Raw genomic sequence first — 60,948 nt, 5'->3', positions numbered from 1 at the left:
GACAGTAATTTTCTTTACCTTTTACGTTTTTGCGTATTCGCTTCAGTTCCCTTTTGCTGGGTTTGTCTCCGGAATCAACGGCCATCTTTTCTTGTGCCTGCATCCGTCTTTTAAATTTTCTTCTTCTCGCTTTGCTCATTTTTGACAAGTCTGGTAGAGGTTTAGACATTGGGAAAATCAACCCATCAGTGTTATCCGTCAGATCATGACGGCGTTTTGAGACGTGGGGCACAGATTCGTTTGAACGTGAACTTGTCGTGGTCTCAGCAACGGCTCGGCTTGTGTCGACGCGTTCAAACTGCAACGTCAATGGAGGACGCTCTGCACATGGCACCATCTCATGGTCATCAGCAGTAACATCCACAGATGCAAAGCTAAGGGGTATAATCTCATACTGAGAATCACAATTGGCGTTTGACATAGTGAAAGATTTAATCAATGTATCTGTCAGGTCATTCAAGCATGTAAAAAGCAATACAACGGCTGTGCCGTTTTGAACAGGTAGTCCGTCACGTCCTCGGCTGTGAGGATCAAAAAACCCAAATCTGCCATCACGGTTTCGAAAAACAGCTATGCACAATGATTGCATAATCAAAAGAGCAAAGTTTACACCTGAAGTCAAGCACTGCAGTCTATCTCGAAGATTTAGATAATACACTTCACCAAGGAAAGAGGTCAACATACCACACGAAGGAAGACCCTTTATCAACATGTGCTGCTTTGCAAACCCGCTTACAATGCCTGGAACCTCATCAATTGTCAGGAAACGGTGAACAAAGCGCCCTTCTGCTTGCAACGTAGTTATAATACTTACATATAGTTCATGGCCTTGTTTGAGAACAAGATCAAGCTGAGAGCTGGTCAGGTGATCTAACTCCTGCAGGAATGCCAGAAATATAACAGAGTTGGTCACACACTGGCTGTTTTTCCATTTACCATATCTCCAATGCGCTTGGCTGTGAGAAGCCAACACATACGTTACCATATGTTGCACGAGAGCCATTCCGCCACCATGCTCACCGTGTGCTTCATCGGCACAGTTGTCATCAATCTTGAACACGGGTGCCTCAGTCGGGCATGTTGCCATCTCTGATATGGGTGCCTCATTTGGGCAGATAACAATCTCTGATATGGGTGACACACCCAGGCATGTATCAATCTCTGAAATTGCCTCATTCAGGCAGGTATTGATCTCTGATATGGGTGACACACCCAGGCATGTATCAATCTCTGAAATGGGTGAAACACCCAGGCATGAATCAATCTCTGATATTGGTGCCTCGTTAGAACAAAAACCATCAGAGCGTGCAAGAGTTGCTTGGGAGCCACGGCGTCGCTGCCAGCAAGACTTTGCCGCTAAAGATTTTTTGTTCTTCCTCGGCATGCTTTTAAACTGACGGGATTAGGTAGAAAATAGGAAGAGACAAAAAGGTAGAGCAGCAAAAAAGAGGGGTGTTTGGGGTGAGGTGGAGAAGGTCTTCTGAAAATAAAATACACACGTTTTAATAATATTGAAGGCAAGTTTATGTGCATAGTGCATTTCATTTACGAGACAATTTAAAGTGCCGGAATAATGAAACCCAAACAACTAGGTAAAACATTCAAAGTTCAGCGCTCTAAATCAGGCGTGGGCAAACTACAGCCCGGGGGCCACATGGCTTAGGCTTTTATTCCAGGCCGCCAAACTTTAAGAAATTAACAGTCAGGAGATGGATAAGTTTAATATCCTGAAAGATGGCAGAACTATCAGTACGTTAAAACAGTAACAGTCAGATTTACAAAAATGAAAAATAATGACAAAACTTTATCTTGTTCATTTGTCAATTCTCGTAAGTGATTTAAATAAACAGTTAAGTGCATGGGACTTGAATAACGGTTCTAACTATTTTTGTTGAATTTTCTATTGAAATATCCCACATTATTTTTCTTGTAGTCTTGTTTTTCAGTTATATACTATTGCTATTATTTCTTTGTATATTTATTTTCTATTATTTGTATTACTATTACGTTTGCTTCAAAAATGTATTAAACTATTTGGGTTGCATTTACAAAATCAGACACTGCCAGGGACCATGCGATCTTCTTCACGATTGGCAGCAGGCGAAAGAGGCTTTGGGAAAGGTAAGAGGGGAACACCCCCCCCCCAATCCCAACATCTTCGGGTGAGACGAGTGTTGTGAATGTCCAGCAGAGTAGGAGAGAGACACAAAGACACACATCGATGATCCCTTCAGCCGCTTTCACAATGCGCTGCAGAGTGTGACAACAGGACATAAGGCAGGCACCGAACCACACGGTAATGCAGCTGATAATAGTAGCGCGAGTAGGCATGGGCCAAACACCATGTTGACAGGTTTACTGCGGTGTTAAAAAGTTGAGGTTTCAATAATGGCAAATGCAATCTATTACCAATAATTAGCGTTTGTTAATCTTAACCCAAACACTGCAGAATACGATTGGCTTTTTGCAGAGTTGTCTCAACACGTCGCCTTTGATGGCAATCAACAGTTTTTGTTTGACCTTGTTAACAAGCACTGAAGATAACGAGGAAACAAACAGCACGTTGGAGGTCATGGCACATTTTTGTGTGTAATCAATAAATATGCTGAATTTTGAACTTTTACGCAATTTAGGTAGTTTGGGCGTCTTATTCAGATGCCTCCCAAACTCAAACAGAAATGATCACATTTGATCCAAAACACAAATTTATGATCAAGACAATAAAACAAAATGGCATTCTGTATAATTTGAAGTGTTATAGGTAACAACAGTGTTTTTTAGAAAACAAATCTCATTTTACAATACGATTTTTTAACTAGTGTGCCTTCGAGTGGACATTAATGGCAGTGTGGTGCAACTTACCGTTGATGGGAAACTATGAACAAACACAGGTATGTTAAAATGTTTATGCATTTATTTTTGTGTATTAAACATGGTATACATTTCTCAATGTACTGAATATACAATACACTTTTGGGAAAATCAAATACGATTGGCATACAATGGAAAAATTACAGCCGTAATTTCGATACTGTGATATTTTTGCGCAAGGTTTATCAAAGACTCAGAGATTTTATTGTCTCATGTATACATACCCTTAGAATCTATTGTCAGCACGTGCGGGCACAAACTCATTGGTGGGATATTAATATGCATTGTTCCAAGCGTCCAAAACTCGTGAGGATAAGCAGCTAAAGAAATGGATGGAGGTTTCAAGTGTGTGAACACTGATTGTTATTGTAAGGCATTTGAACACATGAGGTTTATTGAACAGTGAATAAAGTGGAGTAATAGAATTGCACTTTCTACACCAAATGTTGCTCATTCCAAACTATGCTCAGTGAGTACATTCATAACTCTCATTCGAGATGACCAATGTCTTTTTTGAATACCGCTGGTCCTTTTTATGGCACGTCACCATAGTTGCCACAATTCTTCCAAATGGCATGCGCCTATTTTGAAAATGTGTAAGTAATTTTCACACACCTCAAGTTTGTAGAGATGCGGGATTCAACAACAGGATCTGTAGGCACAAAAAGCAACACCGAAATGAAGTGAACATTTCAACTCAAAACCCAAATGTAGATTTTTTTACTCGGGTCTAGGAGTGAACAATATATGTCACAATGTCCTCAATGCATACAGTTTCATACGTACAATTGTATGCTTTTATTATCATGAAAACATTAAACTAGGCAGATAACAACAAATAACAAAATGTACACGTTGATATAGTTTTTTGCCAGTAATTTGTATCCTGTAAAATGTGAGGGGGAGTTGGGAGCTACGGTATTGCTCAAGCATGCTTCATCATAATCACCATGATAAGGAAACACTCTACCACTGCACAGATCCACCCTCTAATTGATCTTGTCCAAATAAAGATGATGCATGATGCACCAAACTTTCAAACCATGCTTGGCTTCCTATTTCTCCAATAGTTTTATATGTACTCCAGTATTACATGAAGGATGAGAGTTAAAAAAAAATTGAAAGTGGCACATGTAAAGTGCTACTAAGAGCATTTTTAAAATGTGAATTTTTATTTCACATTTACCGCAATTATTAAAAAATATAATATATATTTAACTAAATGGATGGTCAACCCCATTACCCCATAGTCTTGTTAGAATAATTTGATGCACAATTATTCTGACGCGTAGAAAACTTCTTTGATTTTATTTTGAGGATTCTAGAAGCTGACTGTATTTGACCAAAAGATGTCCCGAGTGTGGCTATTTCATAAGGCTTTGCATAATTGACGGTTTCCAAATCAGTACAATAGAGACCACACATACTTTTACGAGGTGTCATCAAACCGATCTGTACTTTATACTGAACACTCATTCAACGTAGGAGCAAAATCTACTTTTAATAAAGCAGAAGCTTTTCAATGACATGTCATCTCAAAATTGCCACAATTCTTTAAAATTAAATGAGGCTAAGTAAATCGGTTGGCAATTTGCACATACCTCAGGATCAGAAGAACAGTCCTACAACAGAATCTGTAGACGCAAAGATATTGATTTGGTAATATTTGACTCACAACACAGTTATATATATATATATATATATATATATATATATATATATATATATATATATATATATATATTGTTATGCACCTTTCAAAAACTTTTGCAGTATGAATTACACATTTTCCCCAAAATAATCTAATATCAAACACTCACAATTATGCCCAAAATATTGATCACGAAGATTTTGGTCAAGATTCAATTCAGGATTCTAAATCACCAGTACTCGTTTTGTGTCCAACGTGTATTTATTCGGTTTTATTTTATTCCAGCAGGATATAAACAAGTTGTCCAGACTTGACACTTGAAAATAACAATAATAAAATGTAAATTGTATTTAAAACAAATAACTAGGCACACAAACGCAACACAGCAAAGTGAATTGCAAAGTGCACGCCAATGAAAAACGGGCAGTGCAGCGACGAGTCGAAACGCTTCACCAAATTAGCACACGTGGTTTTAGCATAGTAGTATATTATCGCATGAGAACTAAAGCGAACCAAGTTAATTGATAATGACTCATTGCGGTAAGAACAAAGTGCTTATAAAACAAAAACGTTACTGTTTTCAGTTTGTTAGAGCAGTGTAGATAAAGTATTTACAAATATTAATATCGAAATACCTTGAGAGTACCGGACTTACCGCTCACACTTCGCAAGGGCAATAATCCGCAAGCGGAAGTACGCGCACATTTAGAGTTATGTTACCTTCACTGACATTCGGATTTATTTTCCCTTTGCTGCAGTTTACCTACGCAAAAACATTTGTAACAATATATTATTTAGATGTGTTGACAGACGTGATGGGCAAAATGAACAAACACCTGAAAAAGTAAATCAATCGAGCCCTAAATGTTGTTATGAGCGTGCATCGGTAATAAAAGGTGTGGTGTACTACGCTTCCTGAACCGTCCCGTACGACTGGATTGACACAGGTGGAGGACACACGAAGTAGTTCGCTGGGTTTGAACTGTCATTCGTAAATGGCATTTCCACGAATGCGGACACAAAATATGTAAATATGAGTAATATTGAGAATGTGAAATGTGTGAAGTTTGGAGTACGCATCACATTGGCACACACGGCAAACATGCGACAAACATGCACATTTTGTGGATGAAACTTTAACGTGAATACTAAAAGTGAAGTATGAAAAGAACGGTATATCTGCCTTTAGCAATTATACCAAACTTAGGTGCAATAACAACTTAGACATTAATGGACAAAGTGAAGCAGTGCAAACGTAAACATGTATCCAAAACCACGAACGGACAACATATTCAAACTGTACTTACATTCTCATGGACGCACGGAATAATAATGAAAGGAATGAGATAATCCACAGAATGATTGAAAGCAGAAAAAATGACTGTCCGTTACAACGATACCTGCCGACTACCGGTGAAAGAGCAAAACAACCTATGATAGTGTAAACAGAGTCCTGATTGGTAGTGCAGGAATGAAACACAACTTGTGATTAGTTGCTAGGCGGTTGCTAGGAAGATCACATGACCACAGGAGAAACATGTCCAGACGTAAATAGTAATAACAGAACGATTCAAACACGAAATCGTTAAGTATAATCAGAAACTTCTTAACAACACCATTCACTTAACATTAGACAATTTTTACGGTACAAAAACTTGAATTGTAGCTGAAAGTTGAACTGTAAACGTGAAACGCGATTTGCCCGAACCGGGACACGGACATGTTGAAGATGACAACTCTACCACTGGGCCACTGGGGGGAAGTGTAAGACCACACTGTGAAAGATTGAAATATGGGGAATGAAGTATTTTTGAACGTGAATCTATGAAGAACTACGAATAATACAAAGTTAAAAAACTGAAAAAAGTTCAACTGTGGAATGAAAAGATGAAATGAAAGTAAGAACAGTTTGAAAAGGCTAAATTCTTTAAATATGAATAGTATAAAAAACGTAAATTGTAGGAAAACGATGAATAGTTGAACCTTGAAAAATAAAAAAGCACTTCACGTGAATATGTGGAATGATGTGAAGTTCGAACGGCATGAATTGGATGAACTGGGAAGGAGTTAAAACCAAAAGAAAATACTGAATTAACTGAAAAAAAACACTGAATGTGTGAAAAGACACAGCGGGGATCGAACGCACGAACATGTAGTAGATATACGTCATCAGAACGTCTGAGCCACGGGAAATGACGAAACCGTGAACGCTTTAAAAGGAAGTAGGAAGTACGCTCCAATCACGTAACATTAGGCCGTTTTTACGGTACAAAAACTTAAATTGTAGGAAAACGATGAAAAGTTGAAACTTGAAAAATAGACCCGCACTAACTAAAAAAGACTCACACAACTAAAAAATAACGCAGCCTGGGATTGAACCCACGAACATGAAGTGCGAATGCCGTACACAAATCCCATGAGCCACCGAGACATAGGAAATATCGAAAACGTTAAGGTTTAAAAATAAAGCACGAAAACCAGCCCATTCACTTAACATTAGGCCATTTTTACGGTACAAAAACTTAAATTGTAGGAAAACGATGAAAAGTTGAAACTTGAAAAATAGACCCGCACTAAACATGAATATGTAGAATGATATGAAGTTTGAACGGCATGAATTGGATGAACTGGGAATGAGTTGAAACGTACCTAAAAAACGGTCGGAATAAAAAAAATAATAATAATAATAAAGGTGGAGAAAAACATAAGTGTGAAGGTTTCACCTTCACACAATAAAGGTGGAGAAAAACATGAGTGTGAAGGTTTCACCTTCACACAATAAAGGTGGAGAAAAACATAAGTGTGAAGGTTTCACCTTCACACAATAAAGGTGGAGAAAAACATAAGTGTGAAGGTTTCACCTTCACACAATAATAAAGGTGGAGAAAAACATAAGTGTGAAGGTTTCACCTTCACACAATAAAGGTGGAGAAAAACATAAGTGTGAAGGTTTCACCTTCACACAATAATAATAAAGGTGGAGAAAAACATAAGTGTGAAGGTTTCAACTTCACACAATAAAGTCAAGGAATAACATATGTGTGAAGGTTTCACCTTCACACAATAATAAAGTCAAGGAATAACATATGTGTGAAGGTTTCACCTTCACACAATAATAATAATAATAAAGTCAAGGAATAACATATGTTTCACCTTCACACAATAAAGTCAAGGAATAACATATGTGTGAAGGTTTCACCTTCACACAATAAGTAATAAAGGTAACATCAAGTACGTTTCTTATGGAGAATACTTAGTACTCAATACTAGCCATGCTTATCTAAAAAAAGCTCTGTAAGCACTGTAGTAATAAAATAATACCACTAGATGGCAGTGTTTTCACATATAAAACATAACTTGTCAACTGAACATGCATTCAAAGGAATGGTAGTTAATCTTTCATATGATATATTCATACTTTTTCTTTTTTTTTACATATGTAAAAAATGGCTGTGAAAGATGAATGAAAATGCAAAATACACTGCCCCTCTTGAGGTTTCCTTTTCCGATAACGCTTGGCACTAAAAGAGTTAAAACAAACTATAGGTTCGCCTATCTTTTGCAGTTTGTCCTCACCCCTGAATGTGTTTGCAGGCCTATGTGTTCCCCATGTTGCCTATGGCTCCTCACATTGCATTCATCCAAAGAACAGATCACCACCGTGCGCAAGAGTTTGACGACACATCATCAGGCTTGTCCAGTGGCAGTTTCCCTCTGGATCAAAACAAGTCTCTTCTTTCCTTATTTTATTGGTAGGAAAAGGTAAGGAGCTCATCATTAAACCTATCTTCTTTTGTAAAGGCAGTATAAGTATTTTTTGTCCCATCTACTTCTAACAGGTTCTTTGTTCAGGAGAAAGAGCCAGCAATCAAGCAGCACTTGTCCGCATTCTGGTGTAAGTTGCTGTGATTTATTTCAGTTAAAACTAAAAATGTGCATATCTCTATCAGCTTTTGTTGTCACCTCCTCAGTGTTTTTTTTTTTTTTTTTGTAGACCGTGTTGTCCACTTGTTGCCTGTGGCTCCACATGTTGCATTCATCCAAAGAACGAGTGGAAGATCACCACCTTGTGAAAGGCTTTGATGACACATCATCAGGCTTGTCCAGTGGCAGTTTCCCTCTGGATTAAAACACGTCTGTTTTGTGCTTTCTACGTATGGCGTTATATTTGTGCCACAATTACGAGCGCGCGAAAAAAATTTGAGCTGAGAAAATCAAACTGAGTGAGCGAAAACAGATTTTTGAGCGCAAGAAAAAAACTATTGAGCACGTAATAATAAGAGTTTGAGCGCGCGCCGATGGAGTTTGAACACAGAAAAAGAAATTGCTCGCTCAAAATTCCTTTTTGCTCGCTCGGGATAGCCGTCTCTCGCTCAACACCTCGCTCTCGCTCGCGATACTCCTCCCACCCTCACTCAACATCGCGTTTGCTCAACATCGAGCTCTCGTTTGCTCGAGTCGTCCTTTGCGCTCGCTCAGTTCTGCTCACGCGTTAGGTTTGTGCCACAAAACCAGCCAATCAGAGCTTGTAAAAGCACTTTGATTGACAGCTTGGTATCCAATGAGATCTATCCGTTGACGCACTCTCGTTTGCTCTGTGTTCACTTGGAAAGCGCAAACGAGAGTGCGTCAACACGGACTTGGGCTGGAGAATTACTTTTAATATTATTATTATTACTGTATTGTATCATTTGACAGAAATACCTTGTTAGTTTTTGTACTTTAATAATATAAGCCCACCCCTCCCGCCTACGTAGATGTGACGCACTCTCGTTTGCTCGTTCCGGGTGAACACAACAAGCAATCTCATTGGATACCAAGCTGTCAATCAATGTTTTTTTTACAAGCTCTGATTGGCTGGTTTTGTGGCACAAACGTAACGCGTGAGGAGAACTGAGCGAGCGCAGAGGACGACTCGAACGAGCGAGAGCTCAATGTTGAGCGTGAGAATGCAATTGCGAGCAAGCAAAAAGGAATTTTGAGCGAGAAACTTCTTTTCAAGAACTTTTTTTCTGCGCTCAAAATCTGTTTTCGCTCGCTCCGTTTTATTTTCAACGCTCAAAATTTTTTTCCACGCGCGCATAATTGTGGCACAAATATAACGCCTAGTAGAAGATTTTGATGAGCCATTGTATTGCTTGCTCAAGGACCTGTTGTTATCAGTAAAAAAAATAAGAAAAACAAAGCTGGCTACTTCACAGATTTCACTTTGCGCGTGTTATTTTTGGAACGTAACCCTTGCGATAAACGAGGGATTACTGTACTGTTTAAAAGAGGGCTTCTGAATTTACGAAATTTGGAGGTTTTATGGAACTACTGAGGGAGGCAGAGATAGGGAGGCAGGGTGACATTGAGAATATCTGTTGAAAATATCTGTTGTTGGGAGTGTACACTGTAAGCTGCAGTTCAAATACTTTGTTTTTCGTGTTTATCTGTTTATTTACCTTTTTTGGTTAAGTATTTCTATCTACACGTGGTTTTCATTTAATAAGATCAACATGAGTGATGTCGATATGTTTCTATTATTTATTTTCATTTTTTCCATATGCCATATGTAATTTGTTGGTTGTTGCATTAATGAAAAATCCAATAAATATGTTTTAAAAAAAAAGCTTTAAAAGATTTCAAATGAATGTATCTCACACCAGTTGTTTTGAATAGAAAAAATGCACGTTTATCTTTCATTTGAGCAAACATTCAAAATCCATGTATGAAATTTTAATCACCCATGACTGAATTAATTTTCAATGGAAAGCATACAGTAGCTAGTGCATTTAGTGTCTGTTGGCCCATTGCACTTCTTGTAAATGTCGTGATCCTTTTTTGTGTTTAAAAGTATTTTTCTGACTTAGTTGTTGTCATTTAAGTTGTGATGATAATTTGGAGCAGTGAAACATTTTCAGATAATGCATTTTGTTGGTTGTAACCCTATCCCTAATTGCAGCAGAGACAGTGTGTGGCCAATATGCGACTGAGTGACAGTACAGCAGAATGTGGTTGCACATTCAAATTCAGAAATCATTTGCTGAACTTACCAGAAGTTGTGCTGCTCTAAGGTGATCATTTTTATAAAATCTCTGCTCCTCTTGAGCAAACCACAAGCTTCCTCCATAACTGCTGCAGTTTGTTTACCTCCGTATCCTCGATGAGGGCGACAGAGAGAGACGCGGCGCGAGTGTCCGCCTACGCGCCTCTACGAGGGAGCACCGCAGACCGCGAGAGGGGCGCCTCCACTCCAGCCAGGGCCGTGTCCGGTGGGGAGCCCATGCAAATCGGCGGGGGGGACCGCACACACCTCATGAGAGAGAGGGCCGGATGAGTTCTCGTCTATGCCTCTACTGCTGACAGTCAGGTCACGTGATCGCCTCCTGCACAGAGCAACCAGACCACAGCTCCACCTGATGGCTTTCACTGCAGGAAGGAGCCTCTGAGAATTGTGAGTACTGGCACGCCGGCGCGATTGGAGGCGTAGGGGACCGACCGATGCACAGACGACTGCAGCTTGCCTGAAAGGTCATCCACATGGACAACCGGCAAGCAATTACAGGGCTGGTTGACTCCGACGCTGATGACAATTTCATTGACCTTGCTATAGTTAAAAGACTGCGGTGCTTGGTGACTTAGTTGGGCGCAATCTGGCCGTTGTGACCCACCAAATGGAGTCGTATTGGGCAACAACCGCGAGAAAATTAGGCTATTCGTCATGCCGACTCTTGGCACCCGTCGTCCTTGTTTTGCCATGGCTGGAGCTCCACCACCCTGACATTAATTGGACTAATCCGGTTATCACCAGTTGGAGCCCATTTTGCCATGCACATTGTCTGAGGGCTGTGGAATATGCCAGGGTTCCGCGCCCAGTCCCCCGTAAAGGAGGAAATCAATTTGGAATGTGTGCCAAAGGTTTATCATGACTTGCATTCAGCAAAGGCCAAACGGTCCTATCACTGCGCGATTGATATCGTTCCGGGATCAGCATATCTAGTGGCAAAGTTATACAAGATTTCCCTCTCTGAACAATAGTCGCTCCGTGAGTATATTTCCTCCTCTCTAACCGCTGGACACATTCGTCCCTTGACCTCTCCCTTCGGTGCTAGGTTTTTCTTCATAGGCAAAAAAGACAAAGCCCGCCCCTGTGTTGATTACTACAGGCTTAATGAAATCATCGTAAAAAACAAATACCCTCTCCCATTACTCAATAATGCATTTTTGGCATTGCATCGGGCAAACTCCTTCACAAAGTTAGATCTCCGAAGCGCGTATCACCTCATTTGCATTAGGAAGGGAGACGAATGGAAGACAGGCTTCAACACTCCATTCAGGCATTTTGAATACCTAGTCATTCCATTTAGTCTAACCAATGCTCCAGACGTGTTCCAGAACATGGTCGATGATATACTCGGTGACATGCTCAACATAGTTTGTTTCGTTTACTTAGATGACATTCTGATTTTCTCCAAAACCACGGCATCTCCAAATCATGGCATGAGCCGGACGGCCTTCTTGGTCAACCGGCGTTTCTGGTGGACGGGCTGGTAAAAGGACGTGATCAACTTCGTTGCCGCCTGCCTCACATGTGCCCGGGAAAAAGCCACACACCAACCACCTGCCGGTTTGCTACATCCTCTCCCTGTTCCATCTCGACCGTGGCCCAAGACTTCGTTACTGGTCTGCCCGTTTCCCTGGAGAAAGTCTGTCATCATGACAGTGGTAGATTGTTTCTCTAAGATGGTCCATTTCTTGGCGCTGACGGGGCTCTCATCCTTCCCTGGTGACCGCTCAGCTTCTCAACATGTGATCAGCCTGGATAGGATTCCGGCGGACATTGTTTCGGACTGCGGACCACAGTTCATCTCTCGGCTGTGAAAAGCATTCGGGCGTGCCATGGGGCATCCACAAGTTTAACCTTGGGCTACCATCCACAGTCAAATGGAGAGCTCCAGCGAGCAAATGAAGCGCTGGAAGCTACACCCCCCTGCGTGTAACAGCAAAACCCGTTGTCCTTGCCCGTGGTCCACGTACCTTCCTTGGGTAGAGTATGCCCATAAACCCGGACCTTTGGCAGCTACAGGCAACTCCCCATTCCTGGTCGTGTACGGCTTTCAACCCCCGGTCTTTCCATCCCAAGAGAACGAGGTCTCCATTCCTTCCCTCCAAAGCCATATGCGCTGGGCACAGAAGGTTTGCGTCAGCGAAGAAGCTGGACCCGAGATATTTGTCCATTCAAGATAGACACCATCATCAACCCAGTCACAGTCAAGCTCTCCTTGCCGCCATCCATGAAAATCCACCACGTCTTCCATGTTTCCCTGCTCAAGCCGGCATTTCCAGCTCCCTGTGTCCTCCTGCCGTGGCTCCTTCTCCTCCTCGCTTGGTTGACGGGGGACCCGTTTACACGGTAAGGTCCATCTTGGACTTCCGGCGTAGGGGGCGGGTGTTCAATATCTCATCAATTGGCAGGGGTGTGGTCCGGAGTAACGTCCCTGGGTTTCACACTCGTGGGTTGTGGACCCCGGTCTGGGTGCAGACTTCCACCGGGATCACCCAGGTAAGCCTGGGGGTCCGCCAGGGGGCGTCCATTAAGGAGGGGCTACTGTCACGTTTCCTGCCTTTTATTTTGTTTTGGTTTTCAGGCTGAGTTTTTCTTCCTCCATTTCTTCCTGGCCCATCAGACACACACACACCTGATGCCCACCTCGTTACTGGGGTTTTTAAGGTGACAAGACATTGCTGGGTTATTCCTTTGCCAAGCTCTCTAGCCCTTCTGTGAACCCATGCGCTCTCTGCCTCACGGTCTGCCCTATCGAGACATTTTGGTTTGTACTTTATGCTTGTTTTTTTTTTTTTGTGAATGACTTCTGTTGCGACATTGTTTGCAGCCATTCTCCTGTGGACTCGCTCTCTCGCAGCTGACTTTTTCCCCTGTTGGACTTTGTTTCTCAGACTCAGATGTTCTCGTCTCACTTTGTGTTGGTATTTTGTGACTTTTGTTTGATACTTTACCTGTTGGACTGTTTTTGTTTATCCCACACCTTGCATGCGCTTTTTGTTAATAAACTCTTCTTGACTCTATCATCTCTATTGCCTGGTTGGGGTCTCTTTCCATGCGGGATCCATGGGTTATTTGTGACAACAGTTATTTTGAGACTGCAGTCTCCACTAGCGCCAACACGCCTGCCCCCACTGGCCCCAAATGCAGAGATGCCACTGCTGTGCACATGGCCTATATGTTATGAAGGCATAGGACGATATCAATTTATCACAGTATGATAACCTTGAGAAAAAATATCCCGATATCACAGTATTTAAATGACAACTAATTACATATAAAATCTTTTTGCTAAATAGCCATTTTTCCATGTGATTAAAACAGTTTTATTTTCAAACAATATATATAATACGGCATCTGTTACAATATTTACTATGATAAATTAAAATACATATGTATAATAAATCAAAACAAATCAAGTTTTGCTCACCAATACATAAATTCTTTCTGATTGAACACATCCAATTTCAACGGAAATATGGGCAAGTCGTACAAAATACCAATATTGAAAACAGGATTGATTTGAAATAAACATACTCCGAGCGATTGTAGTTTATTTCAAATCAATCATTCACCTACTATGCGTATCATTCAATAGTACAATGTGGATTATGTACTGTAATTTTATGTTGATTTCCCACACGCACACATGCACGCCCACACGCATACGCTCACTCCTAGCTCATTGCTTACTTGCAATGTCACCAGCTCTTTTTCGAAAAGTGTAAACTTCCCTGAAAGCCCCAACTTTTGACGTTTGACTTTTTTTACTTTGTTAAACCACACTTGAGCAGGCCAGTGTCCTAAGTCGAGTGATACCACATAAAACGCTCCGTTAAAGTAGTATATGATAACATTTTAGCCATGTTACCCACAGTACTTAGTACTTAGTGGGGGTTTCAATAGATAAATGCCTTTACTTTGGTAAAACCTTTTGATAAAGAAGTGCTTTAAAGGGACACTGTGTAAGATTCAGACCATTCTTCATTAAGAAGGAATAAATTCAATGATTATAAATTTAAAAAACCTGCAAATATATGTGTTCTTAACAACCAACAGGTTATTATATAATCAATATAATAGTAGATAGGTAACAATATTATCATAGGTCTATCATTCAGTTGTATTCAATGAGGGGTGGCACTTCTCTTGAGGCTGCCATGTTTGTTATACTGTAGCTATTGACAATGGTAAATGCGGCACCTGAAGCACTTCCTGCTGTACGTAATGATAAACGGTCGAAATCTTAGAGGCCCTTTAATGTGAAAGGGATCATTCACCTTAATTTATGCAAAAAAAAAAGATATACAAACAAACAGAAAACAAAGCCTTCAATTGCTCCGCTCAGTTGCATCCTAACGTGTGGACACACGTTACTCATGCTTCAGTATCCTACTTCTCCCATGTTCCTTTTTTTTCCCCCCTAAGCTGAAATTTAAGTTGTCCTCAGGCAAACAGTAGTAATGAAGTGTTATCTCCCATTTTGGAAGGAAAGCAAAGATTACCCAACCATTATCTTTTACTCTAATAAAACAGCACGAGAGGCGCCATAGGTTGTCACAGAGAATAAGAAAAAACCTATGTGCTTTAGTAATGAAGACTAAGCTAATAATGGAAGTGTCGCCATGTTTTGAAATGTAAAAGCTGAGCCTCGATGATATCCTAAGTCTTGTATGCTCACCGGGTAAGGCACTCGCCCCTTGGTGACCAGCTCTGTCAGCAAGATGCCAAATGACCACACATCTGACTTGATGGTGAACTTCCCGTACAGCGCAGCCTCCGGGGCGGTCCACTTGATGGGGAACTTTGCCCCTGCATTGATGACATCAGCAATGATGAATGGTGCACAGGCTTATTTAATTATTCATGATGACCTGCAGTACAGTAGAGTCCGTGAATAGAGGAAAGATGTGAAGACACACCTTGTCGAGCAGTGTATTCATTGTCTTCGATGAGTCTGGCAAGGCCAAAATCAGCGATCTTGCATACTAGGTTATCTCCCACCAGGATATTGGCGGAACGCAGGTCTCTATGGATGTAATTCATCCTTTCAATGTAAGCCATACCTGCTGCCACCTGGAACATGGAACAGAAGCATTAAATAGTAGCGAACACACGATTGAACCATTATTTCTGCAGACTATTTGAATTGGCAGTTTACTGCCACATCTTTTGTACATAATTCCCTGTATAAGATGCCCTTTTTCCACCAAAGAAAGGCCAAAAGTATGGGTGTGACTTATACTGTAAATGGTAACTTGAAAATTATTCATATATATATTAATAATTTTCCTGGTTAGGTATGTTGCCATTGAAAAAAAAATAGATAAATAAAAAAATTAACCCCTCATATTTCCTAACAAACTTAATCACCAATGTGCCAAAGTGAGTGTTTCTTCATTTATATGCATGCATAGGCTTAACGTTTGAAATACCATCATACAGGTCTTTTCAAGCAGTGTTTCTCAAAGTGGGGTCCGTGGAATAATTTGGGTGATTAATAAAAAAATATATATATTTGCATTAATTTTATTTAATATAAAATGGTGAATGTATTTATGAATATTTAATAAAGCAATCAATTCAACCAGTTTAATATAGTTTAAAAAAATGTAATTATTTTGAAATTTGTAAAATAGACCCACGTAATCCTCATCATCATCAAAGAGCTTGATTATTTAGCCACTAAATATTTGGCAGAAAACTGTTTGGGGAAAATTGACCCAATTTTTGAAGTATTGTTTATTTATTTTGTAAACTTCAGTATGGCTGACAAATAACAAATACACTTGTTGTCAATTTGAATCTGTTGGTAAATAAAACGGGAACTTATGTTTGACTTTTTTTTTTTTTTGACAACCCCTGCTTTAAAGTACTTTTTTCTTCTCCAAATTGGTCAAATTCCATATATGATATGCTTTAACTCCCAGGTAAATGTTCAAGTGTTGCAGCCTGGATGTACTTAATCCCATTAAAGCTACTGTTGATGACACATGTCATGCCCTTCATTTTTTGATTAACAGCCTTCATTGAGTTGGTTTCTCAAGGGTTTTCTCTGCCCTTGAAGTTAGATTAGAAACGTGCGTCCTAGTTAGCATTGGTCAGGTGCTTTGACAACAAGTATATGTGTTACTTTTATAATTATTTATTCAAATAAATATTGCAAACTGGGTCAATTGTCTCCAGACAGGTTGCTGCCAAACATTAGTGACTAAATAATCAAGCTCTTTGATGATGAGGATTACGTGGGTCTATTTGACAAATAATACTATTACATTTTAGAAAATATATTAAACTTTTTTAAACTGGTTGAATTGATTGCTTTGTTGAGGCCATACATTCACAATTTAATATCGAATAAAATTAATTTAATACAAATATATATATTTTTTATTAATAACCCAAATTATTTCACGGATCCCCTGCATTCAGGCCATGGACCCCTGGGGGTCCATGGACCACACTTTGGCTGTCCAAATAAACACATGGTGTGTGTTATTAAAATGACCAAATTATATTTTCAGAGGCATTTCTAAATTGTATATCGAGTATCATACTCTTGTGGTTATCGGGGGGGCAGACAAGAATGCGCTTAGATGCAAATGCTGAAACTAATGTTCCAATTTTTTTTTTTTACACAGCTGATATTAATTTGTCTATAAGCCCGACTAGTCTTCATCACTGATACGCCAAATAGCTCATCCCATTTAAATCCTGGACGTCCTTTTCTTTCTCTCGTCATTTGTTCAAACAACTTTGTGACAGTTTGTTTGAAATGGAGGTATTCGGAACTTATTTGCTGATCATCTTACTTGAGATGTTCTTTACCCAAGTGACGACTGTTGTGAGATCAGAGAGTGGAAGATTGCCCTTCACTCTTTGTCCCCAACTTGCTCACATCCATGTTCAACCACGTCTTCACTGAGAAAAAATATCCACGCAGCCTTGTTGTTGACAATAAAGTGGCAATTAACCATCGTTAGATGAAAGTGAAATTTTGCGATGTTTTGTGCAAACACTCTAAAATGGATGCAATCATTTTAAGAATTGTAATTGAAATCATATTACTTACTTCACATTTTAATGAATGTTTTTCAAACACGTATGTAGAAAGCATTGGTCCGCTTTGAGTTATGCATTTATAAGTCGACCCCCTAATATGGGGATTGAAAATGAGGAGAAAAAAAACTCAACTTGTACTCTGAGGCAATGTCACCACTTAATTCAGCTCTTGCAAACTGGCAGTAAATATCTCTGTTTTGCCCTATTTCGTATACGTGGCCTGGGTTTTTTTTTTTTTCCATCAAATCCGAATCTTTTAAAACTTGAATGAGGATTTGCCCAATACTCTGGTTTCACAGCTGCGTGTAACCGTCTTAAACTGGAGAGTAGTGTCCTTGCACTACTCTTTTTTTCCCCCCAAAGAAAGAGATGCCGGTGATGTCAGAGGTGAAAGTTTTTTCTGATTGGACACATCAGAGGCGGAAGTTCTTCCTGAGCGGACAGGATTTGGCGACACAACTGCCGCCTAGCAACCTGGAATGCTTATAAGTAAATGTTGGATTCGTATAGACGTGTTTTCTTTAAATAAACAAACAACACCAACGAAGGGGAGATGCAGGTTTAAATAAGCTGGTTACATGTAGACATGGCCTGAGAAATAAGGTATTTTTTTAAATTTGCATAAGTTCAGAGTTAAAATATAATGGGACCTAATTTTGTGCAGAGCACAAGTCTAGGGCAGTATACAGTCACAGTGGGTGCCTGGGTAGAGTTTCCTGTGCCATGGTGAGACGGAAGGAAAGTGCACGCTTTGACGTTCGATGTTGCACAGCTCAAAGTAGACTAGCTGGTCCGTGCTGGTTAGGGTATCCCATTACAATATTCTTGAAATTTAATTACTCGGATTATACAAATTTATAAGCGGCTGTAAATGGATGGATGGATGGATGGATGGCTGGATGGATCAATACATAATTGTACAATATTGTAATGTTTTATATCTATCTGGAATGTGTCATGTGTCTGTTGTCTGTCTGGGTTCAGGTTGGTTTTTCTGGTTTGTCCCTAGTTTGCGTTCAGTTAGCTGTCGGGTCATTGTCCATGTTAACGTCGTTGTTTTTGCTGCCAGATGCCTTTTTTTCCCACTCCCAAGTTTCCTTTCTCTGCCAGTCGCTATCCTGCTGTCGTTACCTCAATGAGCTTCGCTTCTATTTTGGTTTGTTACTTTACCCTCTGTTCAGTTCTTGTTGGATTGTTCTCTCTGCTAAATTAAATCTCTATTTGTTGAGCACCGTCCTCCCAGCTTCCCCTGCATTTTGGCTCCACCTTTTCCACACCTCACACCATCATGCCTCGGAATCATGATAGAATGTTTGACTTTCGACAGAAGTTAAAAATCACAACATACCTGGGCAGCCATATCTACAAGGTTGGGCAACTTCAACCCTCGACCTTCTCCATCTTTCAAGAAATCCAGTAGACTTCCTACAGGAGAATATTTTATCAGATTGAACTACAACCCAGGTCAAGTTAACAAAACATAAATGGCCATTAAATAGAAGTGCAGTAAAAAGAAAATAAACATAGGCAAACAAATGCTATTTTTACCAGTGCATCCCTATTAATCATAAAACATTAAAATTCCTATCATCTCATTCAATACCGCAGGTATAGTTTTCACGTTTTTTTAATTATCTGGGATTGAATGTCTGGACGCTTAAAAAGTAAAATGAAAAAAAGAGAGAGAAAATACGTCCCTGGCATTGAATGAGTTAAACATAAAACAGTTCAAGTTTTTCATTGATAGAAAATATTCAGCTCATTTTCATATTCTACATTACAAAATCATCAGGCCAATTGTGGCCCCTGGACCGCATGTTTGACACCACTGCCTCGAACAAAATCTAATTTCCTTAGTTTAATTACTACTGTATCTGAGGCTTGTGACACTCAGTCTAGGGGAACTCGGATATAACGTGTGTGTGCTCCCCCCATCCTTTCACCACCAGAAAAGGATGTTGAACAAAACCAGCAGTTTTTATTGTCTTCAGAAAGACTACCTAGCTAGCCAAACAAAAAGGAAATGACAGACAATTGGCTCAACTACCTACTTAACTAAAACAGGAGAAAAAGGGTTAAACAAAAATGGCATCTCCATCCTACTACTGCTTGATCTATTTGCAAATAGTTACACTTGACAACAGTGAACAACAACTAATTCACACTATTCGAACAGTCCCTGAGGCGTGGCATTTTCTGGCGGTGGGATGACCAGAGAGAGAGAGAGAGAGAGAGAGAGAGAGAGAGAGAGAGAGAGAGAGAGAGAGAGAGAGAGAGAGAAAGAGAGAGAGAGAGAGAGAGAGAGAGAGAGAGAGTTCTGTCTACGGGCTGTTTAAATAGGGCATCAATCAGGAGAGCCAGCCAATGGGAGGACACCAACTGCACACAGTTGACTCCATCCAACAAAAAGGCGCGCACACACACACACACACACACACACACACACACTCACACACACACACACACGCACTCACACACGCACACGCACGCACCCATGCACGCACGCACACACACACACACAAACCAAGGAGAGAACACAGCAGAACACATACAAAAATAACATATGATTCGCGGGTCATAACAGGATTTTTTGCACTCTGTTTTGGTAAGCAACTGAGTTTTAACTGTAAGACATTTTACATTGCTTTGCATCATGTATAGCTGTCTTTAAACAAGCATTGGTGTACCTTTGCCCATATACTCTGTGACAATGTAAATAGGCTCTTCTGACACCACAGCGTACAGCTGCACCAGTTTGTCATGGCGGAGTTTCTTCATTATCTGAGCCTCCTCCAGGAAGGACTGAGGAGACATGGTTCCAGGCTTTAGTGTCTTCACCGCTACCTTTGTGGTGCCGTTCCATGTTCCTGACACATGCACAGCAAGCATCAGTATACCATCATCCATTTTTAGCACAGAGTCTAATGGAGAGACGATTATTTTAGGCATGCACAAAATCTACTTTTGTAGTACAAACACTGATGTAAACATGCCACACAGAATGACATCAGGAGAGGCTATGAGAATCAGATCACATTTACTCCTCATGCACACAGCTTCAGTAGATGGATAATTAATTGGATAAAAGATTTAGAAGGTACTTTGATTTGAAATGGATTTGAAAAGCCATCAGGAGAATCCAGTGAGTATTGGAGAGCCACAATGCACCAACATGGGAGCAGATAATCCTTTGTAGGATGATCAACAAGAGCAAGCCCCTAAGCCCCTAACTGTGGGCATGCCAGTTGATCTAACATAATATGTTCGTGGCACTGTCGTGAACTAACATGTCATGGCATCCATTATATAACCAAATATAGATCTAGTTCTACTGATCGCATTCTGTGAAGGGATGCAGAGGAGTATCTCAAATAGAGGACAGGGACCGTCAACATGCTTGGAAGGTTTTACGTAAGCCCAAATACTAGAATGGTGCCGACTTTTTGGGATGAAGAGTCCATCTGCTCGGTAAAGGATCTTAGAAGCTGAGTGTCATCTGGGAAAAACCCAATTCCCAGCATCTGTCCAGCTGGAAAGAATACAGCCTTCCTCTCTGTCCATGGAACTGTACAATATCTATGCTGCTGCTTTGAATTCAACCAACAGTAAATATAAACCGTTTAAAATGGATTTGAATGAAAAATAAATCTAGAGTCAATTCTTAGTGAAAAAAATGTATCACACTTATTTCAATTCCTTTCACACTTATTTCAATTCCACACTTATTTCAATTCCTTTGTTTTTACATTAAAAAAAACAAACATCTGACTATTTTAAAATATATGCTCTCAAACTAATACCATTAATATTCAAGCAGGTTTTTTTGGAGCTGGAATTACCAGCACAGAGGGCCCCCTGTTTTCGAGATTAATGATAAACATCAAATTTGTATACACATAATAAAAATTGGTGACAAAATAGTATAGTAAGTGCTAATTATATATAATATAAATGTATACAAATAAATAACGTCATGAAAAAAAAAATATATAAACGATTAATTTGCCTTTGAGGGATGTGATGAGCTTGTTTTGGCCATATTCCCTATTGAGGGTAGCCTAGCCTAGCCTAGCCTTGTTCTTATTTGTTGATTATCTCCAGCTTTGTTTCCATACATTATAATCATCACTTACTTCTCTCTTTAACATCACTCGCAATCTTGGGACCCGTGGCTAACCAATTAAAGTTTGAATTAAGCACTAAAATGCACAATAAATACAATATTGTAAGCACTCATACAAGATTAACTGAAGCATGTCACAATCTTTGTAACCCCGTGACGCCAATAGCAGACCAGCATTTTAGTGACCCTGTGACGCCAACCAATAGTAGACCTGTATCTTAGGGAGTCATGACGCTGACCAATTGCAGACCAGCATTGTAGTGACGTAAGTAGTAACACATGTAGTGACGTATGAGCGTGGTCACGCACACACACTGACCGCCACGTTTGAGAAGAGAATTTTTTATTTTTGATGTCGTAAGGTGAAAAAAATGACGCAAAGAAGAAAAACAAGTGAAAAAAACTAAGGCAGGAACGTAGTAAACCGGGGGTCCACTTTATGTATTTTATGTGTAGTATGTGGGGCTTTCTTCCCCAATGTGGGCAACACGTCAATCCAGTGGTCACGGTTCATCACTGCAGTGCTTAATTGGCTTAATATTGAAATAAGCAGTAGTCAAGGAAGACAGACAACCTTTCATTGAAAAAAAATGTATTTGGCGAGAATTCTCGTCATTGGCACACAGACAATAATTCTCGCCCATGGCACTGAAAGAGTTAAGGCAGCGCTTCTCAAATAGTAGAGCGTGCCCCCTGTGATATGATACCGGGGGGAGCGGCGTGGCTGACCCCAGGGCAAAGGCTTTGTTTTTGTCATGTGAAGTGTAATTGTGATAAAATTTGAAAGTTTACTTTTTTTTTCAGGCATGTTGATGCGCTTGGTTATTTTTTTTCTGTTTTAGACTAAACTGTAACCCGTATTAACGCTACAAAAATTAAACAGTTTTTGAAAGTTGATTTACCGTCTATTGTTTTTTTGGGGGGAATGTTAAAAAGGATACAAGTTAAGGTAATACTTATACAAGTTTTAGAGACAATTATCTTATTTATAGTTAGTGACTCGAATGTGGGGGGCACAAAAAGTTTTTTCTTTCCTCAGGACGGCTTTGCAAAATATAATTGAGAAGTACTGAGTTAAGGGAATGTCTAAACTAATTACTGTAGCTAGGTGCCAAAGTTATTCAGAATAGCTGCCATAGAGCCATTCAACTTGTTAACAAAGCTAGCGTGCTAACAGCTCATTTCTACGTACAGATCTTCCATATGGCTTTTCTAACTTGCTTTTCCTTTGTAATGGCCACAACATTGGCATCAATGCAGTACACACTATAAAGGAATTACCTAAGTATATGTATTTAAGGACAACACACTTTATTAATAATACCCAAATCAATCATTTATTTTTTGTTACTGTAATGGTTATTTCGTTAAAGTGTGAATATAATTCCAATCTCAGGGGAGAGCTAGTGCTTTTATCATAAATAATAAAGAAAACTAGAACCAAAATCATTTAAGCAGGAAATCCTCTTGTTAAAATCCAAGGTGAATCCTGATAAAAATTTATTATTCTCAGGGAGCGGGGGATTGGGTACTCTTACCGTAAAAAAACCTCAGCAAAACATCCTGTGCCCAGCTTTAACTCCAAATCAAGTGTGTCTCTTCTGATCTCCCAGGCATCATGACTCAAGCCCACAGTGTCAGGGATGTAGTTCACACACACGCCAGTTAATTTAAAGCACAAACCATCCACACTATCTACAGGGATGGGAAGGAACGCATACAGGGTTAACTACTGGGGAGAAAAACATGCATTTAAGGATGATGAAAGAGGCCATCTTTGGACTGGTAAAACAGTTTATACCCCCCTCCCAAAAAAAAACAAAAACAAAATCCCATTAAAACAATGAGCCAATTTAAATCCCGGGCCAATGATTTGCTCATGTTTTGCAGTCTCAGTTGTCCGAGCGAGGCCTCCTCCATTCAGACCCTTCTTCCGGAGGCAAATTGATCCATACCCATCCAGACTTCCCCAAACTGCCCATTCCCAAGCCGCTTTATCAGCTGCAGTGACTCTCGCGGAATCTCCCACACGTCTTTGGTTTTTACTGACAAGTCAGCGAGGCGGGGCATCCCTTTGTTGCAGGGAACCACCAAGCGACAGCAAAGACCGGCAGCTCGGCCTGCTCGGGCCACACAGTGAGGCAGAAATAAGAGAAGAAAGAAATGTACAGAGAGTAGACGAGATAAAAGAGGAGCAAGAAGAGGAAAGAATTCATTTGAACTGTTGTTCAATGACAATAATTGTAACATAGTGCACAATGAGCTGAAAATCAATTGCTTCAAATGGCCCTACGGACTGTTTCGAGGTCATGTCACATTACCGTATTATAGTTTATTATAGTTATGATAATCATGTCAGGTTATGGTTAGGCCAGCAGAAAAGGCCTGCTGCGGTTTATATGCCGGTACGGCTTACAGTCCAAAAAATACAGTACTCTTTTCCTTTGACTATGTCAAAAAGGATAGGTATACCGTACAGTACTGATACAATTTTTCTAGATAATGATATTATTCATAGTCACTAAGGTGAGTGGGAGAGCGCAAAATATTTTCCACTCTTAGGTTCTTGTTTTTATGTACTGGAGCACCACCAGAAAAAAAAAGGGGGGGCAAAACTGTTGTGTCAGTTTGAATGACTAAAATGGAGGAAGGGCCTCCTCGAGTTCCAATATTTCTGTCCATATTTCTGTCCACAACTTGCAAATGCTTTACAGTAATTACAGTAAAATGTAGTGATTAAACATAAAGCTTTATGCAACATGAGAAGCATAAACAACGGGCCTGTTTAGGGTGCCTGATTGATTGACCAGCTGCTGCCATTTCGATTAGTACATCTGACATTGTCTCGTGAAATGAAACATTTTGCTTTTACTCCAGCGGGAGCTTTTATGTTTCCTTTTTATTGATTAAACTGGGAGATTAGGGCCGCCTTTCTGTCTATAGAAGCTGATAAGTGCAAAGACTCCATCTCTGATATTCATGCAGGATAAAAGTCTCTCTCTTTACTCACAACTAGGGATAAATCTCCAGGGTGTTTACATGGGGCAGTTAAGAAGAGATAAAGGCCTGAGTTTCACCCATGAGGGTGCTTAGCGGGCCTGCTAATTTGTAGCTCGATTTACTCAGGTGCCTGTCATAAAAGCAGCTAATATGTGAACTATCCACAGCAAACAAAAACAAAGCTTTTCCTAAAAATGTAGCAGCTCGGAAAGACTCATAAAAAATTTATCTCAGTTGAATCCATTGCTGCCCATTCAACATTTTTTCAGGGTCGATTGGCACAAGATATTTTCTATCACAGAGCAAACACTTGGCTCCCCCTGGGGGCACAATGCGAGGAAGATTGATCCGTCAGCCACATAAGTCAGGTTTTGACACGCAGATGTGCACTTTTATGTTGGCCGTATTCTTGCTTAAAAATACTTAGATACATAATCCATACCCAGGACTTAATACATACTTAATAGACATCTGTAATAGTCAAATGAACCATAAGATCGCCATCTAGAGGCCTCACGTTGATCGTGACGTGACTGGATGCTCACTGCAGGAAGGCGGTCCTATATTGATCCACCATGTGTAACGTTGAAAGTAGTTACATAAAGTTATTAAAAAATAATGTTGCTCAACGAGCTAACGTTAGCTCATGATTGTGCATCGCTGAGGCATAGCGTACATCAGGGGGGTCCAAACTTTTTGCAAAGTGGGCCAGATTTGTTGTGTTAAAAATGTAGGGGTCAACCTTGGCAGGCGTTCTTTACACATAACAACAATTAATTTAAATACATTTCAGCGAGCCGTTCTGTGTTTAACATTTGCTTTTTTTATTTTCATTTCAGCTATCCTAAGCATGTGTTTTGATTAATTTGAAACATGCATATCAAAAATGAATTGACATTAAATATTGAAATTGAATATTAACTTATGGTAACTTCACTTTCTTTTAACACTTTAATCAATTTTTTTGTAACAGTTGAACAGAAGATATTGTACTCTTAGGTGCAAATTACATTTGAAACAAAAAAAAAATATCTCACCATGGGAGTTTAATATTTATAGAATTTTTAAACACAATAACAGAGAAATGAACAATCGTCATATCAACAAGTGTAAGATCTTACATACTGGGAAGGACACATAGTGTCTCTAATGGCAATGCGATTTCTGGATCTTTCTCCGTCTCATGTGGTGTCCCGCAGGGCTCAGTACTTGGTTCCTTACTGTTCAACATCTACATAATTCCTCTAGGAGATATTATACATAAACATGCAATTAATTTTCATTGCTATGCTGACGATACCCAACTATATATGCCTTTAGAAATAACAGAGCCGTGCAAGTGCAGTAAACTGGAGGCCTGCCTTGTCGAGATTAAACAATGGATGTCTTCCAATTTTCTGTTTCTTAACACTAGTAAAACAGAGATGTTAATTATTGGCCCTGCTCATCATCAGCACTTGATTAAGAATACCACGTTGAACCTGGATAACTGTACTATTTCCCAAAGGAATTTTGCAAAAAACCTTGGCGCGATATTTCACTCAACTCTCTTTTTTCGGACACATATTAATAACACGACAAGGACGGCGTTTTTTTCACCTTCACAAAATAGCTAAGATGTGCCCTATTCTTTCTCCTAGCGATGCTGAAACATTAATTCATGCATTTGTTATGTCGCGTCTAGAGTATTGTAACGTTCTGTTTTCTGGGCTTCCCATGTCCTGCGTCAAAAGCCTGCAGCCTGTGCAAAATACAGCAGCTAGAGTATTAACGAGGACGAGAAAGTTCGATCATATTACTCCGATTCTAGGTGACTTGCAATGGCTTCCAATACACATGAGATGTGATTTTAAGGTGTTGTTAATTACAGTGGGCCCCCGTGTTACGAACTTAATCCGTTCAGCGGCTACGCTCGTAACTTGAACTGCTCATATGACGGGCAAACCAAACCTATGTTAATTAGTGAATGCGTGCAACGCGCGCAAAAACCTTAGGTAAAAACATCACGACTTTATACTCATATTAAAAATGAGTAACATAATCAACTGTACAGTTAAATTAAATAACATTTATAAAGGAAAAATGACATTTACTTTGGGGCGACGTGACTTGAGCTGGGTGGAGGCGGAGGGGAGCAGAGACCAACCCACAGAATTTATTTATTTATTTTCTTAAACGGGAACTTTTCTCAAACTAGAACATATCACCGGCGATTTCCTTCTCTTTAATCCATAATAGAAGAAGCCTCTCCATTTTGTTGTCGATCGAGGTCCGTCCCCCGGCAAGGAAAGTCTTGCCCTTAGAAGATTGCCGAGCGGTTACGTCCATACTCACGAGCAAGGTTAACCATGCACGCGCCTCCTTTGTATTTTTTTTTTTTAATTATCTCCTGCTTGGTTTCTATTGTCATCATCCTCTTACTGCTTCCTTTACCGCCACTTGCAATTTTAGAAGCCATGTCTAACAGATAAAGTTTGCAAAGTCTTCACAACATTCCTTCCTTCCGTTTTTCACTCATTTTCTCTCCTTCCTTCCGTCCCGACCAGCTGTGCCATCAAGCTAGATAAAGGCGTTCGGCCAATAGCATATCGGCATTTCTGTGATTGACGTGACGCCGGCCAATAGCATCTCCGTGACTGACTCCGTGACTGACACTGTGACTGAGACAGTGACTGTGACATTGTAAGAGCAATAGCGTTCAACGTTTCCGTGATGAGCGTCTACTTCTAAATTAGTTGACATAGCAAAGCGAAAATAAATGTACGAACACAATGGCCGGCATGTCGTATTGTTCGTAAGACGGAAGGTTTGTGCGTAAGTGGGGGACGAAAAACTCCGCGGTCCACGCTCGTAAGTCGAAATGTTCGTAAAAGAGGGTGTTCGTAAACCAAGGGCCGACTGTACTTATAAAATTTTACACGGTTTAGCTCCTTCCTATCTCGTCGACTTAGCATCACCATATGCTCCGTCCCGACAACTTCAGTCACAAAATGCCAGTTTGTTATCGACCCCACGGGCTAAAAAGAAGTCCGCGGCATCAAGGGCATTTTCCATTCGCCAGCCAGGACGATGGAATGCCGTACCTATGGAAGTTCGTACAGTCACCTCAGTAGAAATCTTTGAATCCCGACTACAAACACATTTATACTCAAAAGCATTTAGTTAATAGGCCTGTCTGCAGCTTTCTTCTTTTTTTTTTTTTCCTGCCCCCTTCTCCCGGCTCTAAGAGGGGGCTAGCTGGATTTGGCACTGCGCTGATCGACTATCGCGGGTTAAGAGATCGAAAGGTTCCTCCCCAATGGCTTTGCCTGCTGTCAAGTCATTATTGCACTATAGAGCATAGTATGTTTTCTGTAATCTATATTGTGTACCTGTATTTCAATCAATCAATGAAATTTTATTTATATAGCCCTAAATCACCAAAGTCTCAAAGGGCTTCACAGATGAAAAAAGGTCGTAAAGAGACATCTTTTCAGTATAAGGTACACAACAGCATCCCCTGTCAAAGCTCCCAGAAGGGGAAGGAAAAACTCAAAAACCCCAATTTGGGGAAAATCAGAAACCTCCAGAAGGGACCACAGGTGGGAGGAGCCCCCTTCCAGGCCCACAGGTTGAAGTGGATGCGGCATGTACCAGACACAGAAACAATATAAACTAGAGCTGCAAGCAGCTATAAAGGGCCCTCGCAGACCTGTGCACGTTGGGGTATTAACAGGTCGGGGTATGAACAAGGACTATGAAGGATGAAAAAGTAGTTGTAGATGACTTCAGTGCAGGACTCTTACCAAATATGTAAAATTTAGACAAGGTGGGACAATGTGGGTGGAGTTACTGCAGCTTTTATTGTTCCAATTTTGTGACTTTCAATGCGATATAGGCCACATTCACTGTCGAAACATCGTACTGATTTGTGGAGGGCATAAGGCATGGCCACTGGCTTTTCAAAAAACATTTAAGGGATGTCACTTCAAGGGGCTCAGCAGAGTACGTTAAAAACATTAAGGATTTGCTATATTTTTTGCTGCCACTAGGTGGCGCTCGTACTATGATTAAAAAATAGGCTTGTAGGTGTGTTTCACATTGGACTCCCATCCCATATATGAAGTTTTAAAAATATAAGATCGTCTAGGTCCAATTACAGCAACTTTTATCGTTTTCGCGAGACATCGGATTTTGAGTTGGCATAGAGGCCACGCCCTTTAATGAAAAGTCATAAAAGTTGAGAACCTTAATGTTCCAATGTGTCATAGCTTTTCTGACCATTTTTGAGTTCATTTAGTCAAACAGGCATTTCACAGTACATAAAAGTATAAAGAATGAGATTTTTGTCCGCCACTGGGTGGCGCTGTAAATGATTTGAAAGTTTATCACATAGCTGCATTATTCCATGACTATTAAAGTCCCAGGAAAGTTTCAGATGGTTTGAAGCTGTCATAGCTGAGTTATTAAGATTTTTGTCACTCTTGGCAAAGGAAGTATTAAACATAATTTGAAGCTCCGCCCGCATCTTTTATGTCAAGAGATCTTCACGATATTTGGCCTATGTGTGCCCCTCAGTTGGATAATGATTCATGCCAAAGTTGAAGGTAATGGGGTGAATCGTTTAAGAGAAAAAGACACTAGTTTGAGACCAGCTAACGTCTAAGAATGGGACAAAACTGCACATTGAAAAAATTCATAACAATTTTTCTGTACATCCTAGCACATCACTTCTATTGACTTTTTTGTAGGTCTTGCTGTCCTTCATTTGCCTACAAAGTTTCATAGCTGTCGGTCAAACCAAACAGGATTGACTGTAATCTAGATGGCCTCATAAGCAATTGAAGATTTGTTTAAACACTTGTGTTAAGGGCTTGAGTCTCCATGTGTCTGTGAAGTTTCAGATTTTTCTAAGCTTGTAAAGCTGAGTTATAAAGGTTTGTTTCACATGTGGCAAAGTAATCATCAAAGGCATAATATAAAGCCCCGCCTCCAACATATTTGATGGCGGATCATCACAAAAATTTGAACATTTGTGCCTCAGAGTCAGATAAAACATCACAGCAAATTTGACGTCGATCAGGTCAAGCGTTTGGGAGAAAAAAGGAGCAGTTCGGGACCTGCAAATGAGCAAAAACGGGCCAAAAGTGCACATTCAAAAATTCATAACTCTCTTTCTGTACATCTGAGCACATGGCTCGCGCTGACTTTTTTGTAGGGCTCGAGGTCCTACATAAGGCTACAAATTTTTGGAGCTCTAGGTCAAACGGGCCGGGAGTGAGAGGCTATTTTCCACTCATAAGGCCATTTTGGGGCCAATTACAGCCACTTTTTTCGTTTTGGCGAGTCATCTGACTTTGAGGTGGCGTGCAGACTACGCCCATTATCGAAAAGTCGTAAAATTTTAAAACCTTAATATTCCATGTCTTAATGATATTTTGACCAGTTTTCACTTGTTTTACTCAAACAGACTGAGCACAATACATGAAAGTGTAAAAAATGACATTTTAATCAACCACTAGGCGGCGCTCGTAGGTATTTAAAAAACCTTTTTTTAAAGGTGTTAAAGACATAAGTTTCCATGTGTCTATGAAGTTTTAGATTTTTTTAAGCTTGTACATCAAAGTTATTAAGGTTTTTGTCACTCTTGGCGAAGGAAAAATTGAACACATAATTTGAAGACACGCCCCTATCATATATGTCAGCGGATCTGCACCAAATTTGGCCCACTTGTGCCCCTATGTGTGAATATGGACCACAGCAAATTTGAAGGCGATTGAGTAAAGCGTTTGGGAGAAACAAGGAGCAGTTTGGGACCTGCAAACGTGCAAAAATGGGCCAAAAATGCACATTCAAAAATTCATAACTCTTTTTCTGTACATCTGAGCACATGGCTCACGCTGACTTTTTTGTAGGTCTTTAGGTCCTACATATGGCTAAAAATTTTCGTAGCTCTAGGTCAAACGGGCCGGGACCAGGTGCACTTTTTCGACCTTAGGTGGCGCTGCAGAGCCATTTTTTTTGCATTGTTTTGGGAAACACAAAAATATCCAATTTTTCACCGGGCCCAACAAATGTGCAAATTTTGGTGACTTTTCGTGCATGTTTAGGCCCTCAAAAATGGAAAAGCGCTGCACAGTAAATAATAATAATAACTAGAGCTGCAAGCAGCTATAAAGGGCCCTCGCAGACCTGTGCACGTTGGGGTATGAACAGGTCGGGGTATGAACAAGGACTATGAACGATGAAAAAGTAGTTGTAGATGACTTCAGTGCAGGACTCTTACCAAATATGTAAAATTTGGACAAGGTGGGACAATGTGGGTGGAGTTACTGCAGCTTTTATTGTTCCAATTTTGTTACTTTCAATGCCATATAGGCCACACCCACTGTGGAAACATCGTACTGATTTGTGGAGGGCATAATGCATGGCCACTGGCTTTTCAGAAAACATTTAAGGGATATCGCTTCAAGGGGCTCAGCAGAGTACATAAAAACATTAAGGCTTTGCTATATTTTTTGCTGCCACTAGGTGGCGCTCGTACTATGATTAAAAAATAGGCTTGTAGGTGTGTTTCACATTGGACTTCCATCCCATATACCAAGTTTTAAAAATATCAGATCGTCTAGGTCCAATTACAGCAACTTTTACCGTTTTGGCGAGACATCGGATTTGAGTTGAGATAGAGGCCACGCCCTTCATTGAAAAGTCATAAAAGTTTAGAACCTTAATCTTCCAATGTGTCATAGCTTTTCTGACCATTTTTGAGTTCATTTAGTCAAACAGGCATTTCACAGTACATAAAAGTATAAAAAATGAGATTTTTGTCCGCCACTGGGTGGCGCTGTAAATTATTTGAAAGTTTATCACATAGCTGTATTATTGCATGACTTTTGAAGTCCCAGGAAAGTTTCAGATGGTTTGAAGCTGTCATCGCTGAGTTATTAAGATTTTTGTCACTCTTGGCGAAGGAAGTATTAAACATAATTTGAAGCTCCGCCCCCATCTTTTATGTCAAGAGATCTTCACGATATTTGGACTATGTGTGCCCCTCAGTTGGATAATGATTCATGGCAAAGTTGAAGGTAATGGGGTGAATCGTTTAAGAGAAAAAGGCACTAGTTTGAGACCAGCTAATGTCTAAGAATGGGACAAACCTGCACATTAAAAAAATTCATAACAATTTTTCTGTACATCCTAGCACATCTTTTCTATTGACTTTTTTGTAGGTCTTACAGTCCTTCATTTGCCTACAAAGTTTCATAGCTGTAGGTCAAACCAAACAGGATTGACTGTAATCTTTCGACTAATGACAATTTTTGCAGCCACTAGGTGGCGCTAGCTTTAAACTGGAATATATTTTTGTCGATATGTTCAGGAGAATATTTTCATTCAATGTGTGAAATTGTGAAAAGATCAGATCATCTGGGTCAAATTACAGCAACTTTTACTGGACAGATAAGGCTTCGGAATGAAAATGGTCGTAGAGACCACGCCCATTAGCGAAAGTTCGTAAAATTTGGTGGAGGTCAGCAGGGCTGTCTAGAGGCTTTTCAGACCTAATTTCAGCGATATTACTTCAAAGGGCTCAGCTAAACACATAAAAACGTTTAAAAAATGCTATATTTTTGGCTGCCACTAGGTGGCGCTCGCACTATAACAAAAAATACGTTGATAGGTGTATTCCGCATTGGAAACCCATCAAATATATGAAGTTTGGAAAAGATAAGCCCATCTGGGACCAAACACAGCAACTTTGTTCGTTTTGGCGAGACATCAGACTGACATTTTTGTTTGCCACTAGATGGCCTTATAAGCAATTGAAGATTTTTTTAAACACTTGTGTTAAGGGCTTGAGTCTCCATGTGTCTGTGAAGTTTCAGATTTTTCCAAGCTTGTAAAGCTGAGTTATAAAGGTTTGTTTCACATGTGGCAAAGTAATCATCAAAGGCATAATATAAAGCCCCGCCCCCAACATATTTGATGGTGGATCATCACAAAAATTTGAATAATTGTGCCTCACAGTCAGATAAAACATCACAGCAAATTTGAAGTCGATCGGGTTAAGCGTTTGGGAGAAAAAAGGAGCAGTTCGGGACCTGCAAATGAGCAAAAACGGGTCAAAAGTGCACATTCAAAAATTCATAACTCTCTTTCTGTACATCTGAGCACATGGCTCGTGTTGACTTTTTTGTAGGGCTCGAGGTCCTACATAAGGCTACAAATTTTTGGAGCTCTAGGTCAAACGGGCCGGGAGTGAGAGGCTATTTTCCACTCATAAGGCCATTTTGGGGCCAATTACAGCCACTTTTTTCGTTTTGGCGAGTCATCTGACTTTGAGGTGGCGTGCAGACTCCGCCCATTATCGAAAAGTCGTAAAATTTTAAAACCTTAATATTCCATGTCTTATTGATATTCTGACCAATTTTCATTTGTTTTACTGAAACAGACTGAGCACAATACATGAAAGTGTAAAAAATGACATTTTAATCAACCACTAGGCGGCGCTAGTAGGTATTTAAAAAAACTTTTTTTAAAGGTTTTAAAGACATAAGTTTCCATGTGTCTATGAAGTTTTAGATTTTTTTAAGCTAGTACATCAAAGTTATTAAGGTTTATGTCCCTCTTGGCGAAGGAAAAATTGAACACATAATTTGAAGCCACGCCCCTACCATATATGCCAGCGGATCTGCACCAAATTTTGCCCACTTGTGCCCCTATGTGTGAATATGGACCACAGCAAATTTGAAGGCGATTGAGTAAAGCGTTTAGGAGAAACAAGGAGCAGTTTGGGACCTGCAAACGTGCAAAAATGGGCCAAAAATGCACATTCAAAAATTCATAACTCTTTTTCTGTACATCTGAGCACATGGCTCACGCTGACTTTTTTGTAGGTCTCTAGGTCCTACATATGCCTAAAAATTTTCGTAGCTCTAGGTCAAACGGGCCGGGACCAGGTGCACTTTTTCGACCTCAGGTGGCGCTGCAGAGCCATTTTTTTTGCATTTTTTTGGGAAACACAAAAATATCAAATTTTTCACCGGGCCCGACAAATGTGCAAATTTTGGTGACTTTTCGTGCATGTTTAGGCCCTCAAAAATGGAAAAGCGCTGCACAGTAAATAATAATAATAACTAGAGCTGCAAGCAGCTATAAAGGGCCCTCGCAGACCTGTGCACGTTGGGGTATGAACAGGTCGGGGTATGAACAAGGACTATGAACGATGAAAAAGTAGTTGTAGATGACTTCAGTGCAGGACTCTTACCAAATATGTAAAATTTGGACAAGGTGGGACAATGTGGGTGGAGTTACTGCAGCTTTTATTGTTCCAATTTTGTTACTTTCAATGCCATATAGGCCACACCCACTGTGGAAACATCGTACTGATTTGTGGAGGGCATAATGCATGGCCACTGGCTTTTCAGAAAACATTTAAGGGATATCGCTTCAAGGGGCTCAGCAGAGTACATAAAAACATTAAGGATTTGCTATATTTTTTGCTGCCACTAGGTGGCGCTCGTACTATGATAAAAATCAGACTTGTAGGTGTGTTTCACATTGGACTCCCATCCCATATTCGAAGTTTAAAAAATACCAGATCGTCTAGGTCCAATTACAGCAACTTTTACCGTTTTCGCGAGACATGGGATTTTGAGTTGGCATAGAGGCCACGCCCTTTATTGAAAAGTCATAAAAGTTGAGAACCTTAATGTTCCAATGTGTCATAGCTTTTCTGACCATTTTTTAGTTCATTTAGTCAAACAGGCATTTCACAGTACATAAAAGTATAAAAAATGATATTTTTGTCCGCCACTGGGTGGCGCTGTAAATGATTTGAAAGTTTATCACATAGCTAAATTATTGCATTACTTTTAAAGGGCCAGGAAAGTTTCAGATGGTTTGAAGCTGTCATAGCTGAGTTATTAAGATTTTTGTCACTCTCGGCAAAGGAAGTATTAAACATAATTTGAAGCTCGGCCCGCATCTTTTATGTCAAGAGATCTTGACGATATTTGGCCTATGTGTGCCCCTCAGTTGGATAATGATTCATGCCAAAGTTGAAGGTAATGGGGTGAATCGTTTAAGAGAAAAAGACACTAGTTTGAGACCAGCTAACGTCTAAGAATGGGACAAAACTGCACATTGAAAAAATTCATAACAATTTTTCTCTACATCCTAGCACATCACTTCTATTGACTTTTTTGTAGGTCTTGCAGTCCTTCATTTGCCTACAAAGTTTCATAGCTGTCGGTCAAACCAAACAGGATTGACTGTAATCTTTCGACTAATGACATTTTTTGCAGCCACTTAGGTGGCGCTAGCTTTAAACTGGAATGTATTTTTGTCGATATGTTCAGGAGAATATTTTCATCCAATGTGTGAAATTGTGAGAAGATCAGATCATCTGGGTCAAATTACAGCAATTTTTACTGGACAGATAAAGCTTCGGAATGAAAATGGTCGTAGAGGCCACGCCCATTATCGAAACTTCGTAAAATTTGGTAAAGGTCAGCAAGGCTGTGTAGAGGCTTTTCAGACTTAATTTCAGCGATATTACTTCAAAGGGCTCAGCTAAACACATAAAAACGTTTAAAAAATGCTATGTTTTTGGCTGCCACTAGGTGGCACTCGCACTATAAAAAAAAATACGTTGATAGGTGTATTCCGCATTGAAAACTCATTAAATATATGAAGTTTAGAAAAGATAAGACTATCTGGGACCAAACACAGCAACTTTGTTCGTGTTTGCGAGACATCAGACTGACATTTTTGTTTGCCACTAGATGGCCTTATAAGCAATTGAAGATTTTTTTAAATACTTGTGTTAAGGGCTTAAGTTTCCATGTGTCTGTGAAGTTTCAGATTTTTCCAAGCTTGTAAAGCTGAGTTATAAAGGTTTGTTTCACATGTGGCAAAGTAATCATCAAAGGCATAATATAAAGCCCCGCCCCCAACATATTTGTTGGCGGATCGTCACAAAAATTTGAACAATTGTGCCTCACAGTCAGATAAAACATCATAGCAAATTTGAAGGCGATCGGGTCAAGCGTTTGGGAGAAAAAAGGAGCAGTTCGGGACCTGCAAATGAGCAAAAACGGGCTAAAGGTGCACATTCAAAAATTCATAACTTTCTTTCTGTACATCTGAGCATAGGGCTCGCGCTGACTTTTTTGTAGGGCTCGAGGTCCTACATAAGGCTACAAATTTTTGGAGCTCTAGGTCAAACGGGCCGGGAGTGAGAGGCTATTTTCCACTCATAAGGCCATTTTGGGGCCAATTACAGCCACTTTTTTCGTTTTGGCGAGTCATCTGACTTTGAGGTGGCGTGCAGACTAAGCCCATTATCGAAATGTCGTAAAATTTTAAAACCTTAATATTCCATGTCTTAATGATATTCTGACCAATTTTCATGTGTTTTACTCAAACAGACTGAGCACAATACATGAAAGTGTAAAAAATAACATTTTAATCAACCACTAGGCGGCGCTAGTAGGTATTGAAAAAAACTTTTTTCAAAGGTGTTAAAGACATAAGTTTCCATGTGTCTATGAAGTTTTAGATTTTTTTAAGCTAGTACAACAAAGTTATTAAGGTTTATGTCACTCTTGGTGAAGGAAAAATTGAACACATAATTTGAAGCCACGCCCCTATCATATATGTCAGCGGATCTGCACCAAATTTTGCCCACTTGTGCCCCTATGTGTGAATATGGACCACAGCAAATTTGAAGGCGATTGAGTAAAGCGTTTAGGAGAAACAAGGAGCAGTTTGGGACCTGCAAACGTGCAAAAATGGGCCAAAAATGCACATTCAAAAATTCATAACTCTTTTTCTGTACATCTGAGCACATGGCTTGCGTTGACTTTTTTGTAGGTCTCTAGGTCCTACATATGCCTAAAAATTTTCGTAGCTCTAGGTCAAACGAGCCGGGACCAGGTGCACTTTTTCAACCTTAGGTGGCGCTGCAGAGCCATTTTTTTAGCATTGTTTTGGGAAACACAAAAATATCCAATTTTTCACCGGGCCCGACAAAAAAGCAAATTTTGGTGACTTTTCGTGCATGTTTAGGCCCTCAAAAATGGAAAAGCGCTGCACAGTAAATAATAATAATAATAATAACTAGAGCTGCAAGCAGCTATAAAGGGCCCTCGCAGACCTGTGCACGTTGGGCTATGAACAGGTCGGGGTATGAAATAGGACTATGAATGATGAAAAATTAGTTGTAGATCACTTCAGTGCAGGACTATTACCAAATATCTAAAATTTAGACATGATGGGACAATGTGTGTGGAGTTACTGCAGCTTTTATTGTTCCAATTTTGTGACTTTCAATGCATATAGGCCACACCCAGTGTCGAAACATTGTACTGATTTGTGGAGGGCATAAGGCATGGCCACTGGCTTTTCAGAAGACATTTAAGGGATATCACTTCAAGGGGCTCAGCAGAGTACATAAAAACATTAAGGATTTGCTAAATTTTTTGCTGCCATTAGGTGGCGCTCGTACTATGATAAAAAATAGGCTTGTAGGTGTGTTTCACAATGGACTCCCATCCCATATATAGGGTTATAAGTTTTGCAAACATCAGATCATCTAAGTCCAATTACAGCAACTTTTACCGTTTTGGCTAGACATCAGACTTTGAGTTTGCATAGAGGCCACGCCCTTTAATGAAAAGTCATAAAAGTTGAGAACCTTAATGTTCCAGTGTGTCATAGCTTTTCTGTCCATTTTTGAGTTCATTTAGTCAAACAGGCATTTCACAGTACATAAAAGTATAAAAAATGAGATTTTTGTCCGCCACTGGGTGGCGCTGTAAATGATTTGAAAGTTTATCACATAGCTGTATTATTGCATTACTTTTAAAGGCCCAGGAAAGTTTCAGATGGTTTGAAGCTGTCATAGCTGAGTTATTAAGATTTTTGTCACTCTTGGCGAAGGAATTATTAAACATAATTTGAAGCTCCGCCCCCATCTTTTATGTCAAGGGATCTTCACGATATTTGGCCTATGTGTGCCCCTCAGTTGGATAATGATTCATGCCAAAGTTGAAGGTAATGGAGTGAATGGTTTAAGAGAAAAAGACACTAGTTTGAGACCAGCTAACGTCTAAGAATGGGACAAAACTGCACATTGAAAAAATTCATAACAATTTTTCTGTACATCCTAGCACATCACTTCTATTGATTTTTTTGTAGGTCTTGCAGTTTTTCATTTGCCTACAAAGTTTCATAGCTGTCGGTCAAACCAAACAGGATTGACTGTAATCTTTCGACTAATGACATTTTTTGCAGCCACTAGGTGGCGCTAGCTTTAAAGTGGAATATATTTTTGTCGATATGTTCAGGAGAATATTTTCATCCAATGTGTGAAATTGTGAGAAGATCAGATCATCTGGGTCAAATTACAGCAACTTTTACTGGACAGATAAAGCTTCGGAATGAAAATGGTCGTAGAGGCCACGCCCATTATCGAAACTTCGTAAAATTTGGTGGAGGTCAGCAGGGCTGTCTAGAGGCTTTTCAGACCTAATTTTAGCGATATTACATCAAAGGGCTCAGCTAAACACATAAAAACGTTTAAAAAATGCTCTATTTTTGGCTGCCACTAGGTGGCGCTCGCACTATAACAAAAAATACGTTGTTAGGTGTATTCCGCATTGGAAACCCATCAAATATATGAAGTTTAGAAAAGATAAGACCATCTGGGACCAAACACAGCAACTTTGTTCGTTTTGGCGAGACATCAGACTGACATTTTTGTTTGCCACAAGATGGCCTTATAAGCAATTGAAGATTTTTTTAAACACTTGTGTTAAGGGCTTAAGTCTTCATGTGTATGTGAAGTTTCAGATTTTTCTAAGCTTGTAAAGCTGAGTTATAAAGGTTTGTTTCACATTTGGCAAAGTAATCATCAAAGGCATAATATGAAGCCCCGCCCCCAACATATTTGATGGCGGATCATCACGAAAATTTGAACAATTGTGCCTGACAGTCAGAAAAAACATCACAGCAAAATTGAAGTCGATCGGGTCAAGCGTTTGGGAGAAAAAAGGAGCAGTTCGGGACCTGCAAATGAGCAAAAACGGGCCAAAAGTGCACATTCAAAAATTCATAACTCTCTTTCTGTACATCTGAGCACATGGCTCGCGCTGACTTTTTTGTAGGGCTCGAAGTCCTACATAAGGCTACAAATTTTTGGAGCTCTAGGTCAAACGGGCCGGGAGTGAGAGGCTATTTTCCACTCATAAGGCCATTTTGGGGCCAATTACAGCCACTTTTTTCGTTTTGGCGAGTCATCTGACTTTGAGGTGGCGTGCAGACTACGCCCATTATCGAAAAGTCATAAAATTTTGAAACCTTAATATTCCATGTCTTATTGATATTCTGACCAATTTTCATTTGTTGTACTCAAACAGACTGAGCACAATACATGAAAGTGTAAAAAATTACATTTTAATCAACCACTAGGCGGCGCTAGTAGGTATTTAAAAAAACTTTTTTTAAAGGTGTTAAAGACATAAGTTTCCATGTGTCTATGAAGTTTTAAATTTTTTTAAGCTAGTACATCAAAGTTATTAAGGTTTTTGTCCCTCTTGGCGAAGGAAAAATTGAACACATAATTTGAAGCCACGCCCCTATCATATATGCCAGCGGATCTGCACCAAATTTTGCCCACTTGTGCCCCTACATGTGAATATGGACCACAGCAAATTTGAAGGTGATTGAGTAAAGCGTTTAGGAGAAACAAGGAGCAGTTTGGGACCTGCAAACGTGCAAAAATGGGCCAAAAATGCACATTCAAAAATTCATAACTCTTTTTCTGTACATCTGAGCACATGGCTTGCGCTGACTTTTTTGTAGGTCTCTAGGTCCTACATATGCCTAAAAATTTTCGTAGCTCTAGGTAAAACGGGCCGGGACCAGGTGCACTTTTTCGACCTTAGGTGGCGCTGCAGAGCCATTTTTTTTGTATTGTTTTGGGAAACACAAAAATATCCAATTTTTCACCGGGCTCGACAAATGTGCAAATTTTGGTGACTTTTCGTGCATGTTTAGGCCCTCAAAAATGGAAAAGCGCTGCACAGTAAATAATAATAATAATAATAATAATAATAATAATAATAATAATAATAATAATAATCTGGAGAAAAACAAGAGGGCTCTCGCAGCGGTAGCTGCTCGGGCCCTAACTAGAGCTGCAAGCAGCTATAAAGGGCCCTCGCAGACCTGTGCACGTTGGGGTATGAACAGGTCGGGGTATGAACAAGGACTATGAATGATGAAAAATTTGTTGTAGATCACTTCAGTGCAGGACTATTACCAAATATGTAAAATTTAGACAAGGTGGGACAATGTGGGTGGAGTTACTGCAGCTTTTATTGTTCCAATTTTGTGACTTTCAATGCCATATAGGCCACACCCACTGTCGAAACATCGTACTGATTTGTGGAGGGCATAAGGCATGGCCACTGGCTTTTCAGAAAACATTTAAGGGATATCACTTCAAGGGGCTCAGCAGAGTACATAAAAACATTAAGGATTTGCTATATTTTTTGCTGCCACTAGGTGGCGCTCGTACTATGATAAAAAATAGGCTTGTAGGTGTGTTTCACATTGGACTCCCATCCCATAAATGAAGTTTTGCAAACATCAGATCATCTAGGTCCAATTACAGCAACTTTCACCGTTTTGGGGAGACATCAGACTTTGAGTTTGCATAGAGGCCACGCCCTTTAATGAAAAGTCATAAAAGTTGAGAACCTTAATGTTCCAATGTGTCATAGCTTTTCTAAACGTTTTTTAGTTCATTTAGTCAAACAGGCATTTCACAGTACATAAAAGTATAAAAAATGAGATTTTTGTCCGCCACTGGGTGGCGCTGTAAATGATTTGAAAGTTTATCACATAGCTGTATTATTGCATGACTTTTAAAGTCCCAGGAAAGATTCAGATGGTTTGAAGCTGTCAAAGCTGAGTTATTAACATTTTTGTCACTCTTGGCGAAGGAAGTATTAAACATAATTTGAAGCTCCGCCCCCATCTTTTCTGTCAAGAGATCTTCACGATATTTGGACTATGTGTGCCCCTCAGTTGGATAATGATTCATGGCAAAGTTGAAGGTAATGGGGTGAATCGTTTAAGAGAAAAAGGCACTAGTTTGAGACCAGCTAATGTCTAAGAATGGGACAAAACTGCACATTAAAAAAATTCTTAACAATTTTTCTGTACATCCTAGCACATCACTTCTATTGAATTTTTTGTAGGTCTTGCAGTCCTTCATTTGCCTACAAAGTTTCATAGCTGTAGGTCAAACCAAACAGGATTGACTGTAATCTTTCGACTAATTACATTTTTTGCAGCCACTAGGTGGCGCTAGCTTTAAACTGGAATATATTTTTGTCGATATGTTCAGGAGAATATTTTCATCCAATGTGTGAAATTGTGAGAAGATCAGATCATCTGGGTCAAATTAGAGCAACTTTTACTGGACAGATAAAGCTTCGGAATGAAAATGGTCGTAGAGGCCACGCCCATTATCGAAACTTCGTAAAATTTGGTGGAGGTCAGCAGGGCTGTCTAGAGGCTTTTCAGACCTAATTTCAGCGATATTACATCAAAGGGCTCAGCTAAACACATAAAAACGTTTAAAAAATGCTCTATTTTTGGCTGCCACTAGGTGGCGCTCGCACTATAACAAAAAATACGTTGTTAGGTGTATTCCGCATTGGAAACCCATCAAATATATGAAGTTTAGAAAAGATAAGACCATCTGGGACCAAACACAGCAACTTTGTTCGTTTTGGCGAGACATCAGACTGACATTTTTGTTTGCCACTAGATGGCCTTATAAGCAATTGAATATTTTTTTAAACACTTGTGTTAAGGGCTTGAGTCTCCATGTGTCTGTGAAGTTTCAGATTTTTCTAAGCTTGTAAAGCTGAGTTATAAAGGTTTGTTTCACATGTGGCAAAGTAATCATCAAAGGCATAATATAAAGCCCCGCCCCCAACATATTTGATGGCGGATCATCACAAAAATTTGAACAATTGTGCCTGACAGTCAGATAAAACATCACAGCAAATTTGAAGTCGATCGGGTCAAGCGTTTGGGAGAAAAAAGGAGCAGTTCGGGACCTGCAAATGAGCAAAAACGGGCTAAAGGTGCACATTCAAAAATTCATAACTCTCTTTCTGTACATCTGAGCATAGGGCTCGCGCTGACTTTTTTGTAGGGCTCGAGGTCCTACATAAGGCTACAAATTTTTGGAGCTCTAGGTCAAACGGGCCGGGAGTGAGAGGCTATTTTCCACTCATAAGGCCATTTTGGGGCCAATTACAGCCACTTTTTTCGTTTTGGCGAGTCATCTGACTTTGAGGTGGCGTGCAGACTACGCCCATTATCGAAAAGTCGTAAAATTTTAAAACCTTAATATTCCATGTCTTAATGATATTCTGACCAATTTTCATTTGTTTTACTCAAACAGACTGAGCACAATACATGAAAGTGTAAAAAATGACATTTTAATCAACCACTAAGCGGCGCTAGTAGGTATTTAAAAAAACTTTTTTTAAAGGTGTTAAAGATATAAGTTTCCATGTGTCTATGAAGTTTTAGATTTTTTTAAGCTAGTACATCAAAGTTATTAAGGTTTTTGTCACTCTTGGCGAAGGAAAAATTGAACACATAATTTGAAGCCACGCCCCTATCATATATGTCAGCGGATCTGCACCAAATTTTGCCCAAATGTGCCCCTATGTGTGAATATGGACCACAGCAAATTTGAAGGCGATTGAGTAAAGCGTTTGGGAGAAACAAGGAGCAGTTTGGGACCTGCAAACGTGCAAAAATGGGCCAAAAATGCACATTCAAAAATTCATAACTCTTTTTCTGTACATCTGAGCACATGGCTCGCGCTGACTTTTTTGTAGGTCTCTAGGTCCTACATATGGCTAAAAATTTTCGTAGCTCTAGGTCAAACGGGCCGGGACCAGGTGCACTTTTTCGACCTTAGGTGGCGCTGCAGAGCCATTTTTTTTGCATTGTTTTGGGAAACACAAAAATATCAAATTTTTCACCGGGCCCGACAAATGTGCAAATTTTGGTGACTTTTCGTGCATGTTTAGGCCCTCAAAAATGGAAAAGCGCTGCACAGTAAATAATAATAATAATAATAATAATAACTAGAGCTGCAAGCAGCTATAAAGGGCCCTCGCAGACCTGTGCACGTTGAGGTATGAACAGGTCGGGGTATGAACAAGGACTATGAACGATGAAAAAGTAGTTGTAGATGACTTCAGTGCAGGACTATTACCAAATATGTAAAATTTAGACAAGGTGGGACAATGTGTGTGGAGTTACTGCAGCTTTTATTGTTCCAATTTTGTGACTTTCAATGCCATATAGGCCACACCCACTGTGGAAACATCGTACTGATTTGTGGAGGGCATAAGGCATGGCCACTGGCTTTTCAGAAAACATTTAAGGGATATCACTTCAAGGGGCTCAGCACATAAAACGTTAAGGATTTGCTATAGTTTTTGCTGCCACTAGGTGGCGCTGGTACTATGATAAAAAAATAGGCCTGTAGGTGTGTTTCACATTGGACTCCCATCCCATATATGAAGTTTTAAAAATATCAGATCGTCTAGGTCCAATTACAGCAACTTTTACCGTTTTCGCGCGAGACATCAGATTTTGAGTTGGCATAGAGGCCACGCCCTTTAATGAAAAGTCATAAAAGTTGAGAACCTTAATGTTCCAATGTGTCATAGCTTTTCTGACCATTTTTGAGTTCATTTAGTCAAACAGGCATTTCACAGTACATAAAAGTAAAAAAAAATAGATTTTTGTCCGCCACTGGGTGGCGCTGTAAATGATTTGAAAGTGTATCACATAGCTGTATTATTGCATGACTTTTAAAGTCCCAGGAAAGTTTCAGGTGGTTTAAAGCTGTCATAGCGGAGTTATTAAGTTTTTTGTCACTCTTGGCAAAGGAAGTATTAAACATAATTTGAAGCTCCGCCCCCATCTTTTATGTCGAGAGATCTTCACGATATTTAGACTATGTGTGCCCCTCAGTTGGATAATGATTCATGCCAAAGTTGAAGGTAATGGGGTGAATCGTTCAAGAGAAAAAGGCACTAGTTTGAGACCAGCTAATGTCTAAGAATGGGACAAAACTGCACATTAAAAAAATTCATAACAATTTTTCTGTACATCCTAGCAAATCACTTTTATTGACATTTTTGTAGGTCTTACAGTCCTCCATTAGCCTACAAAGTTTCATAGCTGTCGGTCAAACCAAACAGGATTGACTGTAATCTTTCGACTAATGACTTTTTTTGCAGCCACTAGGTGGCGCTAGCTTTAAACTGGAATAAATTTTTGTCGCTATATTCAGGAGAATATTTTTATCCAATGTGTGAAATTGTGAGAAGATCAGATCATCTGGGTCAAATTACAGCAACTTTTACTGGACAGATAAAGCTTCGGAATGAAAATGGTCATAGAGGCCACGCCCATTATCGAAACTTCGTAAAATTTGGTGGAGGACAGCAAGGCTTTCTAGAGGCTTTTCAGACTTAATTTCAGCGATATTACTTCAAAGGGCTCAGCTAAACACATAAAAACGTTTAAAAAATGCTATATTTTTGCCTGCCACTAGGTGGCGCTCACACTATAGCAAAAAATAAGTTGATAGGTGTATTCCGCATTGGAAATCCATCAAATATGTAATGTTTAGAAAAGATAAGACCATCTGGGTCCAAATACAGCAACTTTGTTCGTTTTCGCGAGAAATCAGACTGACATTTTTGTTTGCCACTAGGTGGCCTTATAAGCAATTGAAGATTTTTTTAAACACATGTGTTAAGGGCTTGAGTCTCCATGTGTCTGTGAAGTTTCAGATTTTTCCAAGCTTGGAAAGCTGAGTTATAAAGGTTTGTTTCACATGTGGCAAAGTAATCATCAAAGGCTTAATATGAAGCCCCGCCCCCAACATATTTGATTGCGGATCGTCACGAAAATTTGAACAATTGGGCCTCACAGTCAGATAAAACATCACAGCAAATTTGAATTCGATCGGGTCAAGCGTTTGGGAGAAAAAAGGAGCAGTTCGGGACCTGCAAATGAGCAAAAACGGGCCAAAGGTGCACATTCAAAAATTCATAACTCTCTTTATGTACATCTGAGCATATGGCTCACGCTGACTTTTTTGTAGGGCTTGAGGTCCTACATAAGGCTACAAATTTTTGGAGCTCTAGGTCAAATGGGCCGGGAGTAAGAGGCTATTTTCCACTCATAAGGCCATTTTGGGGCCAATTACAGACACTTTTTTTGTTTTGGCGAGTCATCTGACTTTGAAGTGGCGTGCAGACCACGCCCATTATCGAAAAGTCATAAAATTTTAAAATCTTAATATTCCATGTCTTAATGATATTCTGACCAATTTTCACTAGTTTTACTCAAACAGACTGAGCACAATACATGAAACTGTAAAAAATGACATTTTAATCAACCACTAGGCGGTGCTAGTAGGTATTGAAAAAAACTTTTTTCAAAGGTGTTAAAGACATAAGTTCCCGTGTGTCAATGAAGTTTTAGATTTTTTTAAGCTAGTACAACAAAGTTATTAAGGTTTATGTCACTCTTGGCGAAGGAAAAATTGAACACATAATTTGAAGCCACGCCCCTGTCATATATGTCAGCGGATCTACACCAAATTTTGCCCACTTGTGCCCCTATGTGTGAATATGGACCACAGCAAATTTGAAGGCGATTGAGTATAGCGTTTAGGAGAAACAAGGAGCAGTTTGGGACCTGCAAACGTGCAAAAATGGGCCAAAAATGCACATTCAAAAATTCATAACTCTTTTTCTGTACATCTGAGCACATGGCTCGCGCTGACTTTTTTGTAGGTCTCTAGGTCCTACATATGCCTAAAAATTTTCGTAGCTCTAGGTCAAACGGGCCGGGACCAGGTGCACTTTTTCAACCTTAGGTGGCGCTGCAGAGCCATTTTTTTTGCATTGTTTTGGGAAACACAAAAATATCCAATTTTGCACCGGGCCCGACAAATGTGCAAATTTTGGTGACTTTTCGTGCATGTTTAGGCCCTCAAAAATGGAAAAGCGCTGCACAGTAAATAATAATAATAATAATAATAATAATAATAATAATCTGGAGAAAAACAAGAGGGCTCTCGCAGCGGTAGCTGCTCGGGCCCTAACTAGAGCTGCAAGCAGCTATAAAGGGCCCTCGCAGACCTGTGCACGTTGGGGTATGAACAGGTCGGGGTATGAACAAGGACTATGAATGATGAAAAATTAGTTGTAGATCCCTTCAGTGCAGGACTCTTACCAAATATGTAAAATTTAGACAAGGTGGGACAATGTGGGTGGAGTAACTGCAGCTTTTATTGTTCCAATTTTGTGACTTTCAATGCCATATAGGCCACACCCACTGTCGAAACATCGTACTGATTTGTGGAGGGCATAAGGCATGGCCACTGGCTTTTCAGAAAACATTTAAGGGATATCACTTCAAGGGGCTCAGCAGAGTACATAAAAACATTAAGGATTTGCTATATTTTTTGCTGCCACTAGGTGGCGCTCGTACTATGATAAAAATCAGACTTGTAGGTGTGTTTCACATTGGACTCCCATCCCATATACGAAGTTTAAAAAATACCAGATCGTCTAGGTCCAATTACAGCAACTTTTACCGTTTTCGCGAGACATGGGATTTTGAGTTGGCATAGAGGCAACGGCCTTTATTGAAAAGTCATAAAAGTTGAGAACCTTAATGTTCCAATGTGTCATAGCTTTTCTGACCATTTTTTAGTTCATTTAGTCAAACAGGCATTTCACAGTACATAAAAGTATAAAAAATGAGATTTTTGTCCGCCACTGCGTGGCGCTGTAAATGATTTGAAAGTTTATCACATAGCTAAATTATTGCATTACTTTTAAAGGGCCAGGAAAGTTTCAGATGGTTTGAAGCTGTCATAGCTGAGTTATTAAGATTTTTGTCACTCTTGGCAAAGGAAGTATTAAACATAATTTGAACCTCCGCCCCCATCTTTTATGTCAAGAGATCTTCACGATATTGGGACTATGTGTGCCCCTCAGTTGGATAATTATTCATGCCAAAGTTGAAGGTAATGGGGTGAATCGTTTAAGAGAAAAAGGCACTAGTTTGAGACCAGCTAATGTCTAAGAATGGGACAAAACTGCACATTAAAAAAAATCATAACAATTTTTCTGTACATCCTAGCACATCACTTCTATTGACTTTTTTGTAGGCCTTGCAGTCCTTCATTTGCCTACAAATTTTCATAGCTGTAGGTCAAACCAAACAGGATTGACTATAATCTTTCGACTAATGACATTTTTTGCAGCCACTAGGTGGCGCTAGCTTTAAACTGGAATATATTTTTGTCGATATGTTCAGGAGAATATTTTCATCCAATGTGTGAAATTGTGAGCAGATCAGATCATCTGGGTCAAATTACAGCAACTTTTACTGGACAGATAAAGTTTCGGAATGAAAATGGTCGTAGAGGCCACGCCCATTATCGAAACTTCGTAAAATTTGGTGGAGGTCAGCAAGGCTGTCTAGAGGCTTTTCAGACTTAATTTCAGCGATATTACTTCAAAGGGCTCAGCTAAGCACATAAAAACGTTTAAAAAATGCTATATTTTTGGCTGCCACTAGGTGGCGCTCGCACTATAACAAAAAATACGTTGATAGGTGTATTCCGCATTGGAAACCCATCAAATATACGAAGTTTAGAAAAGATAAGACTATCTGGGACCAAACACAGCAACTTTGTTCGTTTTGGCGAGACATCAGACTGACATTTTTGTTTGCCACTAGATGGCCTTATAAGCAATTGAAGATGTTTTTGAAACACTTGTGTTAAGGGCTTGAGTCTCCATGTGTCTGTGAAGTTTCAGATTTTTCCAAGCTTGTAAAGCTGAGTTATAAAGGTTTGTTTCACATGTGGCAAAGTAATCATCAAAGGCATAATATAAAGCCCCGCCCCCAACATATTTGATGGCGGATCATCACAAAAATTTGAACAATTGTGCCTCACAGTCAGATAAAACATCACAGCAAATTTGAAGTCGATCGGGTCAAGCGTTTGGGAGAAAAAAGGAGCAGTTCGGGACCTGCAAATGAGCAAAAACGGGCCAAAAGTGCACATTCAAAAATTCATAACTCTCTTTCTGTACATCTGAGCACATGGCTCGCGCTGACTTTTTTGTAGGGCTCAAGGTCCTACATAAGGCTACAAATTTTTGGATCTCTAGGTCAAACGGGCCGGGAGTGAGAGGCTATTTTCCACTCATAAGGCCATTTTGGGGCCAATTACAGCCACTTTTTTCGTTTTGGCGAGTCATCTGACTTTGAGGTGGCGTGCAGACTACGCCCATTATCGAAAAGTCGTAAAATTTTAAAACCTTAATATTCCATGTCTTAATGATATTCTGACCAATTTTCATTTGTTTTACTCAAACAGACTGAGCACAATACATGAAATTGTAAAAAATGACATTTTAATCAACCACTAGGCGGCGCTAGTAGGTATTTAAAAAAACTTTTTTTAAAGGTGTTAAAGACATAAGTTTCCATGTGTCTATGAAGTTTTAGATTTTTTTAAGCTAGTACATCAAAGTTATTAAGGTATTTGTCCCTCTTGGCGAAGGAAAATTTGAACACATAATTTGAAGCCACGCCCCTATCATATATCTCAGCGGATCTGCACCAAATTTTGCCCACTTGTGCCCCTATGTGTGAATATGGACCACAGGAAATTTGAAGGCGATTGAGTAAAGCGTTTAGGAGAAACAAGGAGCAGTTTGGGACCTGCAAACGTGCAAAAATGGGCCAAAAATGCACATTCAAAAATTCATAACTCTTTTTCTGTACATCTGAGCACATGGCTCACGCTGACTTTTTTGTAGGTCTCTAGGTCCTACATATGCCTAAAAATTTTCGTAGCTCTAGGTCAAACGGGCCGGGACCAGGTGCACTTTTTCAACCTTAGGTGGCGCTGCAGAGCCATTTTTTTTGCATTGTTTTGGGAAACACAAAAATATCCAATTTTTCACCGGGCCCGACAAATGTGCAAATTTTGGTGACTTTTCGTGCATGTTTAGGCCCTCAAAAATGGAAAAGCGCTGCACAGTAAATAATAATAATAATAATAATAATAATAATAATAATAATAATCCGGAGAAAAACAAGAGGGCTCTCGCAGCGGTAGCTGCTCGGGCCCTAATAAGAATAATAATCTGGAGAAAAACAAGAGGGCTCTCGCAGCGGTAGCTGCTCGGGCCCTAACTAGAGCTGCAAGCAGCTATAAAGGGCCCTCGCAGACCTGTGCACGTTGAGGTATGAACAGGTCGGGGTATGAACAAGGACTATGAATGATGAAAAAGTAGTTGTAGATGACTTCAGTGCAGGACTATTACCAAATATGTAAAATTTAGACAAGGTGGGACAATGTGTGTGGAGTTACTGCAGCTTTTATTGTTCCAATTTTGTGACTTTCAATGGCATATAGGCCACACCCACTGTCGAAACATTGTACTGATTTGTGGGGGGCATAAGGCATGGCCACTGGCTTTTCAGAAAACATTTAAGGGATATCACTTCAAGGGGCTCAGCAGAGTACATAAAAACATTAAGGATTTGCTATATATTGTGCTGCCACTAGGTGGCGCTCGTACTATGATAAAAAATAGGCTTGTAGGTGTGTTTCACATTGGACTCCCATCCCATATATGAAGTTTTGCAAACATCAGATCATCTAGGTCCAATTACAGCAACTTTTACCGTTTTGGTGAGAAATCGGACTTTGAGCTGGCATACAGGCCACGCCTTTGATTGAAAAATCATAAAAGTTGAGAACCTTCATTCTCCACTGTGTCATAGCTTTTCTGACCATTTTTTAGTTCATGTAGTCAAACAGACATTGCACAGTACATGAGAGTGTAAAAAATTAGATTTTTGTCCGCCACTAGGTGGCGCTGTAAATGATTTGGATGTTTATCACATAGCTGTATTAGGGCATGACTTTTAAACTCCCTGCAAGTGTTTCACATGATTTGAAGCTGAAACAGCTGAGTTATTAAGGTTTTTGTCACTCTTGGCGAAGAAAATATTCAAAACAATTTGAAGCTCCGCCCACATCTTACAAGTCATGGGATCTTCACAATTTTTGGGAGATTTGTGCCGCTATATCTGCTAATAGTCCATGCCAACGTAGAAGTTAATCGGGTGAACCGTATAAGAGAAAAAGGCACTAGATTTAGACCGGCTAATGTCTAAGAATGGGGCAAAATTGCACATAAAAAAAAAATCATAAAAATTATTCTGTACATCTTAGCACATCACTCCTATTGACTTTTTTGTAGGTCTTACAATCCTACATATGCCTAAAAACTTTTATAGTGTTAGGTCAAACCAAACAGGAATAACTCCAATCTTTCGACTAATGACATTTTTTGCAGCCACTAGGTGGCGCTAGCTTTAAACTGGAATATATGTTTGTCGGTGTCTTCAGGAACAGATTTTCATCCAATGTGTGAAAATGTGAGAAGATCAGATCATCTGGGTCAAATTACAGCAGCTTTTACTGGTCCGTTAAATTTTCGGAATGAAAATGGACGTAAAGGCCACGCCCATCATCAAAAATTCGTAAAATTTGGTGGAGGTCAGCAGGGCTGTCTAGAGGCTTGTCACACTTAATTTCAGCGATATTACTTCAAAGGGCTTAGCTAAACACGTAAAAATGTTTCAAAAATGCTATTTTTTTGGCTGCCACTAGGTGGCGCTCGCACTATAGCAAAAAATACTTTGATAGGTGTAATCTGCATTGGAAATCCATCAAATATGTAATGTTTAGAAAAGATAAGACCATCTGGGACCAAACACAGCAACTTTGTTCGTTTTGGCGAGACATCAGACTGACATTTTTGTTTGCCACTAGATGGCCTCATAAGCAATTGAAGATTTGTTTAACCACTTGTGTTAAGGGCTTGAGTCTCCATGTGTCTGTGAAGTTTCAGATTTTTCTAAGCTTGTAAAGCTGAGTTATAAAGGTTTGTTTCACATGTGGCAAAGTAATCATCAAAGGCATAATATAAAGCCCCGCCCCCAACATATTTGTTGGCGGATCGTCACAAAAATTAGAACAATTGTGCCTCACAGTCAGATAAAACATCACAGCAAATTTGAAGTCGATCGGGTCAAGCGTTTGGGAGAAAAAAGGAGCAGTTCGGGACCTGCAAATGAGCAAAAACGGGCCAAAAGTGCACATTCAAAAATTCATAACTCTCTTTCTGTACATCTGAGCATATGGCTCGCGCTGACTTTTTTGTAGGGCTCGAGGTCCTACATAAGGCTACAAATTTTTGTAGCTTTAGGTCAAGTGGGCCGGGAGTGAGAGGCTATTTTCCACTCATAAGGCCATTTTGGGGCCAATTACAGCCACTTTTTTCGTTTTGGCGAGTCATCTGACTTTGAGGTGGCGTGCAGACTACGCCCATTATCGAAAAGTCGTAAAATTTTAAAACCTTAATATTCCATGTCTTAATGATATTCTGACCAATTTTCATTTGTTTTACTCAAACAGACTGAGCACAATACATGAAAGTGTAAAAAATGACATTTTAATCAACCACTAGGCGGCGCTAGTAGGTATTTAAAAAAACTTTTTTCAAAGGTGTTAAAGACATAAGTTTCCATGTGTCTATGAAGTTTTAGATTTTTTTAAGCTAGTACATCAAAGTTATTAAGGTTTATGTCACTCTTGGCGAAGGAAAAATTGAACACATAATTTGAAGCCACGCCCCTACCATATATGTCAGCGGATCTGCACCAAATTTGGCCCACTTGTGCCCCTATGTGTGAATATTGACCACAGCAAATTTGAAGGTGATTGAGTAAAGCGTTTAGGAGAAACAAAGAGCAGTTTGGGACCTGCAAACGTGCAAAAATGGGCCAAAAATGCACATTCAAAAAATCATAACTCTTTTTCTGTACATCTGAGCACATGGCTCGCGCTGACATTTTTGTAGGTCTCTAGGTCCTACATATGCCTAAAAATTTTCGTAGCTCTAGGTCAAACGGGCCGGGACCAGGTGCACTTTTTCAACCTTAGGTGGCGCTGCAGAGCCATTTTTTTTGCATTGTTTTGGGAAACACAAAATTATCCAATTTTTCACCGGGCCCGACAAATGTGCAAATTTTGGTGACTTTTCGTGCATGTTTAGGCCCTCAAAATTGGAAAAGCGCTGCACAGTAAATAATAATAATAACTAGAGCTGCAAGCAGCTATAAAGGGCCCTCGCAGACCTGTGCACGTTGGGGTATGAACAGGTTAAGGTATGAACAAGGACTATGAACAATAAAATAGTAGTTGTAGATGTTTTCAGTGCAGGACTCTTACCAAATATGTAAAATTTAGACAAGGTGGGACAATGTGGGTGGAGTTACTGCAGCTTTTATTGTTCCAATTTTGTGACTTTCAATGCCATATAGGCCACAGCCACTGTCGAAACATCGTACTGATTTGTGGAGGGCATAAGGCATGGCCACTGGCTTTTCAAAAAACATTTAAGGGATATCACTTCAAGGGGCTCAGCAGAGTACATAAAAACATTAAGGATTTGCTATATTTTTTGCTGCCATTAGGTGGCGCTCGTACTATGATAAAAATAGGCTTGTAGGTGTGTTTCACATTGGACTCCCATCCCATATATGAAGTTTTGCAAACATCAGATCATCTAGGTCCAATTACAGCAACTTTTACCGTTTTGGCGAGACATCAGACTTTGAGTTTGCATAGAGGCCACGCCCTTTAATGAAAAGTCATATAAGTTGAGAACCTTAATGGTCCAATGTGTCATAGCTTTTCTGACCATTTTTGAGGTCATTTAGTCAAACAGGCATTTCAGAGTACATAAAAGTATAAAAAATGAGATTTTTGTCCGCCACTGGGTGGCGCTGTAAATGATTTGAAAGTGTATCACATAGCTGTATTATTGCATTACTTTTAAAGGCCCAGGAAAGTTTCAGATGGTTTGAAGCTGTCATAGCTGAGTTAATAATATTTTTGTCACTCTTGGCGAAGGAAATATTAAACATAATTTGAAGCTCCGCCCCCATCTTTTATGTCAAGAGATCTTCACGATATTTGGGCTATGTGTGCCCCTCAGTTGGATAATGATTCATGCCAAAGTTGAAGGTAATGGGGTGAATCGTTTAAGAGAAAAAGGCACTAGTTTGAGACCAGCTAATGTCTAAGAATGGGACAAAACTGCACATTAAAAAAATTCATAACAATTTTTCTGTACATCTTAGCACATCACTTCTATTGACTTTTTTGTAGGTCTTGCAGTCCTTCATTTGCCTACAAAGTTTCATAGCTGTAGGTCAAACCAAACAGGATTGACTGTAATCTTTCGACTAATGACATTTTTTGCAGCCACTAGGTGGCGCTAGCTTTAAACTGGAATATATTTGTGTCGATATGTTCAGGAGAATATTATCATCCAATGTGTGAAATTGTGAGAAGATCAGATCATCTGGGTCAAATTACAGCAACTTTTACTGGACAGATAAAGCTTCGGAATGAAAATGGTCGTAGAGACCACGCCCATTATCGAAACTTCGTAAAATTTGGTGGAGGTCAGCAGGGCTGTCTAGAGGCTTTGCAGACTTAATTTCAGCGATATTACATCAAAGGGCTCAGCTAAACACATAAAAACGTTTAAAAAATGCTATTTTTTGGCTGCCACTAGGTGGCGCTCGCACTATAACAAAAAATACGTTGTTAGGTGTATTCCGCATTGGAAACCCATCAAATATATGAAGTTTAGAAAAGATAAGACCATCTGGGACCAAACGCAGCAACTTTGTTCGTTTTGGCGAGACATCAGACTGACATTTTTGTTTGCCACTAGATGGCCTTATAAGCAATTGAAGATTTTTTTAAACACTTGTGTTAAGGGCTTAAGTCTTCATGTGTATGCGAAGTTTCAGATTTTTCTAAGCTTGTAAAGCTGAGTTATAAAGGTTTGTTTCACATGTGGCAAAGTAGTCATCAAAGGCATAATATGAAGCCCCGCCCCCAACATATTTGATGGCGGATCATCCCGAAAATTTGAACAATTGTGCCTCACAGTCAGATAAAACATCACAGCAAATTTGAAGTCGATCGGGTCAAGCGTTTGGGAGAAAAAAGGAGCAGTTCGGGACCTGCAAATGAGCAAAAACGGGCCAAAAGTGCACATTCAAAAATTCATAACTCTCTTTCTGTACATCTGAGCATATGGCTCGCGCTGACTTTTTTGTAGGGCTCGAGGTCCTACATAAGGCTACAAATTTTTGTAGCTTTAGGTCAAACGGGCCGGGAGTGAGAGGCTATTTTCCACTCATAAGGCCATTTTGGGGCCAATTACAGCCACTTTTGTCGTTTTGGCGAGTCATCTGACTTTGAAGTGGCGTGCAGACCACGCCCATTATCGAAAAGTCATAAAATTTTAAAATCTTAATATTCCATGTCTTAATGATATTCTGACCAATTTTCACTAGTTTTACTCAAACAGACTGAGCACAATACATGAAAGTGTAAAAAATGACATTTTAATCAACCACTAGGCGGCGCTACTAGGTATTTAAAAAAACTTTTTTCAAAAGTGTTAAAGACATAAGTTTCCATGTGTCTATGAAGTTTTAGATTTTTTTAAGCTAGTACATCAAAGTTATTAAGGTTTTTGTCCCTCTTGGCGAAGGAAAAATTAAACACATAATTTGAAGCCACGCCCCTACCATATATGTCAGCGGATCTGCACCAAATTTGGCCCACTTGTGCCCCTATGTGTGAATATTGACCACAGCAAATTTGAAGGTGATTGAGTAAAGCGTTTAGGAGAAACAAAGAGCAGTTTGGGACCTGCAAACGTGCAAAAATGGGCCAAAAATGCACATTCAAAAAATCATAACTCTTTTTCTGTACATCTGAGCACATGGCTCGCGCTGACATTTTTGTAGGTCTCTAGGTCCTACATATGCCTAAAAATTTTCGTAGCTCTAGGTCAAACGGGCCGGGACCAGGTGCACTTTTTCAACCTTAGGTGGCGCTGCAGAGCCATTTTTTTTGCATTGTTTTGGGAAACACAAAATTATCCAATTTTTCACCGGGCCCGACAAATGTGCAAATTTTGGTGACTTTTCGTGCATGTTTAGGCCCTCAAAATTGGAAAAGCGCTGCACAGTAAATAATAATAATAACTAGAGCTGCAAGCAGCTATAAAGGGCCCTCGCAGACCTGTGCACGTTGGGGTATGAACAGGTTAAGGTATGAACAAGGACTATGAACAATAAAATAGTAGTTGTAGATGTTTTCAGTGCAGGACTCTTACCAAATATGTAAAATTTAGACAAGGTGGGACAATGTGGGTGGAGTTACTGCAGCTTTTATTGTTCCAATTTTGTGACTTTCAATGCCATATAGGCCACAGCCACTGTCGAAACATCGTACTGATTTGTGGAGGGCATAAGGCATGGCCACTGGCTTTTCAAAAAACATTTAAGGGATATCACTTCAAGGGGCTCAGCAGAGTACATAAAAACATTAAGGATTTGCTATATTTTTTGCTGCCATTAGGTGGCGCTCGTACTATGATAAAAATAGGCTTGTAGGTGTGTTTCACATTGGACTCCCATCCCATATATGAAGTTTTGCAAACATCAGATCATCTAGGTCCAATTACAGCAACTTTTACCGTTTTGGCGAGACATCAGACTTTGAGTTTGCATAGAGGCCACGCCCTTTAATGAAAAGTCATATAAGTTGAGAACCTTAATGGTCCAATGTGTCATAGCTTTTCTGACCATTTTTGAGGTCATTTAGTCAAACAGGCATTTCAGAGTACATAAAAGTATAAAAAATGAGATTTTTGTCCGCCACTGGGTGGCGCTGTAAATGATTTGAAAGTGTATCACATAGCTGTATTATTGCATTACTTTTAAAGGCCCAGGAAAGTTTCAGATGGTTTGAAGCTGTCATAGCTGAGTTAATAATATTTTTGTCACTCTTGGCGAAGGAAATATTAAACATAATTTGAAGCTCCGCCCCCATCTTTTATGTCAAGAGATCTTCACGATATTTGGGCTATGTGTGCCCCTCAGTTGGATAATGATTCATGCCAAAGTTGAAGGTAATGGGGTGAATCGTTTAAGAGAAAAAGGCACTAGTTTGAGACCAGCTAATGTCTAAGAATGGGACAAAACTGCACATTAAAAAAATTCATAACAATTTTTCTGTACATCTTAGCACATCACTTCTATTGACTTTTTTGTAGGTCTTGCAGTCCTTCATTTGCCTACAAAGTTTCATAGCTGTAGGTCAAACCAAACAGGATTGACTGTAATCTTTCGACTAATGACATTTTTTGCAGCCACTAGGTGGCGCTAGCTTTAAACTGGAATATATTTGTGTCGATATGTTCAGGAGAATATTATCATCCAATGTGTGAAATTGTGAGAAGATCAGATCATCTGGGTCAAATTACAGCAACTTTTACTGGACAGATAAAGCTTCGGAATGAAAATGGTCGTAGAGACCACGCCCATTATCGAAACTTCGTAAAATTTGGTGGAGGTCAGCAGGGCTGTCTAGAGGCTTTGCAGACTTAATTTCAGCGATATTACATCAAAGGGCTCAGCTAAACACATAAAAACGTTTAAAAAATGCTATTTTTTGGCTGCCACTAGGTGGCGCTCGCACTATAACAAAAAATACGTTGTTAGGTGTATTCCGCATTGGAAACCCATCAAATATATGAAGTTTAGAAAAGATAAGACCATCTGGGACCAAACGCAGCAACTTTGTTCGTTTTGGCGAGACATCAGACTGACATTTTTGTTTGCCACTAGATGGCCTTATAAGCAATTGAAGATTTTTTTAAACACTTGTGTTAAGGGCTTAAGTCTTCATGTGTATGCGAAGTTTCAGATTTTTCTAAGCTTGTAAAGCTGAGTTATAAAGGTTTGTTTCACATGTGGCAAAGTAGTCATCAAAGGCATAATATGAAGCCCCGCCCCCAACATATTTGATGGCGGATCATCCCGAAAATTTGAACAATTGTGCCTCACAGTCAGATAAAACATCACAGCAAATTTGAAGTCGATCGGGTCAAGCGTTTGGGAGAAAAAAGGAGCAGTTCGGGACCTGCAAATGAGCAAAAACGGGCCAAAAGTGCACATTCAAAAATTCATAACTCTCTTTCTGTACATCTGAGCATATGGCTTGCGCTGACTTTTTTGTAGGGCTCGAGGTCCTACATAAGGCTACAAATTTTTGTAGCTTTAGGTCAAACGGGCCGGGAGTGAGAGGCTATTTTCCACTCATAAGGCCATTTTGGGGCCAATTACAGCCACTTTTGTCGTTTTGGCGAGTCATCTGACTTTGAAGTGGCGTGCAGACCACGCCCATTATCGAAAAGTCATAAAATTTTAAAATCTTAATATTCCATGTCTTAATGATATTCTGACCAATTTTCACTAGTTTTACTCAAACAGACTGAGCACAATACATGAAAGTGTAAAAAATGACATTTTAATCAACCACTAGGCGGCGCTACTAGGTATTTAAAAAAACTTTTTTCAAAAGTGTTAAAGACATAAGTTTCCATGTGTCTATGAAGTTTTAGATTTTTTTAAGCTAGTACATCAAAGTTATTAAGGTTTTTGTCCCTCTTGGCGAAGGAAAAATTGAACACATAATTTGAAGCCACGCCCCTACCATATATGTCAGCGGATCTGCACCAAATTTGGCCCACTTGTGCCCCTATGTGTGAATATTGACCACAGCAAATTTGAAGGTGATTGAGTAAAGCGTTTAGGAGAAACAAAGAGCAGTTTGGGACCTGCAAACGTGCAAAAATGGGCCAAAAATGCACATTCAAAAAATCATAACTCTTTTTCTGTACATCTGAGCACATGGCTCGCGCTGACATTTTTGTAGGTCTCTAGGTCCTACATATGCCTAAAAATTTTCGTAGCTCTAGGTCAAACGGGCCGGGACCAGGTGCACTTTTTCAACCTTAGGTGGCGCTGCAGAGCCATTTTTTTTGCATTGTTTTGGGAAACACAAAATTATCCAATTTTTCACCGGGCCCGACAAATGTGCAAATTTTGGTGACTTTTCGTGCATGTTTAGGCCCTCAAAATTGGAAAAGCGCTGCACAGTAAATAATAATAATAACTAGAGCTGCAAGCAGCTATAAAGGGCCCTCGCAGACCTGTGCACGTTGGGGTATGAACAGGTTAAGGTATGAACAAGGACTATGAACAATAAAATAGTAGTTGTAGATGTTTTCAGTGCAGGACTCTTACCAAATATGTAAAATTTAGACAAGGTGGGACAATGTGGGTGGAGTTACTGCAGCTTTTATTGTTCCAATTTTGTGACTTTCAATGCCATATAGGCCACAGCCACTGTCGAAACATCGTACTGATTTGTGGAGGGCATAAGGCATGGCCACTGGCTTTTCAAAAAACATTTAAGGGATATCACTTCAAGGGGCTCAGCAGAGTACATAAAAACATTAAGGATTTGCTATATTTTTTGCTGCCATTAGGTGGCGCTCGTACTATGATAAAAATAGGCTTGTAGGTGTGTTTCACATTGGACTCCCATCCCATATATGAAGTTTTGCAAACATCAGATCATCTAGGTCCAATTACAGCAACTTTTACCGTTTTGGCGAGACATCAGACTTTGAGTTTGCATAGAGGCCACGCCCTTTAATGAAAAGTCATATAAGTTGAGAACCTTAATGGTCCAATGTGTCATAGCTTTTCTGACCATTTTTGAGGTCATTTAGTCAAACAGGCATTTCAGAGTACATAAAAGTATAAAAAATGAGATTTTTGTCCGCCACTGGGTGGCGCTGTAAATGATTTGAAAGTGTATCACATAGCTGTATTATTGCATTACTTTTAAAGGCCCAGGAAAGTTTCAGATGGTTTGAAGCTGTCATAGCTGAGTTAATAATATTTTTGTCACTCTTGGCGAAGGAAATATTAAACATAATTTGAAGCTCCGCCCCCATCTTTTATGTCAAGAGATCTTCACGATATTTGGGCTATGTGTGCCCCTCAGTTGGATAATGATTCATGCCAAAGTTGAAGGTAATGGGGTGAATCGTTTAAGAGAAAAAGGCACTAGTTTGAGACCAGCTAATGTCTAAGAATGGGACAAAACTGCACATTAAAAAAATTCATAACAATTTTTCTGTACATCTTAGCACATCACTTCTATTGACTTTTTTGTAGGTCTTGCAGTCCTTCATTTGCCTACAAAGTTTCATAGCTGTAGGTCAAACCAAACAGGATTGACTGTAATCTTTCGACTAATGACATTTTTTGCAGCCACTAGGTGGCGCTAGCTTTAAACTGGAATATATTTGTGTCGATATGTTCAGGAGAATATTATCATCCAATGTGTGAAATTGTGAGAAGATCAGATCATCTGGGTCAAATTACAGCAACTTTTACTGGACAGATAAAGCTTCGGAATGAAAATGGTCGTAGAGACCACGCCCATTATCGAAACTTCGTAAAATTTGGTGGAGGTCAGCAGGGCTGTCTAGAGGCTTTGCAGACTTAATTTCAGCGATATTACATCAAAGGGCTCAGCTAAACACATAAAAACGTTTAAAAAATGCTATTTTTTGGCTGCCACTAGGTGGCGCTCGCACTATAACAAAAAATACGTTGTTAGGTGTATTCCGCATTGGAAACCCATCAAATATATGAAGTTTAGAAAAGATAAGACCATCTGGGACCAAACGCAGCAACTTTGTTCGTTTTGGCGAGACATCAGACTGACATTTTTGTTTGCCACTAGATGGCCTTATAAGCAATTGAAGATTTTTTTAAACACTTGTGTTAAGGGCTTAAGTCTTCATGTGTATGCGAAGTTTCAGATTTTTCTAAGCTTGTAAAGCTGAGTTATAAAGGTTTGTTTCACATGTGGCAAAGTAGTCATCAAAGGCATAATATGAAGCCCCGCCCCCAACATATTTGATGGCGGATCATCCCGAAAATTTGAACAATTGTGCCTCACAGTCAGATAAAACATCACAGCAAATTTGAAGTCGATCGGGTCAAGCGTTTGGGAGAAAAAAGGAGCAGTTCGGGACCTGCAAATGAGCAAAAACGGGCCAAAAGTGCACATTCAAAAATTCATAACTCTCTTTCTGTACATCTGAGCATATGGCTCGCGCTGACTTTTTTGTAGGGCTCGAGGTCCTACATAAGGCTACAAATTTTTGTAGCTTTAGGTCAAACGGGCCGGGAGTGAGAGGCTATTTTCCACTCATAAGGCCATTTTGGGGCCAATTACAGCCACTTTTGTCGTTTTGGCGAGTCATCTGACTTTGAAGTGGCGTGCAGACTACGCCCATTATCGAAAAGTCGTAAAATTTTAAAACCTTAATATTCCATGTCTTAATGATATTTTGACCAGTTTTCACTTGTTTTACTCAAACAGACTGAGCACAATACATGAAAGTGTAAAAAATGACATTTTAATCAACCACTAGGCGGCGCTCGTAGGTATTTAAAAAACCTTTTTTTAAAGGTGTTAAAGACATAAGTTTCCATGTGTCTATGAAGTTTTAGATTTTTTTAAGCTTGTACATCAAAGTTATTAAGGTTTATGTCACTCTTGGCGAAGGAAAAATTGAAAACATAATTTGAAGCCACGCCCCTATCATATATGTCAGCGGATCTGCACCAAATTTTGCCCACTTGTGCCCCTATGTGTGAATATGGACCACAGCAAATTTGAAGGTGATTGAGTAAAGCGTTTAGGAGAAACAAGGAGCAGTTTGGGACCTGCAAACGTGCAAAAATAGGCCAAAAATGCACATTCAAAAATTCATAACTCTTTTTCTGTACATCTGAGCACATGGCTCGCGCTGACTTTTTTGTAGGTCTCTAGGTCCTACATATGCCTAAAAATTTTCGTAGCTCTAGGTCAAACGGGCCGGGACCAGGTGCACTTTTTCGACCTTAGGTGGCGCTGCAGAGCCATTTTTTTTGCATTTTTTTGGGAAACACAAAAATATCCAATTTTTCACCGGGCCCGACAAATGTGCAAATTTTGGTGACTTTTCGTGCATGTTT

The 60,948-nt window shown here is 39.7% G+C and overlaps 1 protein-coding gene and 2 long non-coding RNA genes across 3 annotated transcripts; 1 reads left to right on the top strand and 2 right to left on the bottom strand.

Moving 5' to 3' along the window:
• Nucleotides 1-407: 407 nt before the first annotated feature.
• Nucleotides 408-5,174, bottom strand: LOC148407550 (uncharacterized). Its single transcript, XR_015863892.1, has 3 exons — nucleotides 5,158-5,174; nucleotides 4,473-4,505; nucleotides 408-3,523 (listed from the first exon to the last, which is right to left on the bottom strand). It is a non-coding gene; the product is annotated as an uncharacterized LOC148407550 (long non-coding RNA).
• A 5,531-nt stretch (nucleotides 5,175-10,705) lies between these two features.
• Nucleotides 10,706-13,496, top strand: LOC148407549 (uncharacterized). Its single transcript, XR_015863893.1, has 4 exons — nucleotides 10,706-10,958; nucleotides 11,958-12,917; nucleotides 12,980-13,067; nucleotides 13,153-13,496. It is a non-coding gene; the product is annotated as an uncharacterized LOC148407549 (long non-coding RNA).
• A 1,584-nt stretch (nucleotides 13,497-15,080) lies between these two features.
• LOC148407548 (tyrosine-protein kinase Fyn-like) lies at nucleotides 15,081-24,834 on the bottom strand. Its single transcript, XM_088403986.1, has 7 exons — nucleotides 24,831-24,834; nucleotides 23,709-23,873; nucleotides 20,318-20,497; nucleotides 18,979-19,055; nucleotides 15,491-15,644; nucleotides 15,250-15,380; nucleotides 15,081-15,092 (listed from the first exon to the last, which is right to left on the bottom strand). Exons 1-7 carry the CDS (start codon nucleotides 24,832-24,834, stop codon nucleotides 15,081-15,083), a joined length of 723 nt encoding a protein of 240 aa, XP_088260112.1.
• Nucleotides 24,835-60,948: the final 36,114 nt, after the last annotated feature.

The sequence above is a fragment of the Hippichthys cyanospilos genome, chromosome 20 (assembly GCF_059441005.1).
Source record: "Hippichthys cyanospilos isolate Australia breed blue-spotted pipefish chromosome 20, RoL_Hcya_1.0, whole genome shotgun sequence".
NCBI classification, from domain to species: domain Eukaryota; kingdom Metazoa; phylum Chordata; class Actinopteri; order Syngnathiformes; family Syngnathidae; genus Hippichthys; species Hippichthys cyanospilos.
Note: the sequence above shows the minus strand (reverse complement) of the source record. Positions and strands in the feature narration are given on the sequence as shown.

Coding starts and splice junctions, on each gene's coding strand:
- LOC148407548 (XM_088403986.1), bottom strand. Junction 19,056..20,317: donor CACAGAGTATATGGGCAAAG/GTACACCAATGC, acceptor ATTCTCCTGTAG/GAAGTCTACTGGATTTCTTG. Junction 15,645..18,978: donor TTGTAGATATGGCTGCCCAG/GTATGTTGTGAT, acceptor TCCATGTTCCAG/GTGGCAGCAGGTATGGCTTA.